At 31.8% G+C, this 72089-nt stretch overlaps 12 protein-coding genes across 12 annotated transcripts; 7 read left to right on the top strand and 5 right to left on the bottom strand.

Moving 5' to 3' along the window:
- Nucleotides 1–18804: 18804 nt before the first annotated feature.
- Nucleotides 18805–19919, bottom strand: K444DRAFT_549216 (glycosyltransferase family 2 protein; the record flags this gene model as incomplete). Its single annotated transcript, XM_024876433.1, has 3 exons — nt 18805–19113; nt 19181–19656; nt 19727–19919. 3 exons carry the CDS (start codon nt 19917–19919, stop codon nt 18805–18807), a joined length of 978 nt encoding a protein of 325 aa, XP_024726260.1.
- Nucleotides 19920–28265: 8346 nt separating this feature from the next.
- Nucleotides 28266–29720, top strand: K444DRAFT_500883 (copper radical oxidase; the record flags this gene model as incomplete). Its single annotated transcript, XM_024873346.1, has 1 exon — nt 28266–29720. A coding segment is annotated over one exon (1455 nt), but the record flags the coding sequence as incomplete, so codon positions are not given.
- A 12-nt stretch (nt 29721–29732) lies between these two features.
- On the top strand, nt 29733–31974 carry K444DRAFT_605465 (uncharacterized protein; the record flags this gene model as incomplete). The annotated part of the gene is made up of 5 exons (XM_024878858.1): nt 29733–30196; nt 30257–30441; nt 30498–31106; nt 31176–31634; nt 31691–31974. 5 exons carry the CDS (start codon nt 29733–29735, stop codon nt 31972–31974), a joined length of 2001 nt encoding a protein of 666 aa, XP_024726258.1.
- A 2102-nt stretch (nt 31975–34076) lies between these two features.
- On the bottom strand, nt 34077–35634 carry K444DRAFT_549404 (putative MFS transporter; the record flags this gene model as incomplete). Its single annotated transcript, XM_024876453.1, has 4 exons — nt 34077–34328; nt 34371–34946; nt 34994–35450; nt 35498–35634. The coding sequence occupies 4 exons, from the start codon at nt 35632–35634 to the stop codon at nt 34077–34079; spliced, it is 1422 nt and encodes a 473-aa protein (XP_024726257.1).
- A 3407-nt stretch (nt 35635–39041) lies between these two features.
- On the bottom strand, nt 39042–40147 carry K444DRAFT_622921 (uncharacterized protein). The gene is made up of 2 exons (XM_024882195.1): nt 39902–40147; nt 39042–39832 (listed from the first exon to the last, which is right to left on the bottom strand). Exons 1-2 carry the CDS (start codon nt 39951–39953, stop codon nt 39441–39443), a joined length of 444 nt encoding a protein of 147 aa, XP_024726256.1. The 5' UTR covers nt 39954–40147; the 3' UTR covers nt 39042–39440.
- A 144-nt stretch (nt 40148–40291) lies between these two features.
- On the top strand, nt 40292–41401 carry K444DRAFT_605458 (ribosomal protein L28e). Its single transcript, XM_024878857.1, has 5 exons — nt 40292–40395; nt 40496–40590; nt 40639–40662; nt 40713–40843; nt 40899–41401. Exons 1-5 carry the CDS (start codon nt 40344–40346, stop codon nt 41074–41076), a joined length of 480 nt encoding a protein of 159 aa, XP_024726255.1. The 5' UTR covers nt 40292–40343; the 3' UTR covers nt 41077–41401.
- Nucleotides 41402–41497: 96 nt separating this feature from the next.
- Nucleotides 41498–43171, top strand: K444DRAFT_605454 (putative malate dehydrogenase, cytoplasmic; the record flags this gene model as incomplete). The annotated part of the gene is made up of 8 exons (XM_024878856.1): nt 41498–41794; nt 41867–41909; nt 41964–41995; nt 42043–42153; nt 42201–42288; nt 42336–42798; nt 42842–42986; nt 43031–43171. Exons 2-8 carry the CDS (start codon nt 41894–41896, stop codon nt 43169–43171), a joined length of 996 nt encoding a protein of 331 aa, XP_024726254.1. The 5' UTR covers nt 41498–41794; nt 41867–41893.
- Nucleotides 43172–43891: 720 nt separating this feature from the next.
- K444DRAFT_605452 (trafficking protein particle complex subunit 6A) lies at nt 43892–44814 on the bottom strand (the record flags this gene model as incomplete). The annotated part of the gene is made up of 3 exons (XM_024878855.1): nt 44412–44814; nt 44221–44338; nt 43892–44113 (listed from the first exon to the last, which is right to left on the bottom strand). The coding sequence occupies exons 1-3, from the start codon at nt 44762–44764 to the stop codon at nt 43892–43894; spliced, it is 693 nt and encodes a 230-aa protein (XP_024726253.1). The 5' UTR covers nt 44765–44814.
- A 622-nt stretch (nt 44815–45436) lies between these two features.
- Nucleotides 45437–46205, bottom strand: K444DRAFT_622917 (uncharacterized protein). The gene is made up of 2 exons (XM_024882194.1): nt 46126–46205; nt 45437–46045 (listed from the first exon to the last, which is right to left on the bottom strand). The coding sequence occupies exon 2, from the start codon at nt 46006–46008 to the stop codon at nt 45646–45648; it is 363 nt and encodes a 120-aa protein (XP_024726252.1). The 5' UTR covers nt 46009–46045; nt 46126–46205; the 3' UTR covers nt 45437–45645.
- Nucleotides 46206–47453: 1248 nt separating this feature from the next.
- On the top strand, nt 47454–50882 carry K444DRAFT_298311 (uncharacterized protein). The gene is made up of 6 exons (XM_024871699.1): nt 47454–47872; nt 47927–48199; nt 48260–48508; nt 48559–50357; nt 50485–50493; nt 50551–50882. The coding sequence occupies exons 1-6, from the start codon at nt 47709–47711 to the stop codon at nt 50556–50558; spliced, it is 2502 nt and encodes an 833-aa protein (XP_024726251.1). The 5' UTR covers nt 47454–47708; the 3' UTR covers nt 50559–50882.
- Nucleotides 50883–54938: 4056 nt separating this feature from the next.
- On the top strand, nt 54939–55103 carry K444DRAFT_486844 (uncharacterized protein; the record flags this gene model as incomplete). Its single annotated transcript, XM_024873128.1, has 1 exon — nt 54939–55103. A coding segment is annotated over one exon (165 nt), but the record flags the coding sequence as incomplete, so codon positions are not given.
- Nucleotides 55104–59768: 4665 nt separating this feature from the next.
- K444DRAFT_549132 (HET-domain-containing protein) lies at nt 59769–61169 on the top strand (the record flags this gene model as incomplete). Its single annotated transcript, XM_024876429.1, has 3 exons — nt 59769–60621; nt 60658–60814; nt 60860–61169. The coding sequence occupies 3 exons, from the start codon at nt 59769–59771 to the stop codon at nt 61167–61169; spliced, it is 1320 nt and encodes a 439-aa protein (XP_024726249.1).
- Nucleotides 61170–72089: the final 10920 nt, after the last annotated feature.

Below are 72089 nucleotides of genomic sequence, written 5' to 3'. Positions count from 1 at the left end.
CTTACTAGCCAAATACCCTCGTTATAAAGTAGTAGGCAGTGTGGGGTCTAGCTAGCTACTTACTAAGTAATCTCAGAGTACTAATCGGTTTTAACTATATGGCCTTACTAAGTAGTAGTATATTACTTAATTTCAGATATATAAAAACTGGGAACCTTATTATTCTATTACAAGTTACTTAGACTAATAAATACATATATAGGGAAATAGCTTTATTATATAAGTAATTAGACTAAAAGATATAATAATAAGGTTAGAAGCCTTATTAGCTATTTTACTATATGAGAGTATAGTACGCATTACGTAACTAGCCGCACACGTGATATATAATATAAATAATAAAAAGAAAAAAAAGCTAATTAAAAAAATAAAAGAATAGAATTAATATTATAAATATTATAAAGGCAAATCTTCGGAAATATTTAAATACTAAGCTATATTAGTATATCTATTATAGTTATTATAATATACGGTACTAGTAGGAGTTAGACTAGAACTAGCTAGATATACGAAGTCGAGGTCGGAATACTCAGATGCCTAGTATAACATCTGAGAGTATCTGGTATCTGAGTATCTGGTATCTATAGTTACCTGACGGTTGCACGTGAGGTCACGTGTTACGAGCTTAAGCTAGCACGTGGGCCCGTATATAGCTCGCGATTATTTAGATCCGAGGCTCCTTCAAGATCCTCTTCTCTCTTTAGCTTTAAATTATCGGAATAGAGATAGTCTAACTCTACTTTCTAGGCTCTAGATCTTATACTTATAATAATATCTTATAATATTTAATAAGAACTTATAAAATCTATTTAAAAATAATTTCAAGAACTTTAATAATATAATCTTTAGCTAATATAATTATATTAAATTATAAGGCCGTCGAAAATATCTTTAATATAATAGTATTTATATTAAATAAAATTAGTTATATTTTATAATAATATAATTTTTATTTAATATTATTTAGAAAATAATAATATATATTTAAAATAAAGCTAAAATTATTAAAAATAGTCTAATTAAAATAGATTCTCTAAAGACTTATTATATTAGTTTATTTCATTTTAGAGAAAACTAAAAACTAAAATAAAAATTAAGTATTTTTAATTAACTAGTTAATTAAATTAAGTTATTTTATTTTATTTTAAATTAAAACTATTTATTACTTTTATTTTTATTATTATTACTAGAATTACTAAGCCTAAAGATTCTATTATAGACTAGGCCTATAATATAAAAAAGACTAGTAGTTCTTAATATAAAAAGATTTATTAAAGAAAGAAACTAAAAATAAATTCTAATTTTATAGAAAATAAAGAAATATAATTATATAAGAATAAGCTTATAGGATCTAGTATAAGTACTATATATTAAGTATAAAAACTGGGTTTTAATTCATTATAGATTCCTTAGTTAATATCTATTATTTCTATTAAAATACTTATTAAAAAAGTAATAAAAAAATATAATAGAACTAATAATAATTTTAATTATAAATTTATTATTTTTCTTAATATTTATTAATATATAAAGTTTTTATAAGAGGTACTAGTATAAAACTACTTTTATAATAATTAGCTCTTTTAATATATATATATATATATATAAAGGCTTATATAAATATTTCTAGCTTTTTTAAAAATTCCGGTTTCTAATATTAAAATTTAAATAAATAAAATACTATTCTTTTAATAATTTTAGTTAGCTTTTTAGTAAGCTTTAATTATTTATTACTACTTATAAAAAGAAGTAATAAATTAATATTAAAATCTATTTTATTAATTAATAATATTATTTATAAAATTCTTTAAGCTATTATTTATTTAAAAATTATTAATATAAATCTAGTTATAACTTCAAAATCTATAATAATTACTTTAAATTCCGTAATTATAATAATTATATTTTGAAATTATGTTTTATATATAAGAAACTCAAATACTACTTTTAAAAGCATATATTAAAGAAATAAGAAATTAAAAAGACTTAATTTAAAAATAAAAACTTTTATTAATTTAGATCTCGAAACTTTTATAACTTTAATAAATATTTTAATAATACTTATATATAATATATTACTAAAATTAAAAGAGTAAATAATATTAAAAGTAATAAAAACAACTAGTAAATAGTATTTATAAAGCTTTATTAATAATAATATAAAAATAAAAGAAATATTAATTAAATTTCTATTTTATTTTAATTAAAAACTTTTTAATTATTTTTATTACTTTTGCTTTATTAATAATTATAGCTAATATTCTTATAAATAACTTTATTTTTTTCTTTTTATATATTAGTATTAGTTTACTAGTAATATATATAAAATATAAATATATTAAAATTAGTAAAATAATTAATATTTAGAAGTAAGAATTATAGTATTATAGTATTAATATATAATTCCTAAATTTGCTAAGCCTAATAGAAACTAGTTTATTAGTCAAGTTATACCTATAATACAAGTTTATATAATTAGTTATATAATTAGGAAATTTGTAATATAATTATTTTAATATTAGAATTTTTCTAAAAATACTAAAAATAGTATTTCCTTTCTATTATATACTAATTTCCTAATTCGGCCTAGTCTCAAATCTCTTATTTAATATTTCTATTTCTATTTCTTTCTATTTAATATATTTCATTTCTATTTAATATATTTATTTCCTATTTTTATTTCTATTTAATATATTTATTTTTTATTTAATATATTTCTATAATTAATTAGAATATTAATATATATAGCCTATTTTCTATTAAGAATAATATTATAATTTCTAAAATTTAGAATAATTATAAATATATTAATATTTTATTTATTAATTAAAAATAAGACTTCTATATATTTCTTAGGAAACTTAGCTAGCTTTTTATTAAAACTATATATAATATAGAATAAAAAAAGAAGTTATAGTTTTTATTAGTATAGCTATAATTATATAATATAAAAATAACTAGAGATAATAAGATATAAGTAATAAGTAATAATTATATAATCTTATATTATATAAATAACTTGACTAGTAGCTAGTTTCTATTAGGCTTAATAGATTTAGGAATTATATATTAATATTATAATACTATAATTCTTACTTTTAAATAATAGCTATTTTACTAATTTTATATAAATAGTATTCTATAATTATATAATAGTATTATATATTTCTAATAAATTAATACTAATTAGTTTATATATATAAATTAGAAAGAATTAAGCTATATTTATTTAAGATTTAATTATTTAGAGGCAAAGCTATTATTTAAGTTAAAAAAGAAATAATTATTAATTCTATTACTTATAATTCAATTATATAGGCAGGAAAAATACTTGATTTTACTAAGATCTAATTATATTATATTAAAAAAAGAAATATCTATTAGTTCTATTATTTATAATTTGATTATATAAATAGAAAAAGTACTTGATTTTACTAAATACTAAAATAGTTAGTTATTTAACTATTCTGTTTCATTTCTATTTAATTTCTATAAAACTCTCTTAAAAACTACTTTTTTTTAAATCCCTAAAACCCTTAAGTGTCACGAAACCGGGCTCTGGGCTTAGAAAGCAGGTAGAATAGCTCTTAATCCGAGGATTCTAAACTAAGAAGGGAAGCTTATAAGTACAGGAGCTTTGGTATTCTAAATACTAGCCAGCCATATGCGTCATCGCGTAATCACGTGACGCTAAATTTACTAGTAAAGCGGCAGAGCGTAATATTAAGCTTTAGAACTATTAAATCCTTCCGGAATCTCGATATTTTACTTCTTAAATTTCACTTTCTAAATTTCTTATTATAAATGAAATTTTTATCTTAAATATAATACCTTTTATAAACTATCTATCTTATAAACTATTATATCTCGAACTAGATATAAGTCTATAAAATATATAATAGTAAAATATATTATAATAAAATATGTTATAATAAAATATATTATAATAAAATATATTATAATAAAATATATTATAATAAATAATTCCTTTATTAGATTTATTTAATTTAATTATTTTATAGATAATAATAATTATAAGAAATTAATAAGAAAGTAGAAATATAGAATTAACCTAAACTTTATTAGAATAAATAAGATAACTAAGTTTTTAGATACTAAACTATTTTAATATATTTTTTATAAAATAGTTAATAATAATCTTTAGAAGCTATCTAAATATAATTTTAAGAATTTTACTTATTAAAGAAACTTTAATAAATTTGAATTCCCGGAAATATTATATTTATATAATAAAATAATAGTACTAATACTATTATAAATACTCTATATATTATTATAAAAGAAGATAAATAATATATATAATTAAATAAAAATATATTAGTAGCCAGATTAGATTTTATTAAGGAACTAATTCTATTAGGCTTTATTATTCTTATAAAAAACGAGTATTTAGAACCTATTATCTTTAATATTTCTTTATTATTACCTCTTTTATTATCTCTTTTATTACTATATTCTATATCTTTACTAGATTTATATACTAGTATAGAAGTTCTAGAAATAAATAATATATTTCTAATATTACTATTACTATAACCTTATTTAAATGACTTCTAATTTCCTTTAATTATAAAACTTATTAGGGAAATTACTAAAATCTATACTAAAGAATAAAAGTATAATAAATCTAATAGTAATTTTAATTATAAACTTATTATTTTCCTTAATATTTACTAATATATAAAACTTCTATAAAAGGCACTAATATAAGCTTTTCCTACTATACTAAAGAGACTAGCTTAAGACTACTTCTATAATAACTAGCTCTTTTAATATATATATAAAAAGGCTTATATTAATATTTATAATTTAGATAAATAGAATATTATTATATTAGTTTTTATAATAACTAAATTCCCGGAAAAGATAACGTTTGAGACTATTTAATTATTAATTAATAAACCATATTAATTATAATATAGTCTTATATCTAATTTTTAAAATACTAAATTTCTTTATAATAAAATTATTATTTTTTACTAAGGCTTCCGGATATATAAATATATAATCTCAGATTCTCTTATAAATCTCGGCTAATTTATTAATAAGCTCTAGTTATCTATTACTATATATGAAAGCAAATAATAAGCTAATTTCGAAATATTTTTTACTAATTAATAATACTACTTTTAGAACTTTCTAAGCTATTACTTCTCCGGAAATTATTAATACAAATCTAGTTATAATTTCGAAACTCGTAATAACTATTTCAAATTCTATAATTATAATAATTATATTCCGAAATCGTATTTTATATATAAAAAACCCGAATATTACTTATAGAAATATATACTAAAAGAATAAAAAACTAAGAAAATTCGATTTAGGAATAGAAATATCTATTAGTTCAGATTTCGAAATACCTATAACTTTAATAAATACTTTAGTAATATTTATATATAATATATTACTAAAGCCAAAAATAAAAAAGATAATAAAAATAGTAAAAATAAACTAGTAAATAATACTTTTAAGGCTTTATTAATAGAAATAAATAAAGAAAAGAAATACTATTTAAATTTCTACTTTACTTTAATTAAAAGCTTTTTAGCTACTTCTATTATTTCTATTCTACTAATAAATATAACTAATATCTTTATAAATAATCTTATTTCTCTTTTTCTTATATATTAGATAATAAGTAAAAACTATATCTTAAAACCTATTAAATCCTTAATAGAAAATATCTAAACTTTTATAATTAATAATATATTAAGATATAATACTTATTACTTTTATAGAATTATAATTAATACTAAAGCTTTTAGATACTTAATTACTAGTTCTAACTAATTTCAAGCTCTTTAGTAAACTAATAATAGTATTAAATTTAATAAAACTACTAAAAGTTAAATTAATATCTAGTTTAGTATTAGATTTATATCTTTTATTAGATCTATAATAATAAATATATTAATTAAATAAGTATAATTCTATATTATATTTTTAAAAACTTTATTTTTATTTAGTTTAGCTAATATAAATAAGCTAGGAGTCTATTTTAATAATCTTACTAATTATTTTATTACTTTTACCGGAAATTATATACCTATAATATAATATTTCAAATACTCTTTCCTGTTTTAGAATATTATACTATAAAGCTTTATTTCCAAATTCTTTATTTATAATTCCTGTTTTCTTATAAAAGTCGAATTATAATATCTATATTATTATTTTAGTTATTTATTTATTAGTAAGCTCTAAAATATATTAGAATAAGCAGGCTATAATATTAATATAAAAGCCCTTAAATATCTTATAAAATACTAGAAATATAACTAATTATTTAAATAATTCAAATTTAATTTAAGAAATAATATTAGTTTTAATTATTCTATTATTATTAATATTTTTTATATTTCCGGTAAGCCTATATTTTATATTATTAATAAAAGCATTTAATATTAAGCTAGCTAATAGTTCTAGAATATTAGTATAATATATATCTGAGATATATTTAAATAATACTAAATTAATAATTATTTAGGTCCTTCTAATTAGATTATAATAAATACCGGAAAGTAGTTTACTAGTAAAGAGTTTATTTAGCTTATAAATATTATAGGAACTAAAGTTAAGATTATTTTTATAAAAGCTTATAACTATATTAGAATTATAGAATATTACTATAACCCGATCTAATATATTTATCTTATTATTATAATAGAAATTAATAGAATTAATAAGAATACTATATTTCGAATAGCTTTAAGGCTATTAATAATTTTACGAGATCTAATAATATTATTCTAATCTTTTTACTTTATAGTACTTTATTTCAAGTAACTAAATATAATATTCTATTATTTATTATATTATAGTAATTAGTAGTATTTAAGAAGGTAATAATAGAAATTTAGAAGCTTTAAACTAGATATTAAATTACTAATATTCTAAATACCTGAAATAGTTCTAGTATTACTAATATTTATAAACTATTCCTGAATTCAAATATTCTTATTTAATATAAAAGAAATACTGGTTAATTTAATAATTAAAATAGACTATATAAGCTAGTAGCTATTAATAAAAAGAACTATATACTAGCTTTATTATATAGTAATACTATCTTTTATTTAATTTTTATAAAGCCCTTTTATATAAGGGATATTAAGGTTATTACTAATAGCCCCGAACTTAAATCTGTTTCTGAATCTAATAATAAAACTAAAAGTAATATAAGTATAATTCCTTCTATTATTCCTGTTATTTTACTAAAGTATAATAAAGAATACTCTTATAAAATCCCGGATATTATAATATTTCTATAAGATAATAAACTATATAAGAATTCCCGTTAAATTGAAATTACTAGCCTTTTAGAAAAGAATATATTTAAAGTTATTTCTAGATCTCAAATACTAAAAAAAAAAAAAAATATTATTTCTGGTTTATTAATAAAATTAAGAATAAGAATATAGAAAGAGAGCTTAAAAAGTCGAAACTAGTTATCTAAGCCTATAATAATAATAATAATAATAATAAATATATAATATTAATATAATTATTTATTATTTAATATATTAGCTAAAGAATTATTCTTATATTATTATAATAATAAATATTATAGAATTATATCTAATTAATAACCTTATTTAATTATAATTTCTATATTAATTTATCTTATAAGCTTACTAGAAAGCTAAATCTAAAGAATAATTCTATTCTAAAAGTTATAAAACTACTATATAATATATTAGAAGCTAAGAACTACTAGTTTAAGACTTATTATTCCTATTATATTAATAAGCTTTCTATAAAATAATTAACTTATAATTCTTGCCTCTTTTATAATAAGTAATTCTTCGGAATTATTAGTTTTTAAACTAATAATACTTTATTTATTAAAACTAATAATTTTATAAAAGTAAAGTAACTAAAGCTTTAAAAGACTAAATTCTTGGCTAAAAAATATAAATTCCTTATTTTTGACTATAATCTCAAATTTAATAGAGGTATTATCTATATAAATATTACTAGAATTACTCTTATATAGAAATACTAATATAAAAACCTCTAAACTATTTCTATAAAAAATATTACTATTTATTAAAATCTCTTTATTAAAAACTAATATATTATCTAATATACTAGAGAAGTATATACTATATTAGTCTATTAATTAGAAGCTTTATATAACTTATTAATTACTATTTAAGCTATTAAATTTCTGGAAAAACTAATATAAAGATATTTAATAAGTATATTTAATAGCAAATTAAGAATATTACTAGAGAACTGAGATTTATAAAATTAGTAAAAGAGTTCTTATATTTAATTATTTTTATAAATATTTTATTTATAAATAATAGAGATTTCTTTTTCTAAATTAAATATATTCTAGTTCTAGTAAATAGAACTAGATATACTAATATTATTTACTAGTTCTCTACTAAATACAAAAGAGTTACTAGAAGTATTCTAGTTTTAGAACTTTATAATATAGCTTATAGTTTTAATATAAGTACTTTAATTAAATCTATAATTAATAAAATACTAGAAATAGAACTATTACTAGTTATTTATATAAATTCGAAGTTATTATATAAATGCCTTATTAAATTAGATATTATTTAAGAGAAATATCTAATAATTAATATACTATATTTCTACTAAATATATAAATAATAAGAAATTATAGAAATTAAATAAATTAAGAAAGAATTAGATTCTACTAATTCTATAATAAAATTAAAGCTATTAAATATCTTTGAATATCTTATTAATATAAATACTATATAATTAGATATAAAAGAATAAGTTAAATATAAATAAAGCAAGAAATAAATATATAGAATAAGAGAATATATATAGAGATTTCCTTAGTATCTAGTATCTAAATATCTAGTACTAGACCGGATTAGGAAATTGAGTACCTAGATATCTAGATATCTAGGTATCTGGTATCTAGATATCTAGTATCTAAATATCTAGTATTAGACCGGATTAGGGAATATAGATATATGAAATAAGAAAATATTATAAGAAGAAAAGTTATATATAAAAGGCTATAGCCTTTAATATATAACTAAAACCTTAAAAGTAATATAAATATATAGAATATTTGAGAAATCTAATACTAGACCGGATTAGGAAATTTATATATAATTAGAAAAAAATACTATTTTTTATATTTTTAGAAAGGTTCTAGTATTAATATAGCTATAGTTATTAATAGTTATATAATATAGTTATATAATATAAAAGTAACTAGAGGTAATAGAATATAAGTAATAAATAATAATTATATAATCTTATATTATATAAGTAATTTAACTAGTAACTAGTTCCTATTAGGTTTAGTAAATTTAGGAATTATATATTAATATTATAATACTATAATTCTTATTTCTAAATAATAACTAATTTATTAACTTTATATAAATAGTATTCTATAATTATATAAATAGTATTCTATAATTATATAATAATATTATATATTTCTAGTAAACTAATAGTTTTATTTCTAAGAATTATTTTATAAGCTAAATAAGCTTTATATTAATAAAAGTATAATAATTAGCTCTAGTATTAATAAAAGAAAAGATTTAATTCCTAATTTATTTATATTAATAATATAAGATATTATAAAAGTATTTTCTTTTATTAGATAAATTAAGTTAATTTCTATTAAATTCATATTATAAATTTCTAAAATAGAAACTTTTTTTAGAATTACTTGTTTTCTAGTTCTATACTAGAATTAGAACCTAAATCTTTTAAAAACTTTACTAGAATAGAAACTAAATACTTTAGTAAAATAGAAATTAAGTCTAAATTAATTCTAGAAAAAGTTATCTTGGTTTCCTTACTATATTTAATTAAATAATAATAAATATAATAACTGAACTTATTATAATTATAGTATTTAATAATTAAAAAATCTTTTGTTTTTATAAAATATTACTTATATTTATAAAAAGATATATATTTAATAAAAATAATTAATATAGGTTTTTTAAATTTCTTTTTAAAAAAAATTTTTTATAGAAATATAAGAGAATATAATACCAGAAATAAATTTAACTAAAATAGCTTTTATTTTTTATATTTTTTAGTTTTTTTATATATAGCTTTAATTTACTAATTATTAATAATATAATATTATATAAAGCAAATAATATTAATAAGAAAATTATTATAATATATATATATACTAATTTCTAGAGCTTTAATAGAAGCTTCTTATTTAATTTATATTAATATCTTAAAAACTAATATTATTTTTTATAAATAATTATAAGGAAAAAATATAGAACTTCTAAAATACTTAATTAAAATATATTTAAAGCTTATTAAAATTATAGCAAGTATTTTATATTTTATTAGAATTAGAATATAGCTTCTTTAAATAAGAATATAATTCTAAGAACTAATAGTACTAATTTAAACTATTTTTATTTATATAAAAATTAGTTAAAATAAGAATATTATTTATAAGTTTATTAGAAATATTAATAATTTTAAGATTTTCTAAAAAATATAAATTAGTATTTCTTTATAGCTTATTCTTAATCTAAACTAGCTAATTATTAAAAATAATATAATTTTTAATAAAGAGAATTGGGTTTAGAAGCTTAGTAATTCTAATATCTTTATAGGAAATATAAAATATAAGAGATTTTAGATAGAAATAAATAGAAAATAGTTCGGAATTCTTTAAAAAAAAGTTTAAAGTAACCGGAATTATAGAAATAATAGAAGTAAATAGAATAGAAATAACTAGAACTATTATAAACTAATTTATTATAGCTATATAGTATTTAATATTATTTTCGAGTTTAATATTATAAAGCTTAATATTTTTTAAAATAGCTTTATTATAATTATAAATATTTTTATATAAAAGAGTTCTATAAATATTCTTCCGGTAGCTTTTTATAATAATATTAATATTTAAAAGTAAGATATTAGGCTTCTTAGCCTATTTATATAATTCTTTAGTAATAATATAATTATTAATTTCTAGAAGCTTTAAAATAAAAATAAAGAGTTTTATTTTTATAAGCTTATTTATAAATTCTCTAGAAATACTATTAGAATATTTGGTTTAGAAAGAGCTACTAATAGAATAAACTAAATTAGTAAAAGCTTTAAAAGCCTTAATAGAAGTTAATATAGTTTCTAATTATATAATATTCTAGAAAATTAGCTTATTATACTTTTTTTTATTATATTCTTTCTAGTAATTTTATTACTAGTATATATATAGGGCTTATAATATTATAGAATAAGGCTTAAGAATAATAGTTAGATTACTAGTCTATAAATGCCTATTATTTTAGAACTTAATTAAAGAATAGCCTTTATATAAGGTTCTTTAATTTTCGGGGTTTTTAGAGAAATTTCTAATATATTACTAATATATATTTATAAAAATATAAATATTTAATTCCTTTAAGAATTCTAAAGCTTTTTGCTTTTATTATTCTAGAATCTATTATTTATATTTCTGAGATTCCGTTATTTTAATAGTACTTATATTTCTAATAGTTCTAAATTAATTTATTTGAAATTCTTTATAGAATTAAAGAAAATAAACTTTAAATACTATTATAGATATAATATTTAAAGCTTAAAAAATAAAATAAAAGGTCTTTTATAAGAATAATTTAAAGCTAAAAAAAGAAAATTAGAATATAGGAAGTTATAAGAAAGTATATATATCTTATAATATACTAGTCCCGAAAGGGCTTAGTTTTCTAAATATTTCTAGTATATTTCAAATATATTTCTTTAATAAAGCAGTCATATTATATATATCTAGAAGATATCTAATATCTAGCTAAATATTTTAGATACCGGATATTTAAATATCTAATAAATTATAATAATTATAAATAAATCTAAATTATAGTATTATAGAACTAAAATAGAAATTATAGCTTTTTTTAAGTAATTAAAAGCCTTTTAATATTATTTAGTTTATTTAAAAGAAATACTCTTTTTTATAAATAAAATAAGAGATTTAATAAGTTATTTATACTTTTTAATAAAGTATTTATAAAAGTTATAAAAGCCGAGAAAGAATTATATAGTCTTAATTGTTTTTAGAAATTACTAATTATATATTATTTTAACTTTATTAGAATTTATTTTATATATATAATCTTAAATTTCGATTTATTAATATTTATTTAAAATCTAATAAAATATAAGTAATTTAGTACTTTTTATATATGCTATTTATATTTTATTAAATTCTTTAAATAAATAAGAATATTATTAAAATATATTATATAAAAGATATTTAAATATTTAAAGAATATATTATTTATATAATATTAATATATAGCCGAATTATTTATAAGGCCTTTTTAGAGAATATTATATTTATATACTTTATAGCAAATATAAAATATTATTAGTTTCTAAGAATTCGGGTCTATAGCTATATAATAGAAAGCTTAGTAAATATTTAGTTTAATATAAATTTTAGTTTTAGATAATTAATTTAAAATTTTATTAATAAATAGAAATTAATATAAAAGTATAATTCTTTATTTACTTTCTTTATAAAAAGAACTAGTAAAATAAAAAAAGCTTTTAGTTAAATTATTCTTTAAGAAATACTTAATTTCCTAATCGTGCGCAGGACTTGCACTAAATCCCCTACGTCCCTGCGGGTTTAGTGCGTATTAGCGATACGGTCAAAAATCAGCGATACGGTCATTTTTTTAGAATACCAATTTTCGGAATTTTGGTGAAAATCGAAGAAAAATATTTTATAGTTTATATGGAGTTTATACTATAATTAATAATTGAAATTCTCTTACTTTCACATAGCATGTATACGCAGTATAAAATGCTGGAAATATTATATACTTTACCTCGTCGGCGACCCCCCCAAAATGCTTCGATTCTAAGAAATCAATTAATTACACAACTACCATGTCTTAATTCGTATACCCAATAATTGTCTCCTTCCCATTAGCAGCTAATCTAACTATATTACCAAAGCCATTATTATAAAATAAAGGGGGAAGGGGGGAGTGGCTTGACAAAACCAAGTTCTCTACCTAGCATTTATCATTATGCGCAAATATGCATTGCCTGGTTAGTGGATATGCTCTCTCCCAGAATCTTATTAGCCATCCCCCGCACTCTCTTAAGGTTAATATTATGGCCTAAACAGATTAAAAAATCGATAAACTGCTTTAGGGCATTTTCCTGATTACGATAAAGGGCCTTGTTAAAGCCCCCTTTGGTGTTTTCTGGTAATCAGCCAGCGAGCCGCGCTTTCCAGAGGCGTAATTTGACCCTGAATTAACGCGCAATCGCAGATTTTTGACGTATGGGTTCCTGGCATAGAAATCGGAGGCCTGGGCCATTCTTTTCTCTTCTTCTGGGTCGAATTTGGCCATGGTATTAATATTTAATTAATTAAAATCGATATAATAGTAAAAAAAATGACTGTATCGCTGATTTTTGACCGTATCGCTAATACGCACTAAACCCGCAGGGACGTAGGGGATTTAGTGCAAGTCCTGACGCACGATTAAAGCTTTTAAATAAACTATTACTAGAAAAACTAGTACTTAATACTTTTAGTTTCTTTTAGGCCTTTAATTTGAATTTTATAATTATATAGTTTATAAAAAAGAAAGATATTAGATCTTTTCTTAAAAAGAAATAAAAATATATTTTTAAAATTTCGAGAATAATATTTTCTAAAGTTATTAAAGTTTTATTTTTTCTAGTTTCAAATTCTCTAGTTCAGAAATAGCTTCTTTTTCCCGAGCTTTAAACTCTTTATTAATCTTATAAATAAAGATTTAATTAATGATACTTTCTTTTCTTTTAGTTATATAATTAAATATTATAAAAATAAAAATAGCTAAATCTAATATTTGCTTTTTATTAAGAATCTCTTTTTACTTCTTTAGCTTTTAATTAAATATTATATTTTAATTGGGTTATAAAAGCTTCTTTTTTATAATATTATATAATTCTCTCTAATTAATTTAAAAGAAAAAGAATTACTTGAAAATAATAAGTTTTTAGAAATAGTTTATAATAATATTTTATAAATTAGCGTTTTTTAATACTTTTTAATAAGTTATTTCTTTAATTATTATTAAGAAATACTAATAATATAATTGAATTATATAAATTTAGGCTTATTTTTTAGTTATATAAGTTTATATCTTTTATAAGTTTCAAGATTTAAAATAATTATAAGTATTTTAATACTTTATTTATTAATTAGAAATAAAACTTTTAAATATTTCTTAGTAAACTTAGCTAGCTTTTTATTAAAATCACATATAATATAAAATAAGAAAAGAAATTATTATTTTATTTTTAAAAATCGTTTTATAAATTAAATAAGCTTTATATTAATAATATAGAATATTATAAAAGTATTCTTTATTATTAGATAAATTAGGTTAATCTTTATTAAATTAATATTATAAGCCCCTAAAATAAAAACTTTCTTTAAAAATATATATTTTCTAGTTTTATATTAGAATTAGAGCCTGAATTCTTTAAATATTTTATTAGAATAAAAACTAAATACTTTATTAAAATAGAAACTAGATACGGATTAATTCTAGAAATAGCTATTTTGGTTTTCTTATTATATTTAAGTAAATAGTATTTAATATAATAATTAAACTCGTTATAATTAAAGTATTTAATAATTAAAAAATCTTTAATTTTTATAAAATATTATTTATACTTTTAAGAAAATATATATTTAATAAAAGTAATAAATATAAGCTTTTTAGATTCCTTTTTAGAAATATAAAAGAATATAATACTAGAAGTAAATTTAACTAAATTAGCTTTTGTTTTTTTTATATTTCTTGATTTTTTTATATATAGCTTTAATTTACTAATTATTAATTATATAGTATTAAATAAAGCAAATAATATTAATAAAAGAACTATTATAATATATATATATATTAATTTTCAAAGCTTTAATAAAAGCTTTTTATTTAGTTTATATTTAATATTTTAAAAACTAATATTGCCTTTTATAAATAGTTATAAGAAAAGAATATAAAACTTCTGAAATATTTAATTAAAATATATTTAAAGCTTACTAAAATTATAGTAAATATTTTATATTTTATTAGAATTATAATATAGCTTCTTTAAATAAAAGTTTAACTTTAAAAGCTAATAATACTAAATCGAATTATTTTATTTATATAAGAATTAGTTAGAATGAAAATATTATTTATAAGTTTATTAGAAATATTAATAATCTTGAAATTCTTTAAGAAATATAAATTAGTATTTCTTTATAGCTTATTCTTAATCTAAATTAGCTAGTTATTAAAAATAGTATAATTTCTAATAAAGAAAATCAAATCTAAAAGCTTAGTAATTCTAGTATATTTAAAGAAAGTATAAGATATAAGGAATTCTAAACGGAAATAAAAGTAAAAATAATTCGAGAGTTTTTAAAAAAGGATTTAAAAAAGTAAGAATTACGAGAATAATAGAAATAATTAGAATTATTATAAACCGATTTACTATAGTTATATAGCATTTAATATCTTCTTTAAGTTTAGTATTATAAAGTTTAATATTATTAAAAATACTCTTATTATAATTATAGGTATTCTTATATATAAGAGTTTTTTAAATATCTTTTTTAGTAACTAGTTATAATAATATTAATATCTTTAAGTAAGTTATTAAGCTTTCTGGCTTATTTATATAATCCTTTAATAATAATAGAATTATTAAAGTATAAAGGCTTTATAATAAAAATAAAGAGCTTTATTTCTATAAACTTATTTATAAATTCTTCTAAAATATTAATATAGTATTTAATTCGAAAAGAATTACTAATAAAATAATCTAAACTAGTAAAAACTTTAAAAGCCTTATTAGAAGCCTTAATAAAAGTTAATATAATTCCGGGTTATATAATATTCTAAAAAGTTAATTTATTATATTTTTTCTAATAATTTTATTACTAATATATATATAAAGTCTATAAGATTATAAAATAGAGCTTGAAAATAATAATTAGATTACTAGCTTATAACTATCTATTATTTTAGAACTTAATTAAAAAGTAGCCTTTATATAAAGTTTTTTAATTTTCAGGGTTTTAAAAAGATTTCTAATATATTACTAGTATATATTTATAAAAATATAAATATCTAATTTCTTTAAGGTTTCTAAAGCTTTTTGCTTTTATTATTCTAAAACCTATTACTTATATTTTTAAAGTTCTATTATTTTAGTAATACTTCTATTTCTGAATTAGTTTATTTAAAATTCTTTATAAAATTAAAGGAAATAAGCTTTAAATATTATTATAAATATAATATTTAGGGCTTAAAAAGTAAAATAAAAGATTCTTTATAAAGATAATTCAAAGCTAAAAAAGAAAAAACTAAAATATAAAAGATTATAAGGAAATATATATATCTTATAATATATAATCTTTTAAATATCTCTAGTACTAATATATTAAAAAAGTAATTAAGATATTTCGAATATTAATAAATATTTATAATTAGCTTAAATAAAATATAATTATTATAATATTTAAATAATTTAATTAGATTAGAATATATAATTATAAATATTTATAAATACTTTAATTACTATATATATAACTATAATATATAATACGCTAGCCTAATTAAATAGAAGCCTTGCTCTAATATTACCTTAGTACTATTTCGCTATCTAATTAGTAAATTATAAGGCTTATAAAGATAATACTAAATCGGGAGCCATATCTAATTAGGTTATTATATTACGTGTAATAGTTACGTATATAGTAATTAAAGTATTTATGAATATTTATAATTACCTTAATTAGAATCTAATTAGAATATAATTAGTAAGTATTTTTAATAAGTAAATTAGATTACTAGCTAGTATTCTAATCTAATTTATTTATTTAATATATTATCTAGTATATTTCAAGTATATTTCTTTCCTAAAGTAGCTATATTATATATATTATTATATAACTAGAAGGCAACGGGATATAAATAACGAGATATAAGTAATACTAGTCAGATAATTATATTAGCTAATAAGATTAAAAGCTAAAGTATAACAAGTTTAGTAAGTTTAAAAAGAAAAAACTATTATAATATTTTAAGCTTAAGAATAAAATATTAATTTTTATATTTTGTATTAATTTCTAATATATCTAATAACTTAAATATAAATTAGTTATAGAATATAATAACTAATATAATATATAAGAGTACTTTTTAAAAGAAGTATTACTATAAAACTATTTATTATAATTTCGAAAAATAAATAATTATATATTATATTATTAATTAGTTAGTTTTAATTTTAGACTTACTTTTCTTAATAACTTAGTCTCTTAGTTTCTTAGGCCTTGTAACGGTTGGCATAACTGCATGATCTGCCGTGAATATCATACGAGAGAAAACACATCTGGAACGGGGAATTAAGCTAGAGGTTAGCGAAACACTATTAAAGGTCGAGGCATTCCCCTCTCCTTTACTCTCTAGCTTAGTATTTTCAATATATGAGATTCCCTGAACTTTGAGCCTTTGACTATTGCATTGATCTCGCCGTTACAGGCCTGGAGTTTATATCTATTAGTCTTTACTAAGTATAAATAAGACTGGGTATACACATTAGTTTTAGTATATGCCGGCATAGTAGAATTGCAAATAGGTGTCCAAGAGCAGAAGTTTTCAATGCGCTACCTGGAATAGAGATACCCAAGGCACGCAGAATGAGGACTTAGGGTACGGCTAAGATGGTGTGACTCAGACAGTATTAGATACCGTTAGATCCACCAACTAGCCACAAACAGAAATGCAGCATATGGTACCACGAAGGAAGGATACAGTTGTCCAAAGTCGACATTGACCCTTGAGAATTTCCCTTCCTTACTAGATGGCAGTGGATATCGCGCCCCTTTCTCATCCCTCTCGCCCATCAACTCCTCCCGCACTGGAACATCTGGTGGCATAATCGCGTATTTTATCGGGGTATAGCATGCAAGACTCGACACGAACCAAGCTGGGTGTGGCCAAAGCACATCTCTAATCAGTTCGACGCCCAATGAGTGCCAGTCTCGATAGCCTTCCTCGTCTGCTGGATGGGTAGCAAGGATGCGATGAATACGATATGTGACAGAAAAGGCGAACGCAACGATCACGGCGACGTGGAACCATATACCACAGCCGAAAACGATGTGGCGAAGACGAGCGATTAAGGGGGCGCGCCGCGTGGCTGAACGCTCGTGAACTGAGGCCGAGATACTACCCGATGGTGTGAACCCAGGTGCGGTGCCTCCCAAGCTCTTCGGGAGGACAAAGGAGCGCAAATATGCGATTACATAGTCTAGCATTCCTATGTCAGTTTACATGAAGGTCACGCTTTGAATTGGAGTGGGTCAATTGGGCTGAACTAACAAGGTGACATGTACAGGCTCTGAGCCTCCTCTCTTATAGCAACGCGATTCGAAGACAAAATGCCCATGTTGCAGTCGTGTACCCATTTTATGAGTATCGTGGCACATTGAATTCGAAGTAGAGAGCGGAGGCCTTGGAGATTGTAGAAGTACACCAGGTGGACTCCCATGACAAGGTAGATGGGCGTTGCTATCATACCAATAACCACAAATATAGGTTGAATAAGACTCAAGATCCCATATGAGAGCCCAAGTAGCCTTTGCCATACCGTAAGGGAGCCCGTGTACGATGTAAACAAATAGAACCGGAAGTGTGTGGCCATTTGGATACCTCCCAGATTCTGAATATATATCTATTAGCAGAGACACGCTCCTCCGAGTTAGTTCTGGAGGCTCTAACTTACCCATCTGGTGAATTGTTTTATGTGACCTAGAAAACTCTCCGGCATAAGGCCGTATTGCAATGATTCGGCCACATATGCGGTCTTCCAACCCTTGGACATCATCAGCATCGAACTGTGGACGTCTTCAACGAGACAGTCGGTAGGGAAACCGCCAATATCCGAAAGTGCCTGGCGGCGTAGAATGAAGCCGGACCCAGTATTCCAGGCAATGTCGGCCATATCCCGAATAATGTCCAAACAACGCCACGAATTGAGCTGGCTTTGATAAAGGGGGTCGTTCTTGGGAAAGTTGTAGAAACTCTTCCAGTATCTCAGGTTAGCGGGAGCAGGATAGGAAGTGGTAAAACCTCACCCGTGTTCCACTCACCTGGGTTGGGCAAACAACTCCCATCTTCGGGTTCAGGACTAGATGCGGTGTCATAGCGCGCAGCCACTTCTTTTCAGGGATCATGTCGGCGTCCAAGGATGCAATGAACTCGGCCGGCTCCGGAGCTAACTGTGTTTCGATAAATTGAATTGCATGGTTGAGATTGCCTGCCTTGAACCCAGACGAGCCGTTCTTGACGCGGGCCGTGTAGTATAGGTTGTGTTGACCTTGCTCAGCGACCCAAGCTCTGAGATGTGCAGATCCACCATCGTCAGTCACGATTACTCGGAATCGATCTTCTGGGTAGTCGAGTGCAATGGCTGCTAGAATTGTGTCTTGAAGCACATCGAGTGACTCGTTGCAGCAGGGAATTATCACGTCTACAAGTGGCACGTCTGTCCCAACGAGACGAAGGCGAGGGCGGAATTTCCCCTGGAAGATCCTGAGCTTCACTAGAGCTAGTGGCAAAGTAGGTGCTAAATAACTGTTAGATGCCGCACATTCAAAGGAGCGCACTTAGCCTCTAGAGGAAAGGGGTAACTTTACAGCTCAATACAATGTTGAGTCCTATGATGAACCAAGCTACTAGCAGTCTCCAGGTTGACGTTGCATGGTCTGCGCCCATCTTGATCAAGCAGAAACTTTGAGTAAAGGCGTTACACAGTGTTAGAAGAGCGGGCACAATGCCGGTGAAGCCAACAAGGCGAGCGAGGGGTCGTTTCCACGAGGCTATCTGCATGACGTCGGGGTCATCTTGGGGTGGAACTTCCAGGATAGTCCAGATATGCTTCCCCGGGCCTAGAATGTTGAAGAGAAGATCCTGATCAGCCACATTCGTCAAATAACTCGCTTCAAGCTCCTTCTCGTAGTGCTTTGAAGCGAGCGTCGAGACCTCAGATGTTTTTGAATTGCAAGTTCGCCCGCGAGGAAACCAAATACGGGTGTTTCCAATGAGGATTGACATGATGAATATGGCAGGATAATGGAACGACCTATTCGAATCGACAGAAGAGGGGTATAATAGTGACGTTGAAACAGTATAAATAATAAATAGAGTAGAATAGAGTAGTGGCCCCTATTTATATTCTATTCATTAAATATTCCCACTACTTATATTCTACTTATATTCTAATTAAGGTATTTATAAATATTTATAAATACTTTGAGTACTATACATGTAATACGCACACGTGCTAGACTAGCCTTATTTAGTAAAGCTCCGGGCATTCCTGCTTTAGTGCCATCTTGCTACCCAATTAAGTAGTGGCGGCACGTGGTAAGCGAACTTCGCAGGTGCAGGCCCTAATGTTTGTTACACCGCCTTGAGTTCTGCTAAGCAAAAGTCGGCTACAGCGCATGGCTACAGGGCATTTCAGCGCAACCCCTGGAAAGGCGGTGTAACAAACATTAGGGCATGCACCTGCGTAAAGCATAATAATACTTCTAGAATTACCTCGACTTACGAACTTAATAATAATAGTAATTCTATTATTAAAAATTAGAAATTAAGAGACCAGAATTTCTGAAATAAGGGAATTCTTTCTAATTAGCAAAATAATTAAGAAGTTCTTAGAATATTAGGATTTTCTATAAGAATATATTAATTTTCTCGATTTTTATTTATTTATTATATTTTAAATATATATTAAAACTTAATTATTACTTTTATAAATGTATTTTCTATTATAGATATACTTATTTATATTTAATACATTCGAAAATATTTTAATAATTCTCAATTAAGCTTAAATTAGCTTAAAATTACTTTAAATATAAGTTAAAATCCTTTAATAAATAGCTTTTTCTCTTTAAAAAAGGCTACTTAAAAAATATATTAAATTCTATTTAGGAGAATTCCTAAGATACTTATATATATAAAGGAGCTTATTTAAAAAGTTAGGAGTTATTTAAAAACAAATTAAAAGAAGCTAAAAAAAGAAAGAAAAAGATTTTAAAAGGATTTTAAAAAGAAAAATTAGTTTATTATTATAAAAAATCAGTATTTAAGTAGTCTTATATAAGTACTAGCTTAGTTTATATAAGGCTACTTAATAAGTACTTTAGTTCTTTTTTAAAAAATTTAATATATATTAATTTACTAAAATTATATAATTATTTATAAATATTTATAAATATATATTTTATTTTACTTAAATCTTTTAAGTTTTATACTATTTATATTTTATTCGAAACTACTTATAAATATCTTAAATATTTCTTTCTTATATTAAAATTATAAACTTATTATAATAAGAATTTATTATTTATTATTACAAGTATAAAATCTAGAGTCTAAAAGATATAATTAGATTATTTCTATTTTAATAATTTAAAGCTAAAGAAAAAAAGAAAATTTTAAAGAAGTTTTAAATCTAAATAATTACGAGTTATATATAGGCTTATATATTAATTAAGCGAAATTATAATATATAACTTCGACTTATATTTCCCAATTTCGATTTTATATATTTAACTAATTCTAATCTACTTTTTATTAGTACTATATATTATAATAATTATAATATTACTTCTTTTTTTAAAATAAGCTTATTTTCGAGCTTTAAAAGTTTTTATTAAATTCTCAAGTTATAAGTTATATATTAAAAGCTAGAAGCTCTTTATATATAATTAAAAGAGTTTTTATTTATAATATATAATTCCGGTAATATATTATTTTTAATATAGTTTAATTAATAAAAAAGATTCTAAAATAGTTCTAGCTATTTAAGGTTTTTAGTATAAAAGTTCTAAAGAGCTAAAAGACTATTATTTAATAAGAATACTAGATATTATTCTAGATTTAAATTCTATTCTTTTTATTAAATTTAATATTTAAACTTCTTATATAATAGCTTTATTACTAGTATTTTCTAAACTTTATATTCTATTTCTTTATTTTATAATTTCAAGAATAAAGGCTTCGAATTTACTTATTTAAAAAGGAAATTACTTGAGTTTTTATATAGTTTCTTTATATAAAATATTAGATATATTTTTATTAATTCCGGAAAATTAAGCCTAAAAATATTTAATTTACTTTAGAATTTTATATAATTCTTTTATTAATAAGCTAGTTTATAACTCGAATAATAATTTTTTTAATACTTAATAATAATTTATATTTTATTTCCAAATTTCGAAATTCACTAATTAATAATATAATATTCTTATATTAATATTATATTTTCCTGTATTTTTTATTATAATTTATAAAGTTATATTATTAAAGCCTTTATTTTTTTTTAATTTAGTTTTTTCTTTAAAATATTTAATTATATTTAGGTTTTTTAATTAAATAATATTTATAATTTATAGCCTTTTTTTATAAAGAAAGAAAATTAGTTTGTAATTTTACAAATTAAGGCTATTTATTAGTAATTAATTATTCTAGTAATACTTTATATAAAAATATAGCTATTAGTTAATAATTTTTATTTAATTAATAATTAATAATTTAAGCTTTATATTAATATATTTATAAAACTTGCTTTAAAATTTTTATATAAATTACGGGCCTTAATTAAATATTATAATCTTTAAAATACTAATTTAATAAATAATATAAATAAGAAATAAAAATACTAGTTTTTTAATTATAATTATATTTTAAATAAAAATTATAATAAGGTACTTATTTAACTAATTAATAAAAATCATTATTATATTATATTTATTTATATTTTCTAAAAGTTTCTTGAAATTTACTAATATATATTATTAGAAGTAATTAAAAACTAATAAGAAATATAAGAAATTTAGCTTTTTATTTCTAGAAATATAAGATTATTATTAAATATAATAATTATTTTTATATTTTAGTTAGACTAATAATAGTAAGCCTAAAAAAGTTATTAAAGCTTAGCTTATTCTAGATATTTTATTAAAAGCTAAATATATATCTTTTAAATAAAAACAATATATAAGAATATTTCAAGTATTATTATATTATTAAAAATAAATAGTTTATTACATTATAAAAAAAAGCTATTTTATAATATTTAAGTATTATTTTTCTTATTTCTTGCTTTATTTTATAGCTTTTCTAGCTTTAATAACTCTCGATTCTTATTTAATAGCTTATTTATAAACTAAATATTATTATATTAGATTTCTTTTTAAATCGAACTTATAAAGGCCTTAATTCGAGCTAACTAGAGATCTCTTATAATATTATTATTAATCTTTTATTATAAGAAGAAAATTTAAGTTTAATAAGCTACCTAAAAGTCTATTCTAGAAAGCGCGAATTTTATATATTATTAGCTAAATAGCTAAAACTTAGTATTATTTAATAAATAGAAATATAGCTAATATATATTTATATAGTAACCGAATTAATAGGGGTCTATAAAAAACTGAACCCTTATAACTCTTTTAAAATGCAATATAAAAGTACTTAGTAAACTCGATTATTATCTCATATATATATACTATTATACTATCTTATTTTTCTGTTTTTTTATAGCATTTCGTAATTGCATTATAAGGGTTTGAAGTTCAGACTCCTGCTAGCGCTATATGAATACTTATTGGCTGTACCTCTGTAAAGCTACAAAATTTAAGGTTTCATGACACGAGCTTTCCCCACTAATCGGTCCGACGGCAGCGTCCTGGAAGCTCTGCCTGAAACCCTGAATTAGTCATGGTACCTATATGTGTAAAAAAGGACGTTATATAAGTCTACCGGCGAGGTGTGTTAGCCCAAACTGCGCCGGTTTGCTGCGACTTGTCTCGGGACAGTTCATTCCACAGTCTGACTATCCCCAATTCTACCGATAAGCCCGATTCTGCCGGTACTTCTAGCGCTATCGCCACTTGGTGGGGGTTTATATGACCGCACGATAAGCTTTGAAATTCCATTAGAAAAACTTCAAGTCGAAAAATAAAGATATATATAAGAACCCAAGCCCAAGATAACTATAATAATATAATAAATTATATATTTAACTAAAAACTATAATTCCATTAATCTTTATATCTTAAATAGAGAAATATACTAGACTAATTACTTGATTTTTATAATAGAAAAAACTAATTTAAAAAAGAAATAAAAAGAAAATAAAGCTATAAATGAATTAATAATTTTAGTAAAGCTCGAAAACTAATAATATACTTATTTCTTATTATAAGCTTTTAAAAAATAATTTCTATTCTATTATTTATTTATTTACTAATTGTATTATATTTTTTAATTTTAATTTCTTTTTTTTACTAGCGTCTTTTTTATATTATTTCTTTTTCTTTTAATAATTTTAAGATATTTGCTTTTTTATAGATTTATAAATATATTTATAAAGAAGTAGTTTAGTTAATAAAGAAATAAAAGTAAAATAAGAAATTAATATAAAATAAGCTAGTATAATTAATATAAGAAATATATATTATAAGAGCTCTTAAATTATAAGAAATTAGAAGAAATCGAAATTATTATTAAATAAAGATATTTTAATTAAAATTCGAATTTATAAAAAAAATAAGTTTAAAAAAAGAAAAAGACATATATTTAAAATATTATAAAGCTTAAGAAGCCCTAAATACTATTAATATCTTTAAAGCTTGAAATTTAAGAAGCTTATAATATATGATTTAAATTAAAATTAAAATTAATAAACTTATAAAAGTAATAAAAATATAAAAAAACTAAATATATTATCTAATATAATAATTCTTTATAATAATATTATTATATTAAGCTTTTTTTATTTCCTAATTACTTTTATATTTTTTTAGCCTTTTAATAAATCCTAGATTTATTTAATTTTTCTTATTTAATTATCTCAAGTTTAATAAAATAAATATATACTTTTAGTCTTATATAAATTTTAATAGCTATAATAAAAGTCGAAAACTAGAAAATTAAATAAAAAAAGTATTTTATATAATAGCTTAATTTTTAGCTTTTAATTAAAGATATTATATAATTAGCTAAATAGCTTTAGTAAATTATAATATATATTTAAATAAAAGTTATTTATATAATTTAACTAAATTAATAATAATATTAAAAAAGAATTATTTTTTATAATTTATAAACTTGTTTCTAATAATATATTAATTTTTTTGCTTTATAATATTTAGTATATTATTAATTTATATTTGCTATTTTTCGTAAATAATAAAAGAATTATTAGTAAATTATTAAGAAGAAAAGAAAAGAAAAGTATAAATTATTTAATATTAGTAAGAAATATTATATTATAAAAGCAAAAAATAATTTAATTAATATTTATTTTTAAAATAAAATTTATAAAAATAATACTTTTATTTTAGGTAATTTAATATTATTTCTATAAACTAATATTCTTTTATAACTAGCCCAAAATAATAATATATAGGTTTTTAAAAATATTATTAAAAAAAGAATTTATTAATTAATTAAAGATTTATAAAACGGCTTTTATTAAATAAATTATTATATCTCTTAAATAAAGGACTTAATTTTGTTATAATAATCTTAATAGCCCGGCTAATAAAAATAGTTTTACCTAATTAGCCCGAATTAATATATTAATATTTAAATTCGAATATTTAATATATAAGAAAAATAAAATAAAGGCTTTTTAAGTTTATAATAACTAGTTAAATAAATATGTTTTATAAGATATATATAATTAAGAAAAGCTTATTATATTATTTTAAGAGCTTTAATATTTAAAACTTAAATTTAATTTCAAATTAGATTTAATATAATATTATATAATATTTTTAAATAGCTTTTTTAATTTGTCTAGCCTCAATTATATTAACTATATACTTTTAATAATATTAAAATATTATAATATTATTATTTAATAATAAAATTAATTACTTAATATTAATAATATAATTTATAATTATTTAGAAGTTAGGCTAATATAATCAAAATTAAAGGCTTTTAATAATAATTTTTTTAATTTTTTTAATATTACTAAAATTATTAGCTTTTATTTTATTTTTTATAATATGATTTTCTTTAGCTTTAAATACTTTTTTTGTTTTTTAATAGCTAATTAACTAATAAATATAGCCAATCTAATAGTAAAATTTCTAGCTATAATTATTACTTTTAAATAATTATAAAATAATAAAATAAAAGGCATTAGTATTTTTTATTAAATATAGTACTAGTTTTAAACAAGAACTTAAAAATAAATTAATAATTAAAGCGAATTTATTCGAGAATATATTATATAATACTTTAAATAATATGTTTTATTTTATTTCTAAGATTATTAAATATATATACTTTATTAATAAAGATATAATAGCCCTAATTATTAAGGTATATAATAATTAATTAAGCTTTTTTCTAATTTAATGGCTTTATTTTATTTTATTTATATAATAAATTATAGAGCTTTTTTTATTTAATTTTAAGGTTTATTTTTTTTTAAGAATATTTAATAATACCTTAAAACTAAATGCTTTTTAATAAGTTTTAATAATATATTTAGCCTTAAAATACTCTAAATAGTAGTAATAATAAAAAAGTAAAAAGAAGAAAGTAATTATAAGGAAATATTTATATTTAAAATATTTATTATAATAAAAAATTTACTAATTTCTTTATTTCTTTTATTTATTAATATAGTAATAAATAAAATAATTAATAGCCCGAATAAATATATTTATATATTATTAATTAGTTTCTTTAATTTAATAACTATTTCGAGTTTTCTTTTTATAAAATAAATAATTCTAGTAAACTTTTCTTTTATTATAATACTTAATAATAAAAGCAAATTTTTAAATAAAGGCCTAATTCTAAAAGTATTAGAAAGCTATATTAGGGCTAGAAATAATAAAATTATTTCTAGATTACTATTAATTTATAATAGATATGGCTTTAATTATAATAGTAATTTATTTAGCTAATTAAAAATATATTATAATTATTTTTAATAATTAGAGATATATAAAAATAAGAAATAAATTAGAGAGATTTTAGTAATTTATAATATAATAATATGTGGTTTTTAGTAATAATTATAATATAATCGGGTACTAATAAGTATATATAATAGCTAGCTATTTCTTTCCTCTATTACTAGCTATATTTATTACTAAACCTTTAAATATTAGTATATATAATAAAATTAATATTATAATAGTATATAAGTAGTCGATTTCGTACCAAAAATTAGTATATTAAGTTACGAATATATAGCAATAATATATTACTAAAACTTCAAATAGCGGTGTATTTCTATATTTGACAACTTCTAACTATAATGTATCGGGCCGATGCAAAGTTAGCCTCGAATGCTACCAAAATCACTGTATATTGAGTCAAGATGTCATATTATTAATGAGAATTGCGGGGAAGCTGTCAGAGCGCTAAAACACGCTTCACCGCCTAGCTTATCGGTAGAATTGGGGACAGTCGGACTGTGGAATGAACTGTCCCGAGACAGTTCGGGTTTGCTGCACGCGTCACCGCTATTCGATGCCGGAGCCTTCCTTTTTACGCTAAGGTTCTCGGCATCGTATTGTGACCACCAATGTATGAGACCAATTAATTTAAAACTCGTTCAACCCAATATCCCGCTGTACACTACTTGTCTACAAGTCAAGGGGCCATGTTATCCCTGCCACAAGACATCCATGGCTTAAGTACATCGGAAGTGTATCATGGTCGAGTGGTGACATTGGTCCACCTACTGCTTGCCTTTTCCAGCACACGGCGGTGAGGATGCAGAAGCCTCTCGGACATACACGAAAGGGACATATTTGAAAGATTGTTCGATCGATGCCTGTATGTCCTGAACACGGTGCTATATTGGCTGAAACACACTGCGACTATACAAGTATATCTTTTACATATTCTCATCCTATCTCCTTCTAAAGGATCGAAACACGTCCCCGAGTTGAGTTTGCTTACTTACACTACCTTCTCTCCTTAGAGCCTCAAAGTAGTGAACACAAGACTAAACTATATGTCAGTCGTGTTGTAGCTATGGGCGCCCGGATTCTGACTCGTTGTGTACTCTTCTGGGCGTTTGCTTTTGCCACATCGCTTTTCCTATACTTCAGCTCCACTCGCTCGACAAGCTACAAACGCTTACGTTTGGTCAACTTCCATGGGGGATCAAACCCATCAATTCATGGTCAATGGGGTCCCAAAATCCCAGTACCACTCATACCGGTCGCTGCCGCAGTCCTTCCACAGTCAGGTCGTATCCTTATGTTTGCTGCTGATAAAGCAGACCAGATGTATGCAGAAGACAGCAGCAGCTACGATATCACGTTTTCGGCCATCTATGATCCCTTCACGGGTTCTGTTGCCCCCGGGACAGTAACCAACCATGGAATGTTCTGTCCGGGCCTCTCACTCGATTTTCAAGGACGACCCGTTGTCACCGGAGGAATGACTGACAACAAAGTGAGCATCTTTGACGACGAGAGTGACAGCTGGATATCTGCACAGAACATGACAATGGGCCGTGGATACCACGCGCAGACAACGCTCTCAGATGGCCGCATATTCACCATTGGAGGCTCGTGGAACGGAGGTATCGGGGGTGTCGACGTTGCAAGTAAGGGTGGAGAAGTCTTTGATCCCATTGGAAACGCTTGGACGGCATTGCCAGACTGTCCAGTGGGACCGATGTTGACAAATGACTCCAGGGGCGAGTTCTTTGCCGACAATCACGCCTGGCTCTTCGCCTGGAAAAACGAGTCCGTGTTTCAAGCAGGACCCTCGGCGAATATGAACTGGTATGGCACGCGCGGCCTAGGTGATCACCGCGCTGCCGGAGTCAGAGGTGCAGATGAGGACTCCATGAACGGGAATGCCATCATGTACGACGCCACAAAGGGGAAAATCTTGACACTCGGGGGTGCGCCAAGCTATGCGCTCTCATTTAGCACACGAGCAGCCCATATAATTACCCTCTCTGATCCTTTCGAAGAAGTCGAAGCCGAGGCGATAGATTCGATGCACGATCCGCGCGCCTATGCCAATAGTGTTGTTCTTCCGACTGGCGATGTCTTCGTCAACGGTGGTGTTTCCTATGCAAGGCAGTGGACCGATGTGAACTCATCGCTCACGCCGGAGCTCTGGAACCCAGTGACTCGAAGGTTCACTAAAATGGTGAGATCACCAACCCCACGAAATTACCACAGTATAGCCATTCTGTTGCCTGACGCAACAGTCTTGACTGGAGGCGGTGGTCTTTGTTGGCGGATCTGTGAAGATACGTCGGCAAACCACTTGGACCTGCAGGTGTTCTATCCGCCTTATTTATTCAATTCCGATAGGGGCTTGGCACAACGTCCTGTGATCACAGGCACCTCGCCTTCTATCATTGAACTCGGGGCGAGTTTGTTCATCTTTACTAATGAGCCAGTCGCTAAGTTCGCGCTTATCCGTTATGGATCAGTGACACATTCAATCAACACCGACCAACGTCGTATCCAGCTTGACGCTGTTGCTCTGGATAGGGGAGAAGGCAACCCAACCAAGGAATGGAAATCCCAAATTGAGGTGCCCAGCGATCCAGGAATAGTGCCTCCAGGATGGTGGATGCTCTTTGCCATCAATGACCAAGGAGTGCCTTCGCATGCAGCGACTATGGATATTCGACTTCCAAACAAACTACGCACACCGGCAGTCTCAAACATAGCCACCCCTGTATTGGACCAAGACTCCAAGCAGACTACAAGTGTTCAACTCGGAGCTCTTATTTCAATTATCCAACCATCACACCCGAGATTGTTTGCCACGGAGCAGGAATGGGATAGACTTCCGGAGGTGATAGGGACAGACTCATACATGACACAATGGCATCAAACTATCTCGGAGCGGGCTGAGATCTGGCGAACCAGACCCCATGTTAACTACTCCTTAGAAGGCATATCCGGTAACGGGGTCCTAGATACCGCGCGTGAAGTCCAGTTACGTGTGAAACATTGGGCCTACATGTTTCGTGTGACACGAGATACGAAATGGAAGAGCCGAGTGTGGGAAGAACTTCTCGTGGCCTCGGGAAACTCAACAGTGTACTTCGGTGTCGATGGAGACAATTGGAACAGCCAGTAAGCAGATATCATTCACACCCAGCTCAAGTCCCTACTTTCAGCTCACCCCTCGGAAAGGCATTGGCTTGACATAGGCGAGTTTCTCGTTGCCTTTGCTTACGCTTACGACTGGATGTACGATGCGTGGAGACCCGAAGAACGCGAAGGCATCATGTGGTCTATCATTTCATTAGGTCTTACAAAAGGACTAGAGGCGTATAACGATGAGGCATGGTTCCTCCGTGCCAAAGGTAATTGGAACTGTATGTAAAGCTGTAGTGCAAACCTCCAATACTTGATCGGTGTGCTGAACAGCTAGGTGTAACGAACGGTGGCATCATCATTGCTTCTCTTGCGATTTACCGCGATGATCCTACTGGGGTCGCAGAGGCACTGCTAGGGCGTGCAATTAAGAACGCGAGGGAACACTGCGCACAAGCTGTCCAGACGGATGGAACTTGGGTCGAGACGCCTGACTATTGGCATTTTGGGACACAAGCTCACGCGCAGTTGGCATCAGCGCTCCTTTCGGCCACCGGGAGCACCCAGGGGCTTCTGACAGCAAACCGAGGTTTCAAAGACACCGGAATGTTCCATATGTATAACAACGGGATGACAGACAAGTTCAATTACGGGGATTGTGGGCCGAGGAAGATCACAGCCACGGCCAACTCGCTCTTCTTTTACGGAGACCAATTTATGATGCCGGCATATACGCTGTACCAAAGGGTGAAGGCTGAAGCTGCCGATCCCCTATCGATGCTCTGGTATAAACCGCAATTGAAGGGCTCTTGGTACTCCAATCTCCCGCTTGACCGGAGCTTCGACAGCCCAGATGGTGCTTGGGTATCTTTACGGAGTTCTTGGTCATCAGCGACCGGATTGTTCGTCGCAATGAAGGCGGGGAAGTCAACAGGGCATGCGGCACGTGAGTTGATTCTTCGTCCCTAGTCTTATCCAGTACATCCAGACAGCAGAATCTCACAAGGCACCACAGATGGCAACCTAGATGCCGGTGACTTCGTGCTGGACGCTTTGGGAGAAAGGTGGGCAATTGAACTCTGCCACCAGGACTATCTTTCACACGGCTATTTCGCCGGCGAGTCGCAAGACAGTGATCGCTGGCTGTACTACAGAACTCGGACCGCCGGGCAGAACACGATACTCTACAACAATACGAATCAAAAAGTAACAACCGCGCCCTCGGTCAGCTTCGCGAGTAGCGGCACAACGGAAACCGGTCCAGCGTTTCTGGTAGACGACAGTAGTACTGCTCTATGGATCACAAACTTGACCTCTGCCTATCACGGACCACGCATCCGACGGGGTTTGAAACTTTTGGGTGGACGCTCTCAGGTTCTGCTTCAGGATGAGATCCAAGGGGCTGCGCATACTAGCCAATGGAGAATGCATACGAGAGCTGATATAGTGACACAGGAAGGTGGCAAACGAGCTCGTATGTACCCCCCCAAACTTCGCTGCGGATTTGTTTACTAATCAACAAGCTGGTAGTTTTGACGATGAACGGAAAGAGAATGGGTGTTATCCTTCAAAGTCCGGCCATAGCAGCATTCCATATTATGGATGCCGTACGTTCCCCGATCGACCCCCAACTCCCGCCAGGTGAAACAGACGCCCCAAACCCAGACGTGCGGGTCCTATGTGTGGACATTCTTCCTGGCCATCACACAGTCGCGATAATATTTGTGCCGATATGGGATTTTGAAAGAGAATTTGATATGCCACCCCTGATTCAATTGAGTGGTTGGAATTTAACATCTCATTTACCTACATAGTCGGGACCAACCAAGATCTTCGGGCGTAGAGCAGTCCGAAAAAGCTCATCGAGAGATGGAAGATCGTCGGCGGATCCACCGCCACTAATGTCAAGAGCGCGCTTACGACCTAGATTAACAGAATAGAATAATTCACTTTGGGTGGGATATCTTCGCGTCCCTCAGCTCTCGCAACCGTATTTCTACCTGCATTAACTTGACATCCAGAAGACGACAAGGGGGCCGCAGGTCTGTACGATATCTGGCCATCTGTGTGTGGATAGAGAGCACGATTAATTTTAGAGGGTCAGAGTGTAATAAGGGTTGCAGGATAGCGCGTTCGATAGAGGAAGTGCAAATCCAGCAAATTTCGTGCTTTCAAGGGTAGCCATAACGAAACGAAGTGAGTTGACTGAAGCTAGTTTGAGAATCTGTAGAGTGTTTAGGAGGAAAATTGAGCGGCTTAAGTGCCCGTGAGCGCCTGCTTGTCAGAGTTGGACTAATCTCGTCCAGACATTAGTTTTGCTACTCGCAACTGCCGTACGCTAACTATTTGGTCTTGCGTATGAAATCCCAGTCCTCCAAGCTCCTACTACGACTCGTTTATTATGGAATCCCTAGCCTTCCTCAGGTTTACCGAAAATCGAGAAATCGGCTTGTGGCCATCTCTGCATAAAAGAAACCCTTTTCTCTTGGAAGTAAGGCCATTGAGCTACTTAGGGGTCTTGATTCATTCTTCTAATTGAACACGTTTAACCTAGACAATTCGACCGGCTTTCGATTCGATCCAAACGCTACTCGCTCTCTCAACCAAAGAGGCCACTCAACACTCAGCATCGACAGATTCGACAATCATTCGTACCTGAATCTAGGCGATTAATCTTCCCTAAGTGGCCTGAACTCCAATCCATCCTTGTACAATTTCGACTCGGGTGGTCTTTCCGGCTCCAGCTCTTTTGATCGCTCGAACTTCCTCAATCCAAACGGTGGTTCAAGCTTTGCCAGGTCAACTTCGGCGATTGCTCCTCTTCAAATGGTTTGAATTTCTGATAATAAATTAATTCCTAAAAAAGCTTTAAAGCAAATTATACTTAAAAATATTAGCTTAATATTTATAAAGCTAATACTTATAAATAAACCAATACTTATAAATAAACTAATATATATAAATAATAAATTAAAAGTTATTATTAATTAAGGATTTTAATCTCTAGTAATTAGTTAGTTTCTAATTCTTTTTAATTTATAATATTTATATAAATTAAAAATATAAGTTACTTAAATTTATTTTTAAGAAATTTAAGGTATTAAAGAAATATATTATTTTTATTACTAATTCATTTAAGGAAATAATAAGTACTTCTAAAACTAATAATAAATATATATATTTAATAAGTATTATAAGGCTTTTCTTATATAATAAAGTATTATACGAGTTTATAATTTTAATTAAAGTTTCTTTTATAAGTAAGAAATAAAACTTTAATTATAAAAAGAAATTTTTGTAAATAATTTTTAATTATATTTATTTAAAATTAAATTAAACTTTTATTTTTTATATTTGCTTTTACTAATATAGCCTTTAATATATATATAATACTCTAAATATTATAACTTATAATACGAGACTAGTAAAGCCGAAATTCCTGCTATACTTATAATAGTACTAGCTAGGGTCTCATGGAGTTAGCTATTATATAACTGGCTTTACTTATTAAGCTAGCGTTTCAGTTATTTTAGCTAGTACTTCTCTTCTTTTATTCTCTCTCTCTCTCTTCTTCTTCTCCTCTTTAGCTTTATATTCTATAAAACAAGAAATAGAGATCTTTGAGCCTTGACTATTACTCTAGCTCTGCTATTATAATACTACTACTAATAAGAATTAGTTATAATTACTGAGACCTCTCTTACACGTTTAAGTACAAGCTAAATAGTACTAAGCGAGCACGCGAAATACTATAAAATTATATACTGAAGTAGCTTATGAGCTAATTGAGTTATTAATCAGGGCAGCTGAATTAGTAAACAACCCTATTTTACTAGTTAATTCTAGTATTAGTGAACAATCTGCACTAGTACACAATCGATCAGAACATATAATTGCCGAGAAAATCAACGAATTTTTATAATCGAACTTGAAACCTGCTTCTTAAGTACGCCCCATACTTATAAAACAAAACAGGCACTGGTATGAAAGCCAAACCCAAAAATCCAAACAAACTATTTCCCCATCCATAGCCCAAGCTTGCATACAGGCGTGGAGCTGTGAGAGGTAAAAATGTAGCAAACAGAGATCGCAAGAGCGAGTTCGCAGCTAGGGCTGAAGCAGCACTCTCAGGTCCAAACGCATCGACGAGATATATCTGGGCCGGCAACTAAAAAGGTTAGGTTAGGAAACAACCAAGCAGAGCACTTACCATAACAAACAAATTACCAAGGCCGATAAAGCTTGTTCCAACAATTGGCGCCATCCACTGAACCTTCTCCTGTGCAGTCCACCCATACCAGAAAAACCCAATTGGAACAATAGGGGCGAAGTATATCATTAGCGGTAGCCGCTCTTCAGGTGTCGTCTCTCCCTTGTGTTTTGCTGCTCTAGCTTTCAAAATCCTGTCGCTCAAAGCTCCAAACAGAATAAGACCAATGATCATGCCTATCCCTTGCCCAAGATATGTCAATCCAGAAACGCCGACCGAGAAATGATATTGCTCTATGAAGACTTCGGAATAGGTGCTGAAGCAGAGAAACATCAACCCAAAAACAAACGCGACGTAGATGGAGAGCAGCAGCACAACGGGTGATAGAACCAGCAACTTCAACGGCCGAGATAATCCACGTCCAAGATAAGCAAGTGGTGACAGGTTCTTTCCGCTTTCGGCTTGAGGTCCCACATTTCCTGTTATCTTTCGAAGTCGCGCAGCTTTTCGTTTAAGTAGTATTGGCGCATAAGTCTCCTGCATGAAGATCATGGCTACAACAAGCCAGATTGAAGCCTTCTTAACGATTAGATCGACTCCACGAAGTAAGAATGGATGCGTACGGCAAAACCAACAAGCCAAAATGTCCATCTCCAGCCAAGTTGTTGTGCGACAAATCCTCCCACAACAGGGCCAATCACAGGTGCCAGAATCGGTCCCACTGCTGTTACAGCCATGGCGGCTCCTCTCTCCTGGACTGGAATGACATCTGCGACCGTTCCTCCACCAATGGTCGAGGGAGACGAAGCCGCGCATCCAGCAATGAAACGGAGAATTAGGAACGAGATGATACTTTCACTCCATCCGCAGCCCATAAGAAATACAATGAAAGTGGCGATTGAAAGATGGTACACAATCAAACGCCCGTAAAGCTCGGATAGTGGTGCCATGACCAGAGGACCAAGAGTGAAGCCGAGGAGGAATATGCTAATTGTTAAGTTTCTAATGATTGAATTGTCCTGATGAAAATCTTTCATAAGGATACCAGAACCTGGAGCGGAGATGGTCGTAGAGAGGTTCCTACAGCAGATCAGGACCGACTTCCTCAACTGAGTAATCATACTGACACCAGAAAGATGATAATGCTAACCAAGGCAACATGGCCTAGTCTCTTCCATTTCGGCCAATTCATTGGGTTTTCAGGCCCATCCCATTTTACAAGGTCCGTCGCTTCAATCCTACCCCTCTCTTTATCTGGCGACATTTCCAAAACCGAAGTTCCATTTTCAACGAATGTATCTTGGGAAGCCATGTCGAATTGAATGATTGAATATTCCGAGGATGGATGGGCGTTTTCTTGTTGGTATCTAACTTCACTCGGAACTCGGCTAATTAATGGGCGGAGTCCGTAAAGCTCGTGTACGACATGACATGATCCTAGCGTCAGTTGATCCTTTCGCCACTGCAATGTCCGAACCAATTAATGTCTTGATTTAACAACTGAAGGATTAGCGTTAACCTAAAGAGACAAAACACCGAAACGGGCATACGGCTTTCTTTTTTTAGTTCAATTGCTAATGGGTGCATGATATCAAATTGAATATCTGCGGAGTCCGTAATTCTCTGGACGACATCTACCGAGGCCTATAACCCCTGTACTGCCAACCCCCCGAAATAACATGACATTGCGCATTTGCAGGTTGCACTTAGCTTTAAGATTTTTAAATAATGTAATTAATTAAATTCCTATTAATCTATTTAACTCTTTATTAAATTCTCTATAAATTTGTAAGGGCTATTTTTAGGAAATATAATACAAGTAATTAAATTTGATATTTTATTAAATACAAGAAGGGAAAGTCGAAGGCACACGAGCTTTTGTAGCTGCTTTCTAGCATCTCAAAGGGTCTCTCCTGTCACTACTTAGCCACCTTGAGCCAGTCCTGCAAACTTCGATTTAAGTTGGGAAATGTAGTGGATATCTCATTGTCTTGAATTCAAGTTACGAAACAGGGCAGGAATCTCGTTTTTAAGTATAAAGCAAACCTCTTCCTAACGCGAGTGTGACAACGACTGATATGCGCCCTGCGCGTAGTGATGGAAGGCCCAAGGATGAGAACAGCTGTTTGTCGGTCCGGGTAGTAGTAGTGTATTGAGAGCCTGTAATACAAGCTTGGAGGACTCAGAAGTCCTGTCTAACCGGTGTCAAGTCTAGAGGCAAGGCTCCCCTTGCCAAATCTGGATGAAAATGACAGCATGAAAAGCATTGGCAATACAACAGAATTGACAATAGAGTTTAAGTTTAATTAGCGAGTCGGATATGCGATCGTGCTGCCTCGCTGTAATCAGGTTTGCCTCACGTATATCCATTCACACTACCCGAGGCTTGACTTTAGTTTAAAAGGACATAGCCGTAACGATAGTCGATGAATGCCATGCCACTCGCTCTCCGTGAGCACCGTTGCACGTATGTGTCGAGCAAAGTATTGCGAGGATATCCGCTTTATAGATGATCAAAGTCAAAGGAGAGTGGGTAAGAGATACGATAGACTGCATCCGTTGGCGCATTAGGCGAGAGACAAGGTGCTTTTAATTCAATTCAATTCAATCTTGGAAAGGTGATAAGAGGCTCGTCTATAAGTATAAAGCTCAACCTCCTCACAACGCGAGCCCGATACACGTAATAAGAACAAAGACCTCAAGGTCATATGCTACGGGAATAGGATATCTCAGCTCAGAAGCGTTAATTCAGTGGCCTACAAGTCGCGAACTTGTGGATATTCGTGACGAATTCTTTGGGGATAGTAGGCTCTTTGCTCGCAAAGAGTAAAATTTCCTCTTTGTTATTATCATTTCGTTCATTGCTGTCAGATCCACTTCTGTTATCATTTTCGTCCATTCTATAGACTTGTACAACGAATCCGAGAGAAGACAGAGAATGACAGACTTGCAGGCTCTAAGCAAAAGCATTGCATGTGTCAGAAAAGTGGGAAGGAGAGACTTAGCAGAACAGCAGATACTTGCTTCATTGCTGTATTCCAACTCTTTGATTGGCTTTTGGGTGTATTGAAGTGTGCTTTTATGACATTCTGGCTAACTCGCCGCTTTTATGGTGTGAAAGTAGTGTGTCTAAATATAAGGAGGGTGGAAAGGGCTTGTGTAAAGCGACGGGAGGGTTGAAGTAAATGGTTTGAAATGCAGAATAACGATATGTTTGACTTGTTAATTATTATAAAGATTTCAGGTGGGGGTATAAGGGTAGCGAGGCGGAGGCAGGATGAGCAACGTTTTTCGATCATTGTGCTTTGAGTATAAAACGGACGTGTAAGCAGTGCTGGGTCCGGCATTAGAAAGAAGACTCTGAAGGATAACATCATTTGGATGTAAGCGGGCATTGATGCAAGAAGGGTCAGTGACAGGAACGCCTGCTCTCCACATTCTGTTGGGACAGCATTCTGAGCCAAGGAGTGAAAGGGGATGTGCTTGAAAGGGAGAGTAAATAGAGGGCGTGGACGTGACAGCAATGTTCGTCCGTACTCCGGGTGGGATGAGGATTGTTGTCAAGCGCGAAAATAATGTCAAACATTCTCACTGTGAATGTACACAGAGCGCTAGAAGAATGGGGTGACTTTTCCCAAGGAGGATGTGAGATCGATAATAAAGATGACGGTAACGCGAAAAGACTATAGCTTTTCTGAAACGATAGGTGTGGGGGATGGATTTTCTGTTTGAGGTAAGATAGAATCATAGAGAGAGAAAGGGAACGGGGAGAGATGTTGGTAATGAGGTTAAATACGGCTTTGCTTGTGCTTGAAGGCTGAAGAACAATGATTTTCGTGGTTCCCGAGAGATGTTGTCGGCTGGAAGGATATGTTATTCATAAAGATAAATCGACTTAAGCATATGAAAGTAGGTTTGATTCGTCTTCTGTGGGGTTGGGTGTGTTCTGCACAAGTTTGACATTTGGTCTTAGCACCACGCTTTGACATAGTGGGAATCATTCGTGGTTGAATGTTTTATTTGATATCGAGTCTTCTAGGAAGGTGTGGAAGGATGACTTGAGAACCAATAAGACGTCTTGGAAGTGCATTGTATTCGCGGTTGAATGTGTTGTTTCATTCGCAGTGGCGAGCTGTTTAAGACATGTAGATCTGGTAGATCAAACAGGTGGGGAGACTCGTGCTTTACAGTGAAGTTTGAGTTTGCAGACGCCTGAGTTCAAGAGGGAGGTTGGAGAGGAAGTGGAGGATCGTCGTGTCCTGAAATCTAGCTGTGGCGGTGCCATCACAGAAGTCAGGTTAATTTTGAGGGGGTGACGGTGCGTTGTTTCATGGAAGAGCGGTTATGATTAGGTTTTACTCGTTTGAGGGCTAAAGCGGGTGGGGAAGTGATAATGCTTCTGAGTGGGATGAATTCATTGGCTTGGTCTGCGCCGATGGAAGGCTTGTTGCATAAATACATGGATAGAGTACTGGGGATAAACGGGTTGGAGGGTTGTCCTGTCTGAGAATGCTGACTACATCTTGCATATCGTGAGGAATGGAATGTGAAACTAAAACCGTTCCTGCGATAAGGGTTGGGAGTAGTCAGATACCGGTATGTGAGAATGGGATCATTCTTCAATCGAGAGATTTGGGAGTGAAGGTCACAGTGGAACATGTAGAAGAGAGAGTGTTTTATAGTGTGGTGGACTTTCGCCCAGCCATTCCACTGATTGATAGTCTGTATGTAGATTCTTAACTTGACTTGACTTGGCGTGTCTTGCTCCATATTGATGGCTCCATTGGATCTGAGCCATCATCCTCTCTCCTATCTTGAAATTGTCGTGATCATTCAGTCCGAACGCCGTAATGCCTATCTCTCCGCTGATTCCCATGATGTAGTTGAGGTATGAAAGGTCTCCGGGTATCCGTAAAGTATGTAGTATACAACGACTCGAGTCTTCGTAATGTATGATCGAGTGTATAATGGTGTCTTGAATCGTCGCTCGAAGGTCAAAGAGATCAACAGACTTATCGCAAAGAGTCCAGAATCCTGTCTCTCTATGCAACTCATCTACCGTCTCCCTCCCTACGAAAAACTAACAAACTTCGGATCTCTCGGCCTCCCATCCGGCCCAATCCCATTCTTCGCAAACCTCCCTTCTGTATAAATTCGTCTCGCCTCGTCAAAATTGACTCTCCTATTCTTCATAATTCTCTGGATCTCGCGCTTGCTTTCGGTGTCGAGGCCGGCGCGGGAGTCTCCGGCGGCAACGTTGGCGCTGAGGTCGAAGGCGGACGAGGAGAAGCCGGATTCGATATCTGACGAGAAGGAGGAGGGTAGGCGGGAGTAGAGGTATGAGGAGCCGGGAAATGAGGAGGGAAAGGAGGGCGAGGGGATTGAGGAGAGTAGGCCTGATGGCAGGGAGATGGAGAGGGATGGCATGAGGGGTGTCCAGAGGGGCCGGGTTAGGAAGAGGACTGTAGATACGCTCGTTAGTGAAGTGAAATGGAGGAAGGGAAGGGAAAGAAGGAGGAATAGGAAGCTACCGGTTGACAGTACGAGAAGAGCGAACACGGTGGAGTACAATAGGTAGCCCATCTTCTTAAATCTTCCCGCGGGAGGCTGGGGATGGAGCTTATAAGGGTCCTGGACGAACTCTAAAGACTCAGGAGTTGGAAACGAGTGGGAGGGATTCCGTCGCAGGAGAGTTGGAAATGGACTTGGCACATGAAACCCTAGGAAGGGGTAAGGGAGGTCAGCTCATGGTTGTTGATGCGTTACAGAGCTCAAAGCGGATGAGTGAGGCTGGGGGTGATTATGGGGTGACGAAGCGCGCGCATTGGGCTTAGCGGCTCTTAGCGTTGTGCTAATCTTGTGGTAGAAGCGAGGGATGCTGATTGGTGGGGAGATACACACAGAATTTTGAATTCGATGTCAAAGTTGAAAGACTACAATTGAGATTGAGTTGACAACTTCAATACAATCAACATGACTCACCACTCGAGCCAAGTGTCTGCGGACTTGATCTGGGAGATTGCCCGTACGTTGCCCTGGAATGACTACCCGAGAAGAATGGTGGAGATGGAGAATTGGAGAGAGGGAAATGGAAATTCATGTCAACAGGCACTGATCAACCACAGGACACCAGAACTCCTACCTTGTGAAGCGCGCTTCAAGTGGAGGTGTTCGATTCTCTCGTGATCCTCTCAACCTGACCAACGTCCACTCCCGCAAGGTATGGTTTGAAATCGAGGGGATTGAACATTTACTAATTTCTATCCAGTATGCCGGTTTCGTTAACGACAAGGTATGCCGAGAAGGACACACAGCAGAGAGACGGAATACTGATTAGAATAGGCCATCGGAGTTGCGCCAGCTGAGGGCGACAAGGGAGGAGTTATGTTGATCACCAAGAAGACGAAGCACCCACAACGACCAGGAAGCTCTGTCAATAAGGTCACCTTTGGCGGAAACAAGACCACAAGAAAGTATGTACATCTCTTGCGGCATACATATGGAGCAGGATATTGATAGTATATACAGGACCTACAAGGGCATCGTCAGCAGCACCGCAAAGTCAGGTTATCGATCTGATCTCCGCGCTGAGGCTGTTTCCCGCGCATCTGCCATCCGTTTGTCACAAACACCTAAGAAGGATGCCCCAGAGAAGAAGCTGCGTGGTGCAAAGGCGAAGAAGGCGGCTGCTGAGAAGGATGAGTGATTGATGCATGGGGATGACTTGGTGCATGGGACGGTCTTGCTAGTCAGTCATAAACTGAACTGAACTCATTTGCAAGAAGCTATATTTGGTCTGTGAATGCTATGATATGTGGTTGCATGGAATTCTTTGGCCTGACTGGATCTCTTGAGAGCCTCGTGGCACTTGCAAAATCCTGTGGCTGACTAGGATCGTGAATGGCTCACGGCATTGGACATCTGGCTCGGCTGCAGCAAATATGGAACCTTGAAAACACCGTTTTGACTTCTGGTAAAAGTATATCCAGCATTGTCCCTGTCTTCCGGCATGTGAAGATCATATCGGCAAGAGTCGCAACCATCTTAGGAGCCTTGTCCGATCCTCGCCGAAGCAGCTGCCTCGGCCCTGCGGTGCTAAGGGGCAGTATAAACGTCTTGATTAATCTGCAAGGTACTGCCATTCAAATATTTACTTCTCTTTTTGAACTTCATCTCTGCAAAGGAGAGCGTTCAGCTTCCGCACAAATACTTTTAAATCGCCGGCCCGATCGAGCCTTCCACCGACCCCCACCCCGCTCTCGCTTGGCTGCCCACCAGGTCCAGCAAGAAAGAGCTCAACCCGGCCAACCAATTTCAAGGAGTCAGGAGACAACCCTTCCCTTCATCCTACAAAAACCTTCTCTTCGCAGACTCCTCTCTGCGACCTCCAATTCTCTGCAGTATCTAGGACTTTTCCACTTTAGGTATGCTGGTTCCGGGTGGATTGGGGCCAATTGGAGATAATGCGGGGTAAATGTTGACACTTGTTGGGGCAGATTTCGATCATCACCGAAACCGCAATTATGGGAATCAAAGCCGGTATGTTTGCAGAGGGCGGGGAGAAGGTGTTGGGATGGTGCTGATGACGTTTAGTTGTCGCTGGTGCCTCTGGTGGAATTGGACAGGTGCCTTGCCTTGATTCTTACCCGCTGAGCATTGCTGACCTCAACAGCCATTGTCCCTCCTCCTCAAGACCTCTCCTCTCATCTCCGAATTGGCATTGTACGATGTCGTCAATACTCCGGGTGTCGCAGCAGATCTGTCCCATATCTCGTCACCCGCTGTACGTACATCCACAGGGGTGGAAGAATTAGCTGATGAGGGATATAGAAAATCACCGGCTATCTTCCAAAGGATGATGGAGCCAAGCTCGCAATGAAAGATGCAGACATCGTTATCATTCCCGCTGGAATCCCCCGTATGTAGAAACCCTCCTTACAAGGACATCAAACTGATGATGGACAGGCAAGCCCGGAATGACCCGTGATGATCTCTTCAACATCAACGCCGGCATTGTCAAAGGCCTCATCGAAGTCATTGCCGAAGTGGCACCAAAAGCCTATATCCTCATCATCTCAAACCCTGTCAACTCAACCGTTCCAATCGCAGCCGAGGTCCTCAAGGCGAAGGGAGTCTTTGATCCCAAGCGTCTCTTCGGTGTCACTACCCTCGATGTTGTCCGAGCAGAGACCTTCGTTGCGGAGATCATTGGCGAGAAGAGCCCACAAAGCTTGAATATCCCAGTCATTGGTGGCCACTCGGGAGAGACTATTGTCCCTCTCTTCAGCCAGGCAAAGCCTGCTGTTAAGATCCCAGATGAAAAGATGGCTGATCTGATCAAGCGCGTGCAATTTGGTGGTGATGAGGTTGTCAAAGCTAAGGATGGTCTTGGATCTGCTACTCTTTCTATGGCTTATGCCGGATTCCGGTATGTCAGTTTGCCTCATCCTGAGCAATTCTAATGAAAGCAGATTCGCAGAAGCAGTTCTCAAGGGCCTTACCGGCGAGAAGGGCATCGTTACCCCAACCTTCGTCTACCTGCAAGGTATTCCAGGTGGCGAGGAGATTTTCAAGGAAACTGGCTGCGAGTTCTTCTCCGTTCCCGTCGAGCTAGGCGTATGTCTCTCCCTACAATCAAATTACTTTGCTAATAGAAATAGACCACCGGCGCAGAGAAGGCACATAACCCCCTTACCAACCTCGACGAGAGCGAAAAGACACTCCTTAAGGCTTGCGTAGAAGGCCTGAAGGGCAATATCGCAAAGGGTGTCAGCTTCGCACACAACCCACCGCAAAAGTAGTCTTCCCATCCGTCTCTCCTTTTCCCCTTATCCGCAACCTAGATTAAGACAAAATTTCCCTACTTTCTTTGGCTATTTTCGTCGTTGAAAAATTGGCTGTCTTTCATTTTCGTTTGTCATTCTGAATGGCGAGCTCTCTTTTAAAGGAGGACAAGAAATATGCAAGGGTCTGGTCTTTTCTGTCGTAGGAATTCCACTGATCGTTGGCGCTGCTTAGATAGGCTGTAAAATGACTGCCATACCTTTTCTTCTTCGATGTTCTCGGCTAAAGGGAGAGTGGACTTGTTTCCGATCTCTTACTTTCGTTGCGTGTTTGGGGGAAGGGAGGAAGGTTGACGTCCGATGACTGGTTGATGGACGGCGGGGTGGTGCTAGCGGTCTACATGAGCAATAAATGGGCTTTGAAAAGTGAAACTGTTATGCTGTGATGGGTGAAGTGATGTGTGAGGCTGCTTCTTATTTTGCAAGCTTGTGCTCTGAAGAGTCTTGTTGGATCTTGTGCCCGGAACTCCAGAATATGCCTCCGAAACGCCAGCCAGTTATGCCGCTAAATTGCATCGATCACCAATCATAACACCTTCGTTCCCCTTCCTCTGCCCTCGCGGTATCCCATCTCCGCCCCTGTCTCCTTCCCTCGGCCTCTATCCCTTGCGTACTCCTCTACCCCTTCTCTCTAACCCTCAACCCCAACTTCTTCTTCTTCCCCACACCCCACACCCCCTAAGTCTTTGCAACCAGCGCCTTAACCTGAAATGTCGCCCCAGGCAACTCGCTCGTCTCTGCCTGTACATTGGCATTAATCCCCATACTCGCCAGCGCTCCTCGTATTATCCCGCAGGGGAAATATAGGAAAGGCTGTGCTTTGACGACTGCTTGTCCACCTGCTTCGGTTGACATGCGGCTGAATGGTCGGAAGGAGTTGTCTGTTAGGACGTAGACCCCCTGTTTTTTTATTAGCTTTGCTGCGCTCGAATTGGAGGCATTGTGGTGGACAGGGAGGCGGGATGAGAGATGGGGGAAGAAGGAGGGGAGAGGAGACGGAAGCGTACCCGGTGGTTCGTCTTCAAATTGTCTATTTGCTTCCTAAAGACGAGCATCCAGAGGTCTTTGCACAGGAACTTTATTACGTCCAGGGTGTCGGTGAAGCGGGGGCGGTCTTTGGAGAACCTGCGTGAAAACACCAGCCATGAGCTTCCTCTTCCTTAAAGATGGGATATGGGGGGAAAGGGGGAGATTATACCGTTCAACCAAGCCCTGCCCAACGCGATACCCGAGCATCTCGAGACGGTAGAACACAGCATCGCGCTCCTCTTCCTCGTCCATTTTCCTACTTCCGTTCACACCTACTGCTCCTGCCCCCCCCTTTAAGCTTCCATCTCCTTTCCGTGATTGTGTAGGGGATTGTGCTTGTGAAGTCGTGGTTGAAGAGGGGTTGGCAGAGGGGGGGGGGGGGTCGGAGGAGTCGATTTCGTTGACGATTCGGTAGGCCATTGGCACGAGCTCGATCATGAGGAGGTCGAGGCATGAGGAATTGAGGAAGGTGGCTGTTGGATCCGAGGCGTTGTAGGGAGGGAGGGGGGAGTCGAAGGACATTTTGAGGGTTGGTGGAGGGAGATGTGGGGGGATGAGGTTGCGGGTCTTGGAGGGGAGGTGAAGAGGTGAGGTCGGAGGTTGGGTGCGGAAATGCCGATGAGGTTTTGGCGAGTGGGCAGACTCGCGGTGGACAGAAAAAGCGGCCCTCATTCTCAATTCCCCAAGTCAAAATTGACCTTTTATTTGACCTTTCTCGTAGAAGAAATTCGGATTTTCTTTTTTGAGAGTTTGAAGAGATTCGATGAGGCAGAATTTGAATGCACCGCAAGTCGAGGGAACATTACAAGAAGGGACATTGAGATGTAGAACTTTGACTTGGGACATTGGAGAATCAGGACCGCGTTTTTTGTTCACCGCGAAGCAGAGTTCGCCCTTCTTTCCTTCCTCGGTTCTTTTGTATTTGGTGGAGAGCGGCGAAACGCAATTGTGATTTGATTTGAGGAAGATGGGGAGGGGAATCGAAGTTTTGATTGAGTGGAATTGATGTTTGAAAACTGACGTGCAGCCTCACCTCCCTCTCCCAAGAAACAGCGCAATATCGTTCTTGCAAGCAATCTTGATTCACTACTCATGGATTCAATGCCAAAGATGGAAAGGCGGTGTGTTACGGCACAACAGGCCAGTAGAGACTCGGAGTAAGGGATGATGACATGTACATCAAAATTGCTCTCCCTATGGCGAGGAAAAACTTTGTCATTTCTATCTATGATCAAGATCCTCAAGTGGGGTGCGCTAGTTGGCACTGATATCTTTCAATCAACACAGCACAGTCTGCCATGCACACAAGCTAATGTCAACCACATTCCATTCACCCAGGACTACACTCCGGTATCCCAAGACAAACCGATCCTCAGAATCCTCGTCGACAGCCACGAGTAGGACTATGCACTCTTTGTCCCGTGGGAAGAAGCTTCTGAATTGCCCTTTCCCGCCGACACCTGCTCGCCTGTTGTGCTGCTGTTGCCACACAAGCACTCTTTCCAGGTTGATAGCTTCCCTGTATCCGGTCGACGGAAGAGCGATGACTGCTCGGAGGGCGACTCAGTGATGAACCGTTCCATTGGCGATTGCCCGTATCCACTGATAGGAGTATGTTCGAGGTGGAGGATCGAGTGATGGTAGGGACATGTTTGTGCTTCTGTGGTTTTCTGAAGGCTTTGTTCGGGTTGCTTGGTCTTGCTCTCTCCGTGGTGGCTGGGTGATCGAGGATGGCCGCCTTTCTTGTTGCTTGACTTGCGTGTCATAGTGACGGCTAGGTCTTCTTGAGTGGGTCCTACGAGTCTATGGAGGTCAGTCTATTTCTTATGACAGGAAATCAGATCCTCGATCAGGCACAAATGAAAAGATGCCCGCAGACGTACTCGACGGCGTTCTATCTGTGCTCTGAACACTGGGACTTGGGTTGTCACCAGCAGCTGGAGGAAAGAATCAAAGACTGGGCGGGATATAACAGAGCTTGATCAGCTGCGGGGCAAGTCTCTTATCGGGTCGGAAGTTGAGATGACGAGGCCAGAGCTTGAGGTGATGGTGTCAGAAGTTGGGAGAAGCGGACGGGGACGAGTCTTATAAGTCCTCTCGTCTTCCGGAACAAGTCACAACTGTCACAACCACACTGTGCATCTTTCCTTCAATGACAAAGCAGTACTCAACCCCATGCACACTAGACAGCAGGGCTGATTACTCCTGCGAGTCCGATCGGGCACAGCACACCCAGATGCTCTCATGGTCTCTGAGGAATCTCGGCACTAGCTCGAGCTGGGTGAAACCAGGCCATTTCAATGTCAATGGCCGGTCTACTTTTGTTCAACACACTAAGGCAGACCAGATGACCGCTCGGGCTTGATTGAATGCAAGAACACGCAATGGGAATGGGTTCAGGACGTTGCTAAATTTTCAGATTGTTGCCGCAGTCAATGCTTGAAACCTTGGAGAGCTTGAGATCCCCGAGACGCTTGTCACTGGGCAGTCTACTTTTGCTGGAGCTGGTGATTGGGCGGTCTGCTTTTGTCTTCGGTACTGATAGGACAACGAGGTCTGTTTAGGGACAGGGGGGGGGGGGAAGCGTGGGCGGGATAAAGACACGCAGGCTGGCCGACAGAGGATTGCGAACTGTCTGCCTCTCGAGTTAGGGGAAACAACGAGGTCTGTTGAGGGACCGGGGCAGAAGCGTGGGCAGGATAATGACGGCAGGCTGGCTGACAGAGGATTTCGAACTGTCTGCCTCCCGAGTTGGGGGGGACAACCCATGCATTTCAATGCCCTAGGGTACATGCCGCGGGTGGAACAGCCCCCGGCACACGGCCGGCGATGTGGCGTGTAACGAAGCGGATGATTGGCTGGTCTCCTTTTGCTTGTACCGCGCATCGAGGTGGGTAGAACAAGAAGGCTGACTTGCTGCAGGATTAGATATTGGCGGTGCCGAGATACGTCCATCAAGACCCTTTTGCTTCAACGAAGTCGCGGCATAGACGGCAGGCAACCAGCGCGGACATGGCTTCAAATCGATTCCCTGTTGTCAAAATCGCAAGGAAGAATCGGCTGCTACGAGAGTGACACTGGTGCATGCAGCGATACACGTCGTTGCTGTCCGTAAATTTGATGAGGTGGGCTGAAGGCCACTGAGCAACGATGTGGCGCTCTATTGTTGTTGTGGTTGGCCACTCTCCTTTTTGTCTGTTTGAGTTTGAGCCTCGCACCAAAATCGCAACAGCCAAACCGGGCGTAAGGCAGCCTACCCACCCCAACCAAATTTCGAGATCTCAAAATCCTCCTCTTTCAACTCTATTTGCGATCTGTGGAGAATTCCTTCACAACTTCCCACGGCCGGGGCAAGGTATCTTTGGCATTGGAAGTCAGTACCTCCCCGCTTGCACCGCCAGCAGCCTCGTATTTTGGGGATCTCTGCCATAGCACACCTTTTTTTCCCACCAACTTCACCGCCGCTATGGATTTTGTACCAGGACCATTTGCCGTCTTCCGCCCCGACGTTGCGTTCAAGGAGAGATGGGGGCTGTTGAAACCTTACCTGCACGGCTATTACTACGATGAGAAGCTCAAATTGTCCCAAATCATCAAGATTATGAAGGAGCAGTACGGATTTGACGCGATGTGAGTTCAGGTGCCTCAAGATGAGTGTCAATCATTTCTAAGGAAGCATTATAGTGAGCCACAGTACAAGTATCAATTCAAGACTTGGGGATGGAAGAAGAATGTCCCAGCAACGAAGAAGGCGGAGATGTGCGAGATTGGACGTACGAGAGCATCTCTCGGCAAGTCGACAGTCATGAAATATAAAGGCCAAGACCTGGATCTGAACAAACTTCGTCGGTACGCCAAGATGGCCTCCAGAAAGGATGTTGTACTCCCAGCCAGCAGGAGTCAAGGATTGTCCGATGGAGGTTTCTTCAATTCTCAGCATCCGCTTGGAAATACGATGTATGCATAGTCCATCAACTGTACCTAACATATTTTTGGCTGTTAACTGACTCTGCGCAGATTTCTTCGATGGAACATTCCCTACAGAGCATTCTTTGGGCAGTGCCGGCTCCCCTCGATCGACCACCCATCACCTGCGAAATCAGATATATCCGTCGCCACTCCTCCAGAAGATCTTGTAGTATCTTCCAAAGGAATCTCTTCTCTTTCGAAGACTCTCAACGAAAAGGTTTCCATCGATCGGGCTCACCTATTCCTTGCAGGCAGGATCAATGATCTTGTCAAGTCAATGGACAGGAGGGAGAAAGAGTGCAGTACCTCGCGAACTCTGTGGGAACACCTGCTAATGGATGTTTCAGATCAACTTTCACGTGGCTGAATCAATTCTGGCTTTTTGGCTTTCAGACTGCTAAAAATTGGGGCCGGGGTCCTCGACACTGGACTGCTGACAATCTTGGCTTCTATCAACATCGAGGATCTGGAACGTTGTCACTGCCTAACACCCCAGGATTGAATGCGGGATCTCCGATGATATCAGATCCTGGCGAAAAAGGAGCCAAAGTCGGCATAAAACCGTCGCAATTGTGTCGATGGAGCATACACGTCCCTGACGAAGATTACGAGGAGGTTCCCTCGCCGCCAGGCGATGACGAATACGGTGATGGTCAGAATGAAAGTTCCTGGAAGGAATGGCCACAATCATGGGTAAATCATCCAATCGAGGAGAAGATTGTGGACGCCTTGCAAACCAACAGTTTCAGCAGCCTTTCGGTGGACGAGATACCGTTTTCTACTGCAAAAGTAGCCAGTGCCGCCAGCAAGTCGCCGAACGAGATTCTGGTGGAAACTGTGGGTTTCAGTATTATTGCCGGCAATATTGACCTTCTCGATACGCTACTCTCCGAGGCACGAAACAAAGCAGTGGATTTATCATCACTGTACCCCTTCCATCTGGCAATCAGTTATCTCCGCGGGTCAAAGACCTGTTGCAACCTTTTGGACCTTCTCCATTCCGTACCTCTAACAATTTGGCCATCGAAAAGTTCTTACAACTCTCTTGGCCACACGACTATTGACAACCTCATGATAACAATCTTGAAAAGTCATACGTCCACTACACCAGGGTTTGTCGACCATGCATTGGCAACAGAGAACCGCTTCTTGGGCGAGGAGGTCGATATCTGTGGGCGATGGGATGCTGATTCAGAGTGCTACCGCGAGATCTTGGGTTCCGGTGGACCATCAGTCCCTTTTGATTGGAAACACAAGTTCTGCCACACATCTGCCCAGGCTATCTGCCATTGCCTGGATTGCCTTCATAACTATTCGGCAAGGTCGCTCGAAACTCCAAGCGGACTTTTCCTTCGATATTGCTCGGAGTGCGGTCGGAAGCTACAACTCCTGCCTCTACATACGCTTGTACTAACCGCTTTTCAACTGGGAAGGAGCGGATGTCAGGGGGAAGACCTCTTCGGTGCGCTGGCATGCTTGCTGTGCTTGATCGACAATGGCATTGACCCTTGCCGTACTGCACATTTCTCAACTGCGGCTCTTTTGGGTATTGAGAGCAATGATCGATGTTCTCATGAAGACTTGTCTCCAATCGACCTCGCCGAACAAGTGCCGGAATCAATGACAAATACATGGCCACTGCCGGCAAGAAATGGATGGCAACTATTCTGCTTGGTCCTTCGGAAGTCTCACAACGAGCGCAGTCTACAAGATCTAGAGGATCGAGAACACGAGTATGGTGGTCGTTTTACGTCCACGGCATTCCGAGAGATAGACGGAATTGATAAGTTATTCTCGGACACATGCCGCCGCCATTGGGAAGACGACATTCCATCCTGTTTTGGTGGAAGCGCACAGCTCGGACATATTTGGGCATGGGTGCAGGCCGAATTTCTCTCTTACCGACGGCTTAAGGAGAATGATCCATGGACTTCAGAATACTTTGACATGGAAGAATTACTCAGAAGTTTGCAACTCGGAGACGGCATATCTCTTGGATTTCTTGAGCATGATATGTTGAAACCATACTGTCGATGCGGCAGGTTTACATGGGATACTCCGCACCGGGAGCAGACTGCCCAGTATTATTTTGGGAATCTTGATGACTACACAAGGTTGACAGCTATTCCTCTCCCAGGACGACAGTGTAAGTTCACCTACTCTTCCCCTCCCTTCCCTCTCAGTGCTGACGTATTCCTCTCCCAGGCCGACAGTGTAAGTTCACCTGCTCTTTCCCTCCCTTCCCTCTCAGTGCTGACGTATTCCTCTCCCAGGCCGACAGTGTAAGTTCACCTGCTCTTTCCCTCCCTTCCCTCTCGGTGCTGACGTACATGGGTTAGTGGAATGAAATTCAATTTCACGAAATGTGTACCTGCGCGAGTGCGTACCGAATTTGCAAAACCTTTTCTTCAGGAAATGGCTGGTGGTTCGACTGGTCTCATGTGAGACTATGTTGTGATTGTTTTGATTTAAGCGAGAGCAAAGGCCCTGGGAAAGGGGGAAAGTCACGTGCATTTTCACATCTATGGTTTTCATTTACATTGAGCTTTTGATGCGGACCTGGGCTGTTCTATTTCACGGGCTTCTTGATTCTACTCAGTAGTTGCTCGAACATTCTTGTCACAAATACCGCGGCCTGGCTGATGGAGTACTTCATGCCAGGATGAAGGCTGCCAAACGGGAATGTAGAGTTTTTTGTTTGAGACCTCATCCCTCGCCACAGGGGCAACTTCACTTCAGTGGCCATGAGCGATTGTGTATGGTTTGTGATACACAGGTCAGGTTCACAACTCTTTACCAGGACCCAGTGGTCTCTCCCCTCAACTGGGCAACGTTCATAGGCAGGTGGGAAGTGAAGTCGACTCTCCGTCTAATCTTACAACAGCGCCTATTGTCTACCAAACACTTATTGTCGATATCCTGAATGCTGTCATACCACGGGTGGCCTTCTTCCATTTGTTGTCATCGCCCTTTGAGTCGGTGAATCTTGAACCTTATGCCATTGTCGAAAATGAAGAAGCCGGCAATTCTCAATATCCCCCATCAACTTGAGAATTCTCTTTCCTTCTCGCAAACACAAACACCAAGCAGCAACGCAGTACCAAAGTCAGATTTGGGTGATATGGGAGAAGCAATGCAGCAAAGGTTCTCTCAGGAGACCCTACTAAGTACTGCTAGCTTCGATCACAGCCGGGCAGCCATTATTCAGGCCGAACATTGCGAACTTACCGACCCCACGACTCACGAAGTGGACACGTTTGGGGTTGAATCCAATACCTGGAGCTATTATTGTATGCTATTGAGCCTTTTCTTCCGTTCATATTCATACTGATGATAAACGACCAGTCGGGCAAAGTACTCCATTTCCTGGTGTGAACCCTGCGCCCACACCCGCGCCTGAGCCCACGCCTCCTTCTTAGCTGAGGGTCAAGTAAGAGGAGTTCACTTTAGGCCTAAGGTCCGTGGTCGTCGGGAAGACTTGAATATCTCCACCAGCACGGGTTTCAGTATCAGACCTTGAGCTTGCACCTGTCACACACTCTCCCCCACGCTGTTCAGAATCTCATTCTGCCCCTCCTCGTCTTCCCACACACATATCAATCGCCGTTCAGAAGAATCCCACACTCGCGCCTCACATTCCTCCCGACAGGGCCGTTCAGGATTCCCCAACCGTACGTTATACTCCTCTCGACAGCACCGTTCAGGGTCCGACTCTGCAGCACCCACGCGCAACTCACCACATATTCCAAGCCCAGAGTCTTTGCAATGGGGTATTTCAGGGCCACAGTCAGCGCTCGTGGCTCAATCACCCTTGTTGTCGTCCAAAGTATGGACTGGGAAGCCTTCAGGATGAAAACTACACTCGAGTAGCGCTGGATGGCAATCAAACGAAGAAAGGGCTATTGACCTCTATTCGAGTGGAGTAGAGAAACTGGGGAACTGCAACTTTCTGTCCGCTTTTACGCTCAGAATGCGTACCCAGAACTTTTAGGAGTAGATCGCAGCTACATCGATGCCTTCGAGACAATGATGGCGGAGTTGGTGATCCAGTATGAGTGTTTCATGGCACAGCAATACGTTGTGTTCTGGCCCGAGTTCCGATCTCATCCAGAATTGGCTAATTTACGGATATGGGAGAAGTTCGGTCAATATTACGCCTTTATCTCGGCCCGGGCTGGACTGAAGGGAAGGGCCCCCACCATCTTTGATGCGTTCAGGGCATTCTGTGCAGTACCGTCTGAGGACCGAGCCTCACTCGAGCATCCAGCCGTCTTCGACGACACCGTTCACCCTATTTCAGGACCCCGTCCCGAACCAGTTCATTATGGGCTCTATACCTGAACTACGCTTCCCAATCGACGTATCGCAAGAATATCTTTCGATATTGCCTATTTCAAGGAGGTGGGAGCCAGCACTCATTCATGACAATTAAGATTGGAAGCAAGTGGGAGCGGTGACAGAGGTCTGCACGTACATCTGTGTTTTGTTTCCTGAGTACCTGAATAACATATCCATTCCATATCAACGCCATAACCTGGCGAGGAAGTCAGTCTAGTCCTGGGAAGATGATTAGGAACAGGCCTTCAACTATTGCTTCCTAAACAAACCCGATAACACATCCCTTCCATACCCAAACCTAATACTAGAGGAGATCGAAGTCAGTTTCGTCAGGAGAAGACATCGGTACGTACTAATCATATCAATTCCTGAACGAACGGATGAAATAGAATCCAGTTCTCATCGCAGAATTCCACAGTGTTTGGCAGTCTTTGGCTACTCGGGATGCTAAAGTAGTTTATCAGACCTGAGAGACGGGCTCGCTGAGCCGCCTGTCGTTGAACAGAGGGATTCTGGATTGAAATGTCTACGAAGACAACGGCATAAAGTATCGGGCAGTGTGTCAAAAAAGTATTCAAGGTATTCAAGGTATTCATGAATATTCATGAATATCTTGAATAGAATATGAGTAGCGTAATTCTCAAAAATTTAGAGTAGAGTAGAATATATATTCATGAATATTCATGAATACTAGTAATTACTGGTCGAGTGACTTCACGTGACCATGGAAAATCAAGGTTTACTTAATAATTATTAAATAACTAAGGCGCCTATTAATAGCTCTAGTTAAACTAAGCTAAGACTTATATAATACTAGCTATATACTAATTTTCTATAATAATAAACTAATTATCCTCCTCGGAATCTTGTGCTTTGGTTCGCTTACCAAGCCTCGCCGTTGCCTAATTGGGTAGCGAGGTGGCGCTAGAGCTGGAGCAAGCGGAAGCTTTACCTAATATAGCTAGCTCTTCACGTGCAGAATCACGTGCAGAATCACGTGCATACTACTCAAAGTATTCATGAATATTCATCAATACCATGATTAGAATATGAATAGAATATGAGTAGCGGTCACTACTCTATTCTATTCTATTCTATTCATTTGACACACTGGTATCGGGAATACAGGGCATTTTGACCCTTGGTGCTCTACAAAGTACGAATTATAGGGCAAGAGTTCGCTATAAGCCCTAATAACTCCAGGCAGTACTCCCTAAATCAATGTAAAGAGGCGCTATAAGACATTCGCAGGGGATAAGTAGATCTTCTAGAGTTGTAGCGCTGTTGGTAGAGCAACTATAGCACTAGGACGCTAAACAAGCAACTATTATAGGCCTCCTTAGCGAAGACTCCCTTATAAGTACAGGGGAGAAGCCCTGAAGAGGTGGGGTAGCCCTTGTGGAAGGCGTAAATGCTGCTTTCAGAGGAAGGGCCTGGAATATAGGGCCCTATAGCGAGTTTACAGGGTGAAGAAAGCAGAGGCTCTATCACAGACGTCACAGTTGCTTGACAGCGTAGAATTACCGTTCCGTAGCTCCTAATAAATAACTGTTGCCCCTACTGTTACTGCCCAACTCAATACCGTGGATTTATGCACTGTTCGTATATTATATGGAGAGTATATCTTCAATTGCTACAGGTGTTGCGAGGCTGGGTTCATCTAATTTTGGCGGGCGTACCACTACACATCGATAAGCAAGGCCTCGAAATCGATTGTACGGGGCAGGGATTTTTACTGGGAAATCTCCCTGCCCTGAGACATTCCACATGCCAATCAGCAACCGTTCGGACCACACAAAATCCTCCTGCATTGCTTTGTTGGCAGGGCGCGCACTTCCCAATTGGCCCAGCACTAAGACTCTTTCAGTCCACTTAGATTTGAAAATACAGCCTTGACTGAGTGGCGCTACTGAATGTATTGCTCAAGCCTCATTTGATGCAACTGTTTCTGCCTAATCGCTCGATAATGCCTCACTTAAGTTCCTCGTGCCCCCAGCCCCAATACTTATATTGCTTCGTTGTGTAAAACGCAGCTCAGGTTTCTACAAACAACCAATACGCGCACAAGTGTGGAAGTAATCTTACAATGACTACTGACGGGGCCGGACTCTTTGCTGCGCTCATGTTAGGAGAGCTGAGCGGTTTTCCTCCACCAGAGGACTTACCTATTCAGATGAACCTCGATCGAGACGCTCTCGAAAATGATTTTCAATTGATAAGCATCAGTCTGCACGTTCTTAATCGAATGCTCGAGGACCGTGACTCAGATCCACCAATCTTCCAAAGCCTCAATAGCGGCAAGAATATAAGAGTGCTCTTGTTTGTTGAAGGCCCCGGCATGCAATGCGAACTCAGGGAGATCGAGCTAGGGTCAACAAACCCGAAAGATCGGTATCGAGCACTATCCTATGTTTGGGGTCCTGCTAAGCCGGAACGCGCCATCCTGTGTAATGGCGTGTATATTAAGGTGACGCTTAACCTCTTCGATGCATTATACGAGCTCCGAAAAATTAGGCCTGAACAAAACTGGTGGATTAATGCCATCTGCTTATAACTTGATCGATACCGAACGAAATACTACAGAATCTTGAGGTTTGGACCTCTGTTTTCTGAGGGGGTTCGTTTTCTACTAGTCGAATCGGGCAATATATCATTGCCTGTTATTAAAATATACCACCACATCCTGGAACAACTTCATTTTCAAGGATACTCCTTGAAGTCCCATACTCACGTTACAAATACAGCTTCAACGTTGCGTGGCAGCCTTTAGTAGGAATAGCAACAGCCTAGTACGAAGATCACGGCATAAAGTAACGGGATTACAGGGCATAAATTTATGCAGTCCACTAAAGTACCCTGTAAGGTCTTACTTGCCTTCTGAAGGGTATCAGTTATTTAATTAATTAATATATAAAGGAGTAAATTAGCTAACCCAATTAATAATAAGTAAAGATATACTAGCCATAATATATTACAATCTTCTCTTAGCCCCTTTTTTGTTCTTCCTTACATTTATTTCCCTCTTTTAGTCTAATTACCTCCTTTATATAATTAGAAATTGCTTTAATTTATTCTGAATTATATACTAAAATATACTTTTCTAATATTTCCCTTATTTTTCTCCAAGCTTCTTTTTATTACTAATAAGCCCTTCCTAGTAGTCTTTATCTTTATCTAAAACCATATATATTTAATAGTATTCAAATCAAGTAAATTACTTAGCTATAACATTTTTATAATTCTTTAAAGATTATAAATCTTTTATTAGTAATAAGATTTATAAGCTAGTATATTTTTCTTCTAAATAATTATCTTAGAATAATTCTTTTAGTATTTCTTTATAAAAGATAATAGCTTAGAAATAAGAATCTTCTTTTAATAATAATACTAATTAATTTTTCTTTATTTATTCTTTATTATAAAGCTCTAGGTTTCTTATTATACTTATATATTTTTCTTACTTTACTAAGCCTTTTTCTATATACTTTTATCTAATTTCTTAGCTACTTTCTTTATTACTTTTCTTATTTTTACTTATTTGCCTTTTTAATTAAGAAGTTTTTTATATCTAAATTAATCTTTTGCTTTTGCTTTTGCTTTTATTATATAGTTTCTCTTTCTTATATATAATATAGCCCCTTTTTATTATATAAGAACTCCTAAAATATAAATTTAGAAAAGCTTTTTTATTACTTTCTTATATAATATTTATTATATAACTTCTTAGAAAATCTTTATATTTTTCTCTTTTCTTTTATTTCTTCTAATTATATTACTATTTTATTTATAAAAATAATATTTTTCTAGTTCTTAAAACTCTAATATTTATATTTTAAATACTAGTTTAATCTTTACTTTTTACTAAGCTTATTTAAGTCAGGCTTTATTATTTAATTTATATTAAAAGTAACTAGTTATAATAAGAATCTTCTAAATAGTTTTTATAACTATCTCATAATTCCTCTTTCTTATTTTCTTTATAATTATAATGTAATAGAAATATAAAACAAGTAATAATATATAAAGAAGAATAGGCTTCTATAATATGAAATTAGAGAGTAAAAGTTAGTTAATTTCTAAGAACTAAAAAGAAATAAAGAGTAATATAAGTGAACCACGGACTATATAGATATCCGGAGATTATATAACAGAATCACGTGACTAATAGGAGTAAAATCCCTATTATAATAGTATAAGAGAAGCTATATATAATTAAATTTTAAAGAATAACTTATAAAATATATTTAATTATATTAAAAGAAATAACTAGTTAATTAGAATAAAATTAATTAAAAATATAATATACTTCTAAAAATATATCTTTATTCTCTCTTTATTTATATTATCTAATAAGGCTTATAAGTTCATAAATACGTATTTATAATACTTTAGTAGCTTTTTTAATATTATTTATAAATTTCTTTTATTTAAGTATATAAATAGCCTTAATTCTAGTACTAGTTAAGTACTTTTTATATATAATATCAGGTATTATAAAGGTTATAAAAGTAGCTACGAGAGAATAGAGAGAAGGAATAAAACTTAATACAAGTAAATTATTATCTTTATTTTCTAAATTAGATAATAAATTATACCAGATATTCTCTTTATCTTTAATAGCTTTAGTATATTCTAATATATCTAAATCAGAAGAGTTAAGGAGAAAAGAGAGCTCTAATTAGCTATTTAATAAATCAGGAAAGTCAAATAAACTATTAAAAGTAGCTATAATTACTGGCTTTAAATAAGAAGTGAGAGTAAAGAAGAGAGTGAGTAAGGAGCCTTGGTGGGGGGGCCCAAGAAGGGTAGTAAAGCTTACTTTACCCCGCTACCGATTACGGACGCAGGCCTAAAAATACAGGGGCTAAGGGCCTATAGAAGCCTGTGGCTTAATGCAACCTCCCAATCGAGCTGCATGAGATTATAGTGGGTCTTCAGGGGCCTTACGCCTCTGTTTCAGTATAATTATAGGGCTTACAGGGCTTATTGAGATACTATAGGGCCCATTAGTGGCCCTAAATTTATGCATGCTGCTGTAATCCCGTCACTTTATGCCGTGATCTACGTATCACGCATTAACCCAAATACGAAGGAGATGTGTTTTTGTTCGGAAAAGTAAACTTTGCTGCCTTGTCGACATATTGGGTAAGCTAGGGTGAGTTGGGGCGAGAAAGAGCTTGTCGGCAGAAGGAAGAAGGTACGAAGCAATAATAAGAAGGCGTAGATGGTGCTTCGCCTCCCGGTTGAAAATAGCTATTACTGTCTGAATTAAAAAGTGGTTTATGGGTTTATGTGGCGAACTATTTCGCAAGTTGCTTACAACCAAAACCCTTAATTAAAACTATTCGAAATGGTGGAGATTTCATAGACATGAGTTAAATTAAAGGCGCTTACAAGGAAGTTGTAAGCGCTGGTGTCTAATTCAGGGGTCTTGGCATTATCGACCACGTCGGCCCTCTCCCCGTCCCACAGCACACTACTTGTACATATAACCGCCCTCTAGCCCAATACTAGTCCTCAATCCTCTATCACAAAATGATTTCTCTTTTAGCTTCCGTTCTACTTCAAAAACAACAGGGACAGAATGAATCACAATTCTGCTGGTACTGCCGCACAATTTTTATCGAGCTGCTGCAGGAAGAAGTGAGAACTGATTCAAGGATTTGGGAGTTCCTGCTTTCGCATATCGGCTTCGGGGCGTTGGAAAAGTGTCAGTCTGTCCATGGGCTACGCAAGGGTGCGGAAAATGGATGCGTTGCTTGCAGAGTATTTTTGGCCTCATTCACGGTGGAAGAGCTGAATTATGCATCCAAATATGGGCGAGGTTGCTTGCTTTTCAATGAAACCATCATGGAGAATTCCGGATATGAGAATGATAAAGTTGTCAATATCGTGCTGCAGCTACCTGTACGCAAGAAACTTCTCCAATCTGTGTTCGATGGGCACATTTCTGCGACGCTTACTGTTCATATGGATCATGGTAAGATATTAAATAAATTGGGATTGTGGTACACTGATCAATAAATCACTCACAGATTCTATGGCGGATCAGCTTATGCCATTCATGTCGGGGACAACTGACGACGACGTAACTTGGACCAGAGCAAAACAATGGGTGCTCGAGTGCACCAAAGGAGAGGATCATCACCACTGCCAGAAAAACGTCATGGCTTGTCACGGCCTGGACACAGGCGTATATATAGCTTCTTCACCGCCCTTAGGGCACGATCATTCATACATATTTATACCAAAACACATACATTTCCACTTCCACAGCTTGTCCAGGCCGTGACATGGTAGCAATGCCCTAAGATTTCGACCTCCATATCGATACCTTATTGTGAGCTCTTAATTAAGTCCTCGACCCACATATACGCTATCCTCCAGAATGGCCCCCAACCCTAATCATATTGGATATTTTGATCCAGAAGGTATGGCTATAACCGGAAAGACGGTGGTTTATACAGACGTTTTCGCATTTACGTACATGCTCTTATACTTGGTAGAGACTCAGCAAGACAATATTCGTATAGCCTTTCCCCTCTGCCTTCGTGGTACTGCTCTCTTCTGGTACTTCACAGAGCTTACACACACCCCTGGAACGTCGTCTCCTCTCGTCCGTTCCTGTCTCTGAGATTTGCACTTCTCTTATTTCACGATTTAAACCCCCTTAGCGGTTTAACCAAAAGGATGCCCTTACGGACACCCAAATACAACGGATCGTTCAAGTGGTTTAGCAGATATGCTTGCAAGAGATACCAGCTCCTCCTACTCTCGCTCCTCCTACTCCTGCTCTCGCAACGAGCCCCCCTGCCTCTGCCAATGAAGACGAGGAAGACGAAGAACAACCCTCCACTCCTGCTCTCACGACGAGCCCCTCTGCCCCTGCTCTCACAACGAGCCCCTCTACTCCTGCTCTTATAAAGAGCTCCCTTCCTCTCACTCTTGCTCTTACAACGAGCTCCCTTCTTCCGACAAGCTCACTTCTCACAACGAGCTCTCGTTCCTCCTTCGCAATTTATATTAAAGGGCAAATGACCCGTTTAAATGGCATTGGTTAGGAATAGGGATATTCCTTTTCTTCTTTTTGAGGGGGCATGTCACGTGCTGCGCACAGGCGTATATATAGCTTCTTTACCGCCCTTAGGGCACGATCATTCATACGTATTTATACCAAAACACACCACATTCCACTTCCACAGCTTGTCCAGGCCGTGACATGGCTCCTCGATTACCAAAACGTCTCGTCTCCATATCTCCTAATGGCCAATTCACTCGCCTTTGCCTCACCTCCCAGATCCCAAATAGAAATGGCCTGCGCTACCTTGCTCTGACCCACTGCTGGGGGAAAAGACCCATGCCCCTCCTTGCAAATCTAAACAACCTAGACTCCCTTCTCCAAAATATCCCGTTCGAGAACCTCTCTAAGACTTTTCAGGATGCCATCATTGCCACCCGGCGGCTGGGGTTCCAGTATATATGGATCGACTCCCTCTGCATTCTTCAAGACGATGATGACGACTGGATAAATGAAGCCGCGCACATGGGGAGCATATACTCAGGTTGCTTCTTGAACCTCGTCGCCGCCGATGCGCCTGATGGAGCTGCTGGCTGTTTCTTTGAGCGTGACCCCACTGCCAAGTTCCAGCTTCGCGACACCTCAAATGGAAATACATATCCTTGCTTGCTCAACAAATCGGAATATCTCTCACACACGTCAATATTGAAGCGTGGCTGGTGCTTCCTGGAGACGTTACTGGCTCCACGAAGCCTGTACTTCTGCAAATCGCAATTGCTTTGGGAGTGCCGTACACTCCAGACGTGCGAAATACTGCCCAAGGTGCTATCCTGGACCCCTCCAGTCCACAGGTCAGTGATAAGCTGGGATGAAGACTTTTTAGAAGCAGAACATCTACACATTCTCCGAAGGATGGCGTACGAATGGCTAAAGATAGTGGGCCTGTATTCCCGAACGACGATAACATACCCTAAAGACAAGCTCACCGCCATATCTAGCATCGCGCGCATGTTTTCGCACTCAAAGCTCGTCAGACAATGTGTTCGTGAGTCGGGTTCTAAATCCGAATATTTTGCCGGGCTATGAAGAGTGGGTATCGAGTTCCAGCTCCTCTGGTACGTGCAACCCTCGCACAAAAGGTCGCGAGATAAGAACCTTCGAGCGCCATCGTGGTCATGGGCAAAGATCGATGGTGTTGTGCATAACATGTTGGAGGAGCCCTATGACGACTGGGAAGGCTTCGAGACGTCAGAATTTTCCAGGCTTGTCGCGAAGGTAACTATCCAGGAAAGCAAATTGAAAGTCCTAGGCTGTAAGACGCAACTGGCAACAAAAGACCCGTACGGAGAAGTGCACGGCGGATCGTTGACGTTGCGGTGTCCGATTCCAGAGAGAGTGCCATTGGTGAACAGAAAGCTGCTTCGACGTGGATGGAGGATACGCTTTGTACGCACGTATTTGGATTTTCTTGGATCCAAAAACTGCGAAGTCTTTATGGTTCCGATATGGGTAACCTTTGATTCTGTGTTTGGTCTTCTGCTTGAACGCGACAAGGATCCTGGGACTTACCGCCGCGTTGGATTGTACAGGATGGACTATTAAACAAGCTCAGACCCCGTGAAGAAAGGTTCTATTGAATATGAAAGAGAAGCAGCTATAAACTCAAGCCGATTAATTACCATTACCATTATATAGCCTAATATCAATTTTGTTGGCTTAGAGTTTATGAAATAGGTTATTGGGAGTTTCTAAGATATATTCAGTAAATGACAGAGTAGGCTTAGCTACAGCCTTTGATAAATCCCCAAAGTAATATTAGGTTACCTCTGTTTAAAAACTTGGAGCTAGTTCTTGCAGATCATCCGTAAGGGATATTCTCACAAACTTCCATTTGTCACAAATAAAGCATGAGACGCTAGCAAGGAGGAATCTGCCAGCAGAGTCTGCTAATAGAGGGTCGGTATAAGGAGAGCACCTGGACCTGTGGTATTAGCTTTTCACACAGTTCTAACCTGTTTGAGAATGACTTTTGACAGGCCCCAGGAGCTGCCCGGGGTGCGACTTGTTGGCCTCGCTCGCCTTGGTCATGTGGTTTGCTCATAAGTCGATTGATACCAATTAAAACACCCTAGAAACTTGAGGGTTTGACCTCTGTTTGCCGAGGGATTTCGTTTTGCGCTAGTCGGATTGGGAAATATACTCACCCATTTACGGAATAAGGCCAATGAGAAATGCCTCTGGAGATAAAACCTGCTTTGCCTCGATCTCCAAATTCCTAATCAGCTCGCTTAGCTCTGTTGAACTGGCTAAGTAATAAAGCTAGGGTCACGTGCTTGCAATATAAACCAAGTAAATAATACTGAATTGACTGCTATTCTATAGTAGTAAGTAGCCCGTATATATAGCTTTGAACCCCTAAATCACATATACTAAATCCCTATATTAGCTAAACCGATTCTAGCTATATAGGATATTTTAGTTATATAGAATATTTTAGTCATATAAGATATTTTAGCTATATAAGATATTCTGGCTATATAAGATATTTTAGCTAGATAGAATATTAAGCTAGTATATGGCCCTATAATATTCGGTTTCAGGGCTTACTAAGTCTATTAGGGGCCTCAGACTCCTAATTTTAATAATTCTTTTATATATTATTAAAAATAATCTTAAAGAAATAATTCTAAAAATTACTACTTTATTTACTAAAGCTCCCAGAGCCTTAGTACCTAAAAAATTAGAAATAGCCTAAAAACAGCCCAGAAAATAGCTTATAATTCTATAATTATAATATAAATAGCCCTTTAATATAATATCTAAGGGCTATAGATAATAAGAACTTAGTAAATATATTAGTTACTATTTTCTTAATAGAAATATATTTAATAGTTACTTTATTAAAAGCTATTAGCTCTCTAATATAATAGTAGCAAATATTAATATATTTCGTTTAACTATAAGCTATAGGGTTTCTAGCTAATATTATATAATTCTAATTATTACTAAATATAAGAATTAAAAGAATAATATTTAAATATTAAATATATTTAAGTTCCTTAAATAAAGCTCTAATTTACTAGCTCTATTTACTAGCCTCTAATAGGCTTATATACTCTAATTAAATAATAGAAGTAGTTATATAATAGGTTTTTTATTAAATAAATATAAATATCTTATAATAGAATATCTATTTATTATATTTCTTATAAAATCTATATTATTAAAGCCCTAAAGCTTAAGGCTTTTAGTTTTTCTAGTATTATATAAAATATTATAATTTATAATATTTTTTAGATAATAAAATATTCTTAGTATAGTATTTTAATATTATATAATAAGTTTATTATAATATTAGTTAAACTATTCAATTATATAAATAATATTAAAATAAAAGTTTTTTAAAACCTATATAATATAGCCTATAGCCTTTTAATATAAGTTCTAATTAGCCTATTTCTTTTTTAATTATACTATAATTAGAGTATTCTAGTTATTTATAAAAAGGTTTATAGATTTAGCTTCTTTTAGTTTAAATCTTTTTATAAAGCCTATAATATATTTAATATAATTTCTATATATTTAAATATCTAAAATTAGAGCTATATTTCCTAAATTCTTGATTTTTTATAAAAAGACTATTTTATTAATAATCTTTTAAATAGTTTATAAATTATAGCTTAGAACTAATATATTATTTATATAGAATTTTATAATTATATTATAATCTATAATAATAAAAATACTCGATTTACTAAAATAGAAATTAAAACCGAGAATTTTAAATTCTATATAAGCTTTAATATATTATTTCCTTTTTAATTATTTAAGCCTATATAAAGAATTAAATAAAGAAATATTAAGCTTTTAAAATATTTAAATATTTTAAAGAAATATATATATATTTTAATATAAAGTTTAAAATATAAATAAATACTAATTATATTAATTTAATATATTTCCAAATTCTTATAAATTCCTAAAACTAGTAAAATCCTTAAGCTTTTAGCTCTAATAATAAAATTAAAAGTTTCTAGAAAATTATTTCCTAGAATTTAACTAAAGCTTTAGTTTATTAATCGAGTTTTATATTAATTAATTAGGCCTATAAATATATATTTAATAATAAATATCTATTTATAGCCTATAGTTTTTTTTCTAAAAAATAATAATACTAGTTTCTAGATATTTAGAACTTATAATTTAGAAAACTTTTTATTAATTATTTACTTCTAATAGGCTTTATAAATAGAGTTATTTATAGTTTTAATATAGGTTTTTAGAATTAAATATTCTATAATTACTATATTTATATAATATTCTAAAGAACCTATAATTAGTAATTTTCTCTAATTATAGGAATTAGGATTTTTTAAATTAGGATTTCCTAAATTAGAATTTAAAGCCCTTATATTTACTATTATAATATTCTTATAATTCCCTGAAATACTTTATTAGAAATTAGATAATAAAGAAATAAAGCTAGAAAGTCATATATATTTCCTAAAAGCTCTATAATTATAAGAGCTTTAGGTTATTTTCTAATAGCTTTTATAAAATTAAATAAAACTATTTCTTTTTTTTAAAAGCTTTTTATTTTAATTCTATTCTAATTATTTATTTTTATAAAAAATAAATATTATAAATATTATAATTTTTTTCTATTTAGGCTTATATAGCTTATATTACCTTAATATAGATATATAGTCTATAAAATAGGCCTTAATAACTATATATATATTATAAATTTATATATTATAAATTTACATATTTTAAAATATCTAAAATTAAAATATTTTCTATTATAGGCTTTTTTAAAAATATTTCTATTAGGGCTATTAGTATTAGATTATTTTATAAATAATAGATTATAATTCTAGCTTTTTTCTAGAATTATATAAAAAGTTTAATATTTAATAATATAATTCTAGCTATTAATATTAAATTCCTATTTAGATATTTAAAAACCTTATTTTATTTAGAAATATAAATAATATATTTAAACTATATATTATAGTTATCTAATAATAAAGTTCTTAAAAACTTATATTTTAAGATATTATTATAATATATAACTTTAATTTTATATTTTAATTCTAGCTTTACTAGAGCTTTAAATTATAAAAATATAGTTTTTAGCTATTTCTTAGTTTTAGTAAAATCTATTTATAATTTATAAATATAGTTATTTATAAATATAAATATATAAATATTTTCTTCTAGTATAAATATATTATAAAAGCCTTATAGATTATTATAAATATATTTTAATGAATTTATAATTTATTTAAAAGCCTTTTAGTTTATTATTCTTATTATTTTAGCTTTAATATAGAACTTATAGAACTTCTAAAAAGCCTTAATAGGCTTTTTAAATCTTATAGAAATAATATATTCTAGTTTTAAATTTATGAAACTCAAATAGCTAAACTAATAATATTAGAAATAATTATTAGCTTAATTTTTTAATATAATAATTACTTTTAGTTTAATATTAATACTTTATAAAATACTATCTAGAATATATACTTTTCCTAAATAGCTAATAATTCCTATTACTATTTCCTGAAATTTAATTAAAAGCTTTTTTCTAATAAAACTAATAGTAATATATATAATAATACTTTTATTCTAAAGTTATAATATTAAAATTAGGCTTTTAGTAAGCTTTATAGTTTATATAAAGGCTTTTAAAGCTATTTATAAAATATAATACTTTTTATAATAGTTGAAATCCGGGCTTTATTTATTATAATTACTAGTATAAAAGTATTTAATATTTTATATTTAGTAAAAGCCTTTTATAAATAAATTATATATTAGGAGCTTTTAGAATTAATAATCTATAATAAATTCTTATTATAAATAGGCTTTACTAAAACTATTTAACTAGTTTTAGTATTATTAGTATTTATTATAAGCTTTTTAATTAATTTTTCAGGTTCTAGAAAGAATTCTTTATTTTTTTAGAAATTATTAAAAGTCTTATATTAGGGTTCTTTTTCTAATTTTCTTACTTTTCTACTTTTTTATTTTTATAATTAGATTTTTTATAGCCTTATTTACTATAATTAAAATACTTTTTCTTTATTTTAGCTAGTAAAATAGATTTCTTTAAAGCTTCTTTTAAATCTATTCTTTATTTATATTTACTAAAATAAGCTACTATTATATTATAATTAATAATAATATTACTAATCTCTAATTATAATATTAGAGAAATAAAGCATTTATCTAATATTCTAATAATTCTAAAAAGAATTAATATTTTAAGGGTTTAAAAAGCTTTTTATAGAATTAATAATTCCGATTTTATATTATAAAATATTTAATTCTATAGATATTATAATAATAATAATATTTTATTTTAATAGCTTATAGCTAATAAAAGCCTGAATTTTAGTATTAAGCTATTATATATTTAGAGAAATATATAAAGCTTTTAGTATCTTTTATTATTTTCTGGCTATTATAATATAATAGACTATATTTTCTAAAAATTATATTATTTTAATAGTTTTAAGATTTTAGTTATATAATAAAGACTATAGTCTTTTATATATAACTTATAGGAATTATATAAGAAAGCTGATTTTTCTATAATTCCAGAAAATAATTCCTTTTTAGTATTTAATTAATTAAGCTTTTATATATTATATACTATTTATATTTTACTATTTATACTTTTAATTTATTATTTTACTATTAAATTATATTTTATATTCTAATATACTTTATATAAGTTTTTGTTTTATTATAGTTTCTCTTTTATATATTTTATAATAAGTAATATAAAAAGAATTAAAAATTTATAATTAAAATAATACTTTTATAAAGTTCTAAAAAGTATTTATAAGGCGAATTATTAGTTTAGTAAATTTAGAAAGAAAAGGGCTATTATAATACCTTAAACCTAAAGCTAAAATATTAAGGATATATAAGTATTAATTTTAGTATTTTATATTAATTTCTAATATATTTAGTAACTTGAATATAAGTTAGTTATAAGATATAATTACTAATATAATATATAGAAATAAAGACTAATTATAAAAGAAAAAGAAATAAAGGAAATAAAATAAGAAATATTATATTAAGATAATATAAATTAGATTTTAGTATTTAAAAATAAAGTTATATTATTAATTTATATATTATTTTTAGTTATAATAAAAACCGGAATAGAAATAGTATTAGTTTTAATAGAAAAGCTTATTTCTAAATCCGGAAAAGATATTTAAAAGAAGAAATACTTTTAATTTTAAATAAAATAGTAAATAGAAATTAGAAGAAAAAAAATTTAAAAAAAAATTAGAAATAAGAAATTATATAAATTATCTAAAAAAGCTTCTAGAAAAAGAAAAGAATATTAAATAGAAATAAAAAAAAGAATTCGGAAAAATCAGAAAAATTAGTAAAATTATATTTATTATTTTTATTATTATTTTTAATATTATTATTAGATATATCTAGTTTAGTAAAAATGAAAATAAAATACTATAGATATTAAGTTAATAAAATAGAAAAGAAAATATAAATAATAGAAATAAAATTAGAAAAGCTACTATTTTTTTATTACTAATACTAAAATTCAAATCTCGATTATATTTATTATTATTAACTAGTTTCTTTTAAATCCCGATTTCTAAACTAAAAAATATATTTAAATAAGAAATTAGTTCTTTAGGAATCTTATTAATAGAAGTTTTAGATATAGAAATTATTAAGATTAATATAATTAAGAATAAATATATATTAATACCGGATTTAAATTTATTATTTATAAAATTTCCTAAAATATTATAGTTTTAAAGAAATAAAATTTCTATATTTTTAAAATAATATATAAATATATATAAGAACTATTATATTTCTAATAATATTAAAAAAAAAGAGAATTATTTATTATATTTCTCTTATTTATAAAAATTAAATTAAGGCTATACCAGAATACTATATTAATAATTCAGGAAATTATTAGAAAACCAAGTTCTTTAAGGCCTTATTAAAGAAATTCCGAGAGTATATCTAAGAAATACTTAAAATTAGTTATAACTTTCTTAATTAGATTATTATATAAATCTAAAATAAAGAAATCTTTTCTAAATCTTATATTAATATATTTAATATTAAGAATTTATAAAAGAATTATTTATTCTAGTAAGAGATTATATTTTTAAGAATATAAATTTCGAGTTTATAGATATTTTTATTTATAAATAATAAAATATATAAAAAAAGTAATAATATTCTATTAGTATTAGTTTACTAGTTATATATAGTACTATTATATAAATATAGAAATACTAGTTATATTAGTTAGTAAAGTTATTATTATTTAGAAGTAGGAATTATAGTATTATAGTATTAATATATGATTCCTAAATCTACTAAGCCTAAAGGGATCTAGTTTACTAGTCGAGTTACTAATAAGACGCGAGGTTATATAATTATATCTTATATCTTATATCTTATTACTTATATTTCATATCCCGTATCCCGTAACTATATATATAACTTCTAAAGAAATAGCTATATTAATAATTAGTATAAAGAAAAGAAATACTATTTTAATATTATTAATAATTCAGATATATCTAGATTTAAATAAAAATACTTGAATATAATAGTCTATAATATATTTTCTAAAGCTATTATAAATATAAATAAAAAAAGAATCTAGTTTATAACTAATTATATAAAACCTATTAAAAGTAATAAATCTAAAAGAAATAATATTAACTAGCTAATAAAAAGTCTAAAAAAACTATTTATTATTACTATAATTTAAAAAAACCTATAAAAATAACTTAATATAACTATTTTTATAATTCGGGAAAATATTTATAACCTATTTATATAATCTAGTTAATTATAATAAATATAATAGTATTAATAGTCTAATAAATATAATTCGGGTTTTTAGGAAGAATATACTAGAAGTTATAATAGAGGTTATAAGAAATACTATAATAGCAATAGTAATTAAACTAGAATAAATAAAGAATATAGATAACTATATTCTAGAAGAAGTTAGTTTTAAATATAATTAGAAAATACTATTTAAGTTAATATAGCCTATAATATAGATCTAGAACCGAGAAAATAAATTTATTATAGATATTATAATAGAAATAAGAATAATAATATTAATTTAAAATATATTTATATTTTTTAGTTCTATTATCTATTAATAAAAGAGCTTATAAATTATAAATATATTTACTAATTTAATAGAAAATAATATAAAAAGCTATTTAAGTCTAAATAAGAAAGTATTTTCTTTTTTTTACTAGTAAATACTAGTAATTTAATTAAATTATTTCTTAAGTCTAAAAAGAAGAATTTAATTATAATTTAAATACTTAACCTAAAAATATCTATAAATTAATAGGAAATATCTAATTTATTAAATAAGAAAAAGAAAAGAAAACTAACTAACCGGAATTTATATATAGAAATAAGTAAGTTATATCTAGGAAATCTAAATAATTGCTTTATTTTAGAGAAAATTATATTGAAATTACTAATATTTCAGGTTCTAGAATTAATAAATAGTATTAAAATTTAGCTATAAATAGTATTTCTATTAATATTATAATAGGTTTCTTATTAAAAAGAAAAGAAAAAGAAATAGAAATAGCTAAAAAAGTTTTCTAAAAATAAGCCAGAATAAAAGAAAAGCTATTTTATATAAAAGATTAGAAAAATATTATTTTAAAAAATAATAGATAAGAAAATAGTCTAGCTAAGAATATAAATATTAATACTTCCGAGAATAAATAGAATAAATTAGGAATCTAGTATATTTTTAATTATAATAAATATAAGATTTCTAAAATTAATAATATTTTAATAAAGCTATCAAAGAAAATAATTATTTTATTTCTAAAAACTTAAAAAAAACGAGAATATTTATTAATACTTTAAAAATACTAGATCTAGTTATTATATTTTAAAATTAATAAATTAAGAATAATATTCTTTATTTAATTATCTTATAAATAGGAAATACTATTATATTAAATATAATTAGATATATTAGAAGATTTATAGAGCTTATAGCTATAGCTTATATAATAAATAAAATATTTAAGAAATTAGAAATATTAATTTAAATATCTAATACTAATAAAATTATTTAATTTAAAGGCAATAGTATTAATATTCGAATATTACTAGCTTATAAATATATTATATAATTTCTATATTTTTAATTCGTATTTCGAGAACTTTAAAAAAGTATTAAATATAAAGAAATAATTAATACTAGAACTAAAATTAATATTTTTCTTAAAAAGATTACTAATAATATTAGTAAAATAATATATAATACTATAAATTATTAAATATTTACTATTACTAGAATAGAATTTGGATTTATAAAAATAATAAAGTTTAGAGCTAAGATTATAAATAAAATAGAATATAAAAATACATTTTTTCTAGTTAAAAAAGTTTTAAAGATTTTATTTAATTAATTATTTTTAGTAAAAATAAAAATAAATATTATATATAAAAGTAATAATTTATAGAATAAAAGATTTATTAATTCTAAAAATAATTAGAATACTTATATTATTATAATTATTTTATTTTTAAAAAATATTAGAAAATAAAAGAAAATAATAGTTTAAAAATACTAAGCTTTTAGAATTAAGGAATTAAATAATATAAAATAGAAAACTAAAAATAAAAAGGAAAAATAGAATCTAGTATTATAACTAATAATAATATTAAAAGAAATAGAAAAATACTAGAATTTCTTACTAATTCTTTTATTTTAGATTTAAAAGTTTAGAAAATTAATAATATTTTTAGAAAAACTAAAGCAGAAAAGATTCTAGTTAGAATATTATTAAGAATAGTTCCGGACTTAATAAAAAAGAAATAAAAAGAAATAAAAAGAATATTAAATAAAGATATTTCTAAAAAAAAAAAGTATTTTCTAATAATAAAGAAATATATTTCTAAAGCTATAGAATATAAAACCTAAAACTAGAAAGAATTCTAGAATATATAAGAGTTTAAGAAAGATATATTAGAATACTAGATAAAAAGATATTCTTTATACCTAAATAGAAAGAAGCTAAATAAGAAAGTTATAAACTTTAGAAATTAGATAAAAATAATACTAGAGAAAATAGCTATAGCTTTTAAAAAAAAAAATTATAGTTTATTTCTAATTATAGAAATATATAAAATAAAAAATAAAAAAAATTAATTAGTAAATACTAATAATAGAATTAAAAAAGGCTCTAATAAATATTTAAACTAGTTTAAAAGATTTAAAATTAGAGAATATTTATAGAAATATATTAAAAAATATAAGAATTATTTTTTATTAAAAATATTAGTTATTCTAAGAGATTTATAACTTATTCCGGAATATTTTAAATAATTAGATATTAGAAACTAGTTCTAGAAAAAAAACCTAGTTATATTTCAAGAATTAATAATTAATTAAAAAAATATAATTATATTTAATTAGAAAGAAATAGGAAAAATTTATAAAAATATTTGTTTATTTATTCTAATTAAAACTATTAAATATAAGACCTAATAAGAAAAGAATTTCCTATATTTTAAAGCTCTAATACTAATAAAAATAAAAATATTATTAGAATATCTAGATTATAGAATCTTTAAGAAATATAATAGATTTTATTAAAATCTATAGTTTTTAGTTATAAAAAAGATTATTAGAACTTATAGACTAATTAATACTATTATAAAAATGAATTTAGTAATTTTATAAAATACTAATTTATTTCTATTTACTAATAAGATTTTAGAGAAATTTATTAGATATATTTATATTTCTTTAATTAATTTCTTTTTCAAATATAATTAACTTATACTAAATACTTATAATAGAGATTTAATTATATTTATAATATTTTTAGAATTATTAAAAATAACTATATTATCTTAGAAAGCTATTAATTTTATTATATAGTTTATATGAATTATTATAATTATTCTAAAAAATCTATTTCCCAAAATTACTATATTATTTATTAATAATATTAGAATTAAGGAACTTTATATATACTATAATAAATAGTTTATTTTATCTAATATTTAATGTTTTATATTTAAATACCTTTAAAACCTAGATATAACTTTAGATAGAATTAAATAAGCCAGAGCTAGTATTAGAGAAAAATTATAGTTTTATTATAATAATATAATTATTATTAGCTTTATTTATAAAATATTTAAAAGAAGTTCTTTAAATTCAGGAATTATTAAAATCTTAAAATATAAATATTATAATAATATAACTAAAGGCAAGGCATTTATTAGAATTATTATTTATTATTATATTTGAATTAAAAGCTTTATAGTTATTACTAAATCCATTTATTATTTAATAAAAAAAGATATAATATAAGACTAGAATAATAAATAAATATAAGCTATATAAATTCTTTAAAAAAAGCTTATTATTATTTTAATATTTTATAAGTTATATTATAATTTATTAAAAGATTAGAAAATAATTATATTAGTAATAAA

This window comes from Hyaloscypha bicolor, assembly GCF_002865645.1.
Source record: "Hyaloscypha bicolor E unplaced genomic scaffold K444scaffold_191, whole genome shotgun sequence".
NCBI lineage: Eukaryota > Fungi > Ascomycota > Leotiomycetes > Helotiales > Hyaloscyphaceae > Hyaloscypha > Hyaloscypha bicolor.
The sequence above is the reverse complement of the archived record's forward strand: the minus strand, read 5'-3'. Positions and strand labels throughout refer to the sequence as shown.

Excerpts from the sequence above, each read along its gene's own strand:
- K444DRAFT_605458 (XM_024878857.1), top strand. The coding sequence starts at position 40,344 with ATGACTCACCACTCGAGCCAAGTGTCTGCGGACTTGATCTGGGAGATT. Across the intron at positions 40,396-40,495 it reads CTTGATCTGGGAGATTGCCC|GACACCAGAACTCCTACCTT; the intron begins GTACGTTGCCCT and ends GATCAACCACAG. Across the intron at positions 40,663-40,712 it reads CCGGTTTCGTTAACGACAAG|GCCATCGGAGTTGCGCCAGC; the intron begins GTATGCCGAGAA and ends TGATTAGAATAG.
- K444DRAFT_622921 (XM_024882195.1), bottom strand. The coding sequence starts at position 39,953 with ATGGGCTACCTATTGTACTCCACCGTGTTCGCTCTTCTCGTACTGTCA. Across the intron at positions 39,833-39,901 it reads TCTTCTCGTACTGTCAACCG|TCCTCTTCCTAACCCGGCCC; the intron begins GTAGCTTCCTAT and ends GCGTATCTACAG.
- K444DRAFT_298311 (XM_024871699.1), top strand. The coding sequence starts at position 47,709 with ATGGATTTTGTACCAGGACCATTTGCCGTCTTCCGCCCCGACGTTGCG. Across the intron at positions 47,873-47,926 it reads CAGTACGGATTTGACGCGAT|TGAGCCACAGTACAAGTATC; the intron begins GTGAGTTCAGGT and ends GAAGCATTATAG. Across the intron at positions 48,200-48,259 it reads CATCCGCTTGGAAATACGAT|ATTTCTTCGATGGAACATTC; the intron begins GTATGCATAGTC and ends GACTCTGCGCAG.
- K444DRAFT_622917 (XM_024882194.1), bottom strand. The coding sequence starts at position 46,008 with ATGACACGCAAGTCAAGCAACAAGAAAGGCGGCCATCCTCGATCACCC.